General features: G+C 43.3%; 1 protein-coding gene and 1 long non-coding RNA gene across 2 annotated transcripts; one reads left to right on the plus strand and one right to left on the minus strand.

Moving 5' to 3' along the window:
- The first annotated feature begins 7,999 nt into the window (after positions 1-7,999).
- Positions 8,000-60,131, plus strand: tp53bp2a (tumor protein p53 binding protein, 2a). The gene is given in 19 exon segments (XM_042323588.1): positions 8,000-8,550; positions 26,252-26,399; positions 28,427-28,540; positions 34,044-34,114; positions 34,684-34,785; positions 42,224-42,422; positions 42,601-42,782; positions 43,093-43,257; positions 46,725-46,920; positions 51,360-51,470; positions 51,686-51,810; positions 53,893-54,016; positions 54,019-54,297; positions 55,350-56,185; positions 57,213-57,350; positions 57,646-57,779; positions 57,912-58,078; positions 58,310-58,509; positions 58,644-60,131. Coding segments are annotated over 19 exon segments (3,360 nt in total). The 5' UTR covers positions 8,000-8,523; the 3' UTR covers positions 58,686-60,131.
- Positions 9,041-9,992, minus strand: LOC112253014. Its single transcript, XR_002953923.2, has 2 exons — positions 9,396-9,992; positions 9,041-9,266 (listed from the first exon to the last, which is right to left on the minus strand). It is a non-coding gene; the product is annotated as an uncharacterized LOC112253014 (long non-coding RNA).
- Positions 60,132-61,623: the final 1,492 nt, after the last annotated feature.

Consider the following 61,623-nt stretch of genomic DNA (forward strand, 5'->3'; position numbering starts at 1 on the left):
TGGCACCTGTTTGAGCTTGTTATCAGTATAAAAGACACCTGTCCACAACCTCAAACAGTCACACTCCAAACTCCACTATGGCCAAGACCAAAGAGCTGTCAAAGGACACCAGAAACAAAATTGTAGACCTGCACCAGGCTGGGAAGACTGAATCTGCAGTAGGTAAGCAGCTTGGTTTGAAGAAATCAACTGTGGGAGCAATTATTAGGAAATGGAAGACATACAAGACCACTGATAATCTCCCTCGATCTGGGGCTCCACGCAAGATCTCACCCCGTGGTGAACCACACGGGGGACCTAGTGAATGACCTGCAGAGAGCTGGGACCAAAGTAACAAAGCCTACCATCAGTAACACACTATGCCGCCAGGGACTCAAATCCTGCAGTGCCAGACGTGTCCCCCTGCTTAAGCCAGTACATGTCCAGGCCTGTCTGAAGTTTGCTAGAGAGCATTTGGATGATCCAGAAGAAGATTGGGAGAATGTCATATGGTCAGATGAAACCAAAATATAACTTTTTGGTAAAAACTCAACTCATCGTGTTTGGAGGACAAAGAATGCTGAGTTGCATCCAAAGAACACCATACCTACTGTGAAGCATGGGGGTGGAAACATCATGCTTTTGGGCTGTTTTTCTGCAAAGGGACCAAGATGACTGATCAATGTAAAGGAAAGAATGAATGGGGCCATGTATCGTGAGATTTTGAGTGAAAACCTCCTTGGTTCAGCAAGGGCATTGAAGATGAAACGTGGCTGGGTCTTTCAGCATGACAATGATCCCAAACACACCGCCCGGGCAACGAAGGAGTGGCTTCATAAGAAGCATTTCAAGGTCCTGGAGTGGCCTCGCCAGTCTCCAGATCTCAACCCCATAGAAAATCTTTGGAGGGAGTTGAAAGTCCGTGTTGCCCAGCAACAGCCCCAAAACATCACTGCTCTAGAGGAGATCTGCATGAAGGTATGGGACAAAATACCAGCAACAGTGTGTGAAAACCTTGTGAAGACTTACAGAAAATGTTTGACCTCTGTCATTGCCAACAGAGGGTATATAACAAAGTATTGAGATAAACTTGTGTTATTGACCAAATACTTATTTTCCACCATAATTTGCAAATAAATTCATAAAAAATCCTACAATGTGATTTTCTGGAAATTGTTTTCTCATTTTGTCTGTCATAGTTGAAGTGTACCTATGATGAAAATTACAGGCCTCTCTCATCTTTTTAAGTGGGAGAACTTGCACAATTGGTGGCTGACGAAATACTTTTTTGCCCCACTGTATATACAGGGGGTACCAGCACAGAGTCAATGTGCGGGGGTACCGATGTCGAGGTAATTGAGGTAATATGTACATGTAGGTAGAGTTTTTAAAGTGACTATGCATAGATAATTACAGAGAGTAGCAGCAGCGTAGAAGGGGAAGGGGGGGGGGCAATGCAAATAGTCTGGGTAGCCATTTGATTAGCTGTTCGGGAGTTTTATTGCTTTGGGGTAGTTATTTAGAAGCCCCTTGGACCTAGACTTGGCGCTCCGGTACCGCTTGCCATTCGGTACCAGTGAGAACAGTCTATGACTCGGGTGGCTGGAGTCTTTGACAATTTTTAGGGCCTTCCTCTGACACAGCCTGGTATAGTGGTCCTGGATTGCAGGAAGCTAGGCCCCGGTGATGTACTGGAACATACGCACTACCCTCTGTAGTGCCTTGTGATAGGAGGCCGAGCAGTCGCCATACCAGACAGTGATGCAACCCGTCAGGATGCTCTCGATGCTGCAGCTGTAAAACCTTTTGTGGATCTGAGGACCCATGCCAAATATTTTCAGTCTCCTGAGGGGGAATAGGTTTTGTCGTGCCCTCTTCACAGCTGTCTTGGTGTGCTTGGACAATGTAAGTTTGTTGGTGATGTGGACACCAAGGAACTTGAAGCTCTCAACCTGCTCCACTACAGCCCCGTCAATGAGAATGGGGGCATGCTCGGTCCCCCTTTTCCTGTAGTCCACAATCATCTCCAATGTCTTGATCACGTTGAGGGAGAGGTTGTTGTCCTTGCACCACACGGTCAGGTCTCTGACCTCCTCCCTATAGACTGTCTCATCGTTTTCGGTGATCAGGCCTACCACCGTTGTGTCATCAGCAAACTAAATGATGGTGTTGGAGCCATGCCTGGCCATGCGTTCATGAGTGAACAGAGTACAGGAGGGGACTGAGCACGCACCCCTGAGTGGCCCCCGTGTTGAGGATCGGCGTGGCAGATGTGTTGTTACCTACCCTTACCACCTGGGGGCGGCCCGTCAGGATGTCCAGATTCCATGATGGTCTGCTTGAAACATGTTGGTATTACAGACTCAGACAGCAAGAGGTTGAAAATGTCAGTGAAGACACTTGCCAGTTGGTCAGCGCATGCATGGAACTGCTGATGCTCTCATGCATGTTTCAGTGTTTCTTGCCTTGAAGCGAGCATAGAAGTAATTTAGCTTGTCTGGTACGCTCGTGTCACTGAGCAGCTCTCGACTGTGCTTCACTTAGTAGTCTGTACTAATTTGTGAGTCCTGCCACATCCAATGAGCATCAGAGCCGGTTTAGTACGATTCGATCTTGGACCTGTATTGACACTTTGCCTGTTTGATCGTTCGTTGGAGGGCATAGCGGGATTTCTTATAAGCTTCCGGGTTAGAGCCTTGAAAGCGGCAGCTCTACCTTTTAGCTCAGTGCGAATGTTGCCTATAATCCATGGCTTTTGGTTGTAGTATGCACGTACAGTCACTTTTGGGGGGACGTCCTCGATGCACTTATTGATAAAGCCAGTGACTGATGTGGTGTAGTCCTCAATGCAATCAGAAGAATCCCAGAACATATTCCAGTCTGTGATAGCAAAACAGTCCTGTAGTGTAGCATCTGCTTCATCTGACCACTTTTTTATAGACTGAGTCACTGGTGCTTCCTGCTTTAATTTGTGCTTGTAAGCATGAATCAGGAGGATAGGATTATAGTCAGATTTGCCAAATGGAGGGCGAGGGAGAGCTTTGTATGTGTCTCTGTGTGTGGTGTGAAGGTGGTCTAGAATGATTTTCTCTCTGGTTGCACATTTAACATGCTGATAGAAATGAGGTAAAACTGATTTAAGTTTCCCTGCACTAAAGTCCCCGGACACTAGGAGCGCCACCACTTTGAAGAATATCAAATATCAAATATATTTTGATTTGTTTAACACTTTTTTGGTTACTACATGATTCCATATGTGTTATTTCATTATTCTACAATGTAAAGAATAGTAAAAATAAAGAAAAACCATTGAATAAGTAGGTGTCCAAACTTTTGACCAATACTGTAATTAAAGCAGTAAAAATAAATATTTTGTCATTCCTGTGGTATACGGTCTGATATACCACTGTTCTCAGCCAATCAGCATTCAGGGATCGAGCCACCCAGTTTATAATCTTTAAGAAACAATGGGTATATATCATTAATTTAATAATATATACTGCTATCTCTGGCTGCAAATGATAGACAACAGTTTGAGGTCTGAAAAAGGTGTTGAAAATTGGTCAAAGATGAGGTTAGAGATACCTCTCTGATAATCAGTGATTGGTATGCTATGCTTATGCTATGCAGGATGTTTAACTTGTGTGGATATATCCAACTCTCCATAGATGGGTTGACAACATCACGAACACGATGTACGTACTTCCATGGGGCAGAAGTCAGTGTGTTGTTGTGATTCTGGATGGCCAGATTGCTAGCAATGACTAGAATGACAAGAAACTGCCATGTGGGCATCGTAAATGGCTAGTTTTATCTTGTTATTAATAGCATGTCTTGTTTTGAGGTGTTTTGACTGATTTCCCGTCAATGCTAATATGGCTAAATTTCGCTAGCTTACCAACAACTTGTAATGATGTATTTTCAAAGTTTAATTTATGTATGTTTTCAATAAACATACAAGACGGAATATGTTGATAAAATGAGATGTGCAGGTGGACGAGTCGGTCAAGGAACGATTCGGACAAAGAGATCTATTGTATGACAAGCGACAGCCTGATTTACCTTTGACCTGGACTGAGTGTGAAGTAACCTCCTTCACTTCGTACGGTCCAGTCCACCTGGGATCCTGCCACTTTCTCTTGTGGACCTTGATCCTTACCCAGTCTCCGACCTTTACCCTTGGTTGCTCTGGATCTCCCGTCAGCTCCCCCCCATGGACTTTGTGTATCTGTTTGGAAAGAGCTGCGGACAGTTCCGTCAATTTTCTTACATAGTCAGTCATACCTATCTGGTGTACATCAAGAGGGGGCATATGACCTCCCTCTCTTGGTGGACCTGGCATTACTCTTCCTGTCATTATTTAGTGGGGTGAGAGATGAGTCCCTGCCCCAGGTGATGACCTCATGGCCATCAACGCCAGTGGCAGGGCCTCCACCCATGTCAGTTTTGTACCTGCACACACCTTGGCTATCTTAGCCTTCAGAGACTAATATCGCTCCTTGGTTCCCCTCTATGTTCTCTGTACACACTGGATGTGCAGGAGGTGGGGGTTCCCCTCCCCTCTGACTTCAAGCTGCTCCCGTTGCCCCCTGCTCCATCTATGAATGGATTCCTCGTGTGGCCACTGGGGCGGAGCTGTTCTCGCATAGATCGAGGGGCATGCATGTCAGATGGCCCTGGTGTGCACCTTTGTGCACCCCCTGGTGTGGAGTAACCCTATGGGCCAGGCTTTAATTCTTCACACTCCAGGTGGCCCCCTTTGATCAACGTATCCCCTTGGAGTACTCCTTCTTTTACAAGGAACACAGGGGCCTGTGTTGACGCGGGCCCGGCCCTTTTCCCCTTATCAGTATAAGGTGGAGGCAAATTTGATAGGACTGGGTAAAGGGGTCGGGTCGTTGAGGGCACATGTGTTGGCGGGGCAGAGGGAAATGGATTTGGCGCCATCTCCTGGTGGTGGTCCGTCTGCTCATCTTCCCCTTGTGAGGGAGTGGCCACCCCCATCATTTCCGTTTTTTTATTCAGTTGTGCTCTTAGCGCCTCTTCGATGGCCCAAGTTCCTATCTTCAGTTCCACTTCTGCCCTTTCTCTCTGTTTAGTCCCTTTTTCTTGATGACTCCGCCTCCGTCCCAGTGACTATCCCCATGATTTCCGGTTTAGTTTTCAGTTGTGCTCTGTGGATCTCCTCAACAGCCCAAGTGCCTATTTTGAATTCAGCTTCTGCTCTTTCTCTGTCTTTGTCCCTTCCTTCTTAAATACATGCAGCTTGTTCTGTTCTATCTCTTTGTCTTTAGCTTCCTGTAATGCTTCACGCAACTCGCCTTCCATTGTGCTAAGCTGGACCCTATTTGGCGTTCCCCCTACTAAATAACCTGCCTGTGTCCACTTCAACTTCAACCCTTCCCAAACCTTCTTTATTGACTTCCACTGTTCCTTTCCTCCTGACCTATCTTGCATACGTTGGTCTAGAAAATCATTGAATTTTAATTTGGGAGGTTGCGGAGTCGCCATTTTGAGTTTTTAGAAATATTTTGCACACTATCTGAATATACTTAGCTCGTCACTAGCTCACACCAGTGATGTATTCTTAGGAGACACTATTACTCGTACTCTGCCTTAACTCAGAGCTTCTCCGTCATATATCCAGAATTTACATTAATAATGGTTCAATGATTGATAAGTACTTTTAGAATTTAGGAAATAATAGCAGGGTCTTGTGAAACTCTGTTTACATTTATTCTATAGTCGATACACGAATATTCTTACATGCACATAGCATTAGAACAACATATTTTGCGACGTCACACAATTGTACATTTATCACATCAATTCAGACCAAACACAAAGCGGACTTTTCAGTCCAACATATATTAATCTTTTGTAGACACCTCACCGGTCACAAGCCTGGCTATTGGTTAAACCTCACCGGTCACAAGCCTGGCTATTGGTTATATCTATGCCTAATTAGAGATTCAATATATATTAACATTTTGTAGACACCTCACCGGTCACAAGCCTGGCTATTGGTTAAATCTATGCCCAATTATAGATCACCTTACCGGACACAAGCCGGACCGGACACTAGCCGGACTATCGGTAGCAACTCTATATTGACTATTTTATTCCTGACCGGTCTCAGCCGGACCGGACACAAGCCGGACTATCGGAATATTCTATATTTATTGTTAGTTATCCCTGACCGGACACAAGCCGGACCCTCGGGTTATTCTAGGTCTACTATTACTTATCCCTGACCGGACACAAGCCGGACCCTCGGGTTATTCTAGGTCTACTATTACTTATCCCTGACCGGACACAAGCCGGACCGGACACTAGCCGGACTATCGGTAGCAACTCTATATTGACTATTTTATTCTAGGTCTACTATCGGAATATTCTATATTTATTGTTCCCTGACCGGACACAAGCCGGACCCTCGGGTTATTCTAGGTCTACTATTACTTATCCCTGACCGGACACAAGCCGGACCCTCGGGTTATTCTAGGTCTACTATTACTTATCCCTGACCGGACACAAGCCGGACCCTCGGGTTATTCTAGGTCTACTATTACTTATCCCTGACCGGACACAAGCCGGACCCTCGGGTTATTCTAGGTCTACTATTACTTATCCCTGACCGGACACAAGCCGGACCCTCGGGTTATTCTAGGTCTACTATTACTTATCCCTGACCGGACACAAGCCGGACCCTCGGGTTATTCTAGGTCTACTATTACTTATCCCTGACCGGACACAAGCCGGACCCTCGGGTTATTCTAGGTCTACTATTACTTATCCCTGACCGGACACAAGCCGGACCCTCGGGTTATTCTAGGTCTACTATTACTTATCCCTGACCGGACACAAGCCGGACCCTCGGGTTATTCTAGGTCTACTATTACTTATCCCTGACCGGACACAAGCCGGACCCTCGGGTTATTCTAATTACCACATATGTTTACTTCACTGTCATTCTCATGTCATTTATGCATAGAAATTTAATCAAGAATTCATACTCACACCCGGTAATACTGATCAAAATTTAGATAGACTATACGACAATATGCAAAGTTTGACTTAACAGGTTTTGCCTACCTTATTTATGGTCGACCTTGAGATCAGTTTCCCGAGTTGAGCAGAATTGTTGTCCTCCCCCGAATTGACACTCGTCCTCCTCGAATCGTCCTTTCACCAACTCGCCCCCTCACACCCACATCAACCACTCTGGACTGGGTCTTTAGTAAACCATCCTCTGCTACCAAGTTTCTGTTGATAACTGGGATGTGCAGGTGAGTGAGCCGGTCAAGGATCGATTCGGACAAAGCGGTAGATTGTATGACAAGCGACAGTTTATTCAGAGTAAAGATATCTGGTACAGCGTGCACGGGCTCAGTCAAGTAACTCCGAGTGAGCTAAAAGAGGAAGAGCCCCTAATACAGTTTGTTTACATGTTTTATACAGCACAGAAAGTAGGTTGAGTCTTGAAGTCCTGGTTCTCTGGTTGGATCAGGTCCAGGCGTAGCTCCCGATGATTGGCTCCTGCAGCCCATTGCTTCAGCCGTTGCTCAATGTCCTTGTTGTTTTCCTGAGAGAACTACTATTACCACAACACAATCCAAAATAACATTTTAGAAATATTACATAGGCCTATTTTGAAGCTACTGATTTGTTTTAATGACAAAAACATACATTATGAGGTTGTATAGTTTATGTTTTTGTCATTTAAAAACATCAGTAGCTTCAAAATAGGCCTACGCAATATCATTTAAATCTCTGTCTGGCTGTCTGTGAAACAGGTGGACAAAGGAAGGTTCTGTTCGGCAGAAATGATCAAGCGGGGAGGTCAAGGTGGTCCAACCATAGAGGTCCAACTCAGCTGACTCCTGGGCTGAGAAGATGTCATGTCATGTTGACTGGCCATGGAAAGGTGAGATTCATTACACTCTCAACCCAGTAGGTGGGGATAGATTCACAGTCCGAAACCAGGCGGAGCTTACATTCCAATGGGATGAGTTACATCCCCCTACGTCACTCCTGGGAAAACTGCGATCACTCATTCGAACTACGCTGTTAGCGGTGTTTCAGGGCTGATAGGCACCTACAGCTTCAGGAAACTATCGCAAAAAAATATATATATATCAAATACATCGTACATTATCGTGTTATTTGATCGGTTTTAGTAATGGCAATAATTTAATAGAGTTTTGAACGCAACGCGTTTCCGAATGCGACTACCAACTTCCAAGCGATGCAATCGCCACTGAAAACTTTCATTTCAAAGAGGCCTTGTATTTTTTTATTTACAACAGGTCCACGGCATATGCGGAGAGGAGACTGATTAGGCTATGCAGCCTACGAAATACATGTAGTTATCTTTGGTTTATTTTACAGCCAAAGTTACTTAAGTTACTTTCAATAACAAGAAGAGACAACTCATCGACTGGTTTATCGGACAGGATACCGGACAGGATCAGGATTAAAAAGCAATCGAACGCCTTCAGTTTTCCTCGAAACTACGAGCCAAGGAATTCCAAATCTGGTTAAATGCGGTACGAGGCTAAAATGATGCCGGTGAGAGTTTCTAGTTTCTGTATTACAGGGCTATTTGCTTGTCATACGTTGAGTTTCTACAGCAACATAGGCTAGTTGATAGACTACGTAACATTGTAGCGCACTCCAGTTGCAGGCATTACATTGATGTACTTGCTGGTTACTTTTTTGCGATATCCATTTTCGATAAATGTGTTTTCAGCCATAAAGGAATACTCAAGTTACACTACACATTACAATTTACACTTGGGGATGATGCAACCTAAGGTTTGGCTACCAAAGACTCATGAAGGAAACTATAGAATTTCAACAGATTATCAAATATTGTTTCATCTCTTAAGAAACGGAGTATTGGTGTTTTTTTTGTATAGCCTCTTATAAGCTAAAATATTTTATGCAGGAAACCTTTATAAATGTTGTATTCACTAGGTAGTAGTTGTTGTTCTCATTGAATAACCCATCCTACACAGCTCTGAGGATTTGCATAGTAGTCTAATTTGATGCCCAATCACCCCAGTGTCTACATGTATATGTCCATGTGCAATTTTTTTTTTTTTTCAAAATATCATTATATCCTAAAATCAGATAGTTTTGACACAGAATTTGAATATTGTGGTCACTGTTTTTCCTTAAACAAGGCACCCAGCAGCTTTGAACCTGGACCCCTGCCAACATAATGATAGGTCTAGTCCTTTTGCTGCAGTGCTGAGCTCCATCTCTCAGTACTTCTTTTAAATCTAGAGAAAAAAAGAGGAGCAGAGCTAGGGGCAGGAGGCGGTATAGAAAACATCTTGAAATTATGTCTGGGACTGTTGTATATTTAAATGCCAGGCTAAGTTCCGAACTGACACTGACTGTATAGGTACCTAGGTTCTGGTGCCAAGTCCACGCGTGTCTGTGACCACTCTGGATGGCACCAGCAGGTAAACATTCAGGATGAAAGGAAAGTTCTTCAGGTTGTGCTTGATTGTCCCCCAGGAGTAGTCAGGACCTGTAGTCTTAGGAATGCTTCTTTTCTGATGGGTTTTCCCTGAAATCCACTGCAACAATACGTACATGGATGTCAATGCCAGAAGTAAAATGTTACTGTGATGAAGATGTTTCACCGAATCACTTTGTCATCATTTGTGTGTAATCATGTGAGTGTGGATCTGTGTGTGTGTGTGTGTGTGTACCTAACACACATACAAACACTACTGTGTTTATCTTAGTATGACTGTACATATTGGTAGCCTACAGTGTGTGCTTCTCGCCCCCTCATTTTCCAGTAACTTATCTGGATAACTGGATGAGTCATGTTCTCAGGCGGCAGTGACCGAGTGCTCTCAGAATGACTCCTGTCTGCGAAGATATGACCTAGCTCCACTATTCACACCCAGCCATTTGTTATCGCCAACCTCCATTCACATGGACATCAATATCAATCCTTATCCTTACCACGCCATGTTTCCATGGCGGAGACCTTTGCCCTGTTGCTGTGTGTGCGCAAGCGTGTGTGGTGTGTTATCTAGTCCTTTAACGTGTCTACTCTGTGCTATTACCTCTTCCACCTGCACATCGACTCGGTACCGGTACCCTGTGTACAGTCACAGTCAAATGCTTGGACACACCTACTCTTTCAAGGGTTTTTCTTTATTTTTTACTATTTTCTATAATAGTAAATAATAACATAGACGTAACAACTATGAAATTACACATGGGATCATGTAGTAACCAAAAAGTGTTTTAGATTCTTGAAAGTAGCCACCCTTTGCCTTTGTGCAAATCTGTCAATCTTAGCATTCCCTGGAATGAGTGGGTGTGTCCAAACTTTTGACTGGTACTGTATATAGCCAAGTAATCGTTACTCTTTGTGTATTTATTCCTCGTGTTATTATCATGTTTCTATTCTTTTAAAAATGTTTTTCTCTCTGCATTGTTGAGAAGGGCCTGTAAGTAAGCATTTCACAGTTAGTCGAGCATTTGTCAAATAACATCTGATTTCATCAGTACGTTTAGCACAATCGGCACAATCCCCATCACAATAGAACCACATTGGAACATGAAGTATTGTCTGTGCTTGCACAATGAATGTCCCCTGGACCTGTATGTACTGTTCAGTGCTCTGTTGTAGATATAATGTAGCAGCGTCATGGGTGGCTGGGGAAGGGGGAGGGCGGTAAAGAAGGCTCCCTGTTTTCGGAGGACAATGGGCCCAGGGACTCTTTATGACACGGTGTAGAAGAGGACATTGTGTCCTGTCTCTCTATGATAAGAGATGCTCTCTGTTTTTTTTTCTTTTCTTGTACCATTGTGGATGCAGGCTAGTTGTAGACGACGGTTTTACTATGATGTTTCCTTATCTCCTGTCCAGCCAAGCTCTGTGTACAGCTAGCAGTGATTTACACATTTGGTCTTGAGCCGATGTTTACAAAGTGTTGTGATCAAAGCTAATGTTTTTTGTTGTTGTTGTAGGGTTTCTGTTAGGGAGGTTGGTGTGATGTGAATTGATTACAACCAACCTATGACAGTTTTGGAGGCCATTGAGGTGAAACTCTGGTTAGGCTATAGGCCTATCCTTTAATGGCCAAATGTCTTATTTTTAAAAAAAGGGACAAGTATTTTGTCACAATGACTTCTTAGACCTATACACATTTGTTCCTTAACAGTAATGTGTTCAATGTTGACCTAAACATATTGTCTTAATCAATAGCAACCACACAAGACTAATGGGGTGACGTTGTGGGCAGCCCTGCTTGACTTTGCTGTGTGTCAACAGAGACCTGAAGAGATTTTCTCTCTGTGACCACTGACTGGCTTTGTGTTGACTCTCTGGGAGGGCCCCTTCTTACGCAACACCTGACATTCACACCAGTCAGGTGGAGGTTGGCTCAGTTATATGAGGGAGATCCAAGGACATGCAGTATGTCCATGTGTACACAAGGACCTCGCTTGGAATGATCGCTGGACCGTAACGAATCGGCTCCTTAAGGCTAGTGGTAAGAAATGCCTTTTAATTTGAAAAAATGGGCCTAGTGCTGGATGGATGTGGTTTGTAGAGGAATGAGTTTATTAGGCCTTATATGCAGATATTCAAATCTAAAGTCTCCAGCTGTACAGTACATGACACACTGAGATATGGCGTCAGTGATACATGTTCTGAGCGGGTGTCCTCTTTGTAGTGGCTTATTGAGAGTGGATATGGGTGTAACTTCTGAAGCAGACCCGTCAGAGGAAGAGAGAAGGCACAAGCACCATAGAATCACCTGACCTGGCGTCCTCTTACCTGCGCTAGAATCCAGTTGATTGACTTGACGTCCTTGGTGGATCCAGGTGAAAAGGGGTAAGGATGTTTAGAGTGGCTGTACTGTAGAGCGATTGAGAGACAGTGAGGATATTGTGTAATGTCAGGGGCAGTAATCCTAGGCCACCCATAGGGATGAGAGAGGTCAGAGTTGAGCACTGTCGCAGCCAGGGGTGGTCGGAGGATTTACCTGAAAGTAGGCCTACGCTTCTGGGAAACGCATTGTGTCCCTCGCTCACTCACCTGCGCCAGTGATCTCTTTAAACTTGCCCCTGCTCATTCCAAATTGGCCCTAATAAATATATTATAATGTGTCCCTTCTAAAACATGGGATTGTGTTTGTTGCTCAGCTTAATACCAGTTTGTCAAGGATAGGAAAGGGAAGATTATGGATAGAAGTTGGCTCATTCTGCTTAATGTGGCCCCCATTTCTCTCATCTCTCACAGGAAGCTCATAGTTGAATCTCTCATCACAATACGATATGCAGGATGGAGAGACCAGGAAAGGATGAGTTTAGAGGGAAACATGGTGCAGTGCAGACCTGGATGGGAGGTTATGCTGAATTTAAGTAGGGAGTGATGTAGCCTACTGCAGACTACAGCACAAGCTGTTGCAGCGGAGTTGTGTACCACAGGCTACCGCTCTCACCAATTACATTTTCTTTTCCGTCTTCCCCTGTAGTGGAGGTAGATTAAAAGGAATAATGTATAGAGGATTCTGCCTTGTGTTTTTGAAGTACTGCCTGGCTGGAGCGGAGTCAAGTCTTCAGGCCCAGAGTTCTGCAGAGAGGACGGAAGGTAAGACGGACAGACAGACAAAGGCACGGAGATGCAGTCTTGATGCAGTCTCTTGATTTCTTAGAGGGGGCTCGCTCAACAAGACCTAGTTGGCTCACTTGCTTACCCCAGCAATATCTGTAATGGACAGAGAAGGGTGTGTGTGTCTGTGCGCTTGCATGTGTGTGAGGCCTGGCAGCACTCCGTAGGTATCTCTGACTACACTACACGACCAAAAGTATGTGGACGCCTGCTCGTCGAACATCTCAATCCAGATCTTAGGCAGTAATATGGAGTTTGTCCTCCCTTTGCCGCTATAAGAGCCTCCACTCTTCTGGGAAGGCTTTCCGCTAGATGTCGGAACATTGCTGCAGGGACTAGCTTCCATTCAGCCATGAGCCATGAGTGAGGTTGAGCACTGTTGTTGGGGCGATTAGGCCTGTCTCACAGTTGGTGTTTCGATTCATCCCAAAGGTGTAAGATGAAGTTGAGGTCAGGGCTCTGTGCAGGCCAGTCAAGTTCTTCCACACCGGTCTCGACAAATACTTTCTGTATGGACCTCACTTTGTACATGGGGGTATTGTCATGTTGGAACAGGAAAGGGCCTTCCCCAAACTGTTGCCACAAAGTTGGAAGCACAGAATTAGTCTAGAATGCCATTGTATGCTGTAGCTTTAAGATTTCCATTCACTTGAACCAAGGGGCCTAGCCTGAACCATGAAAAACAGCCCCAGACCATTTTTCCTCCTCCACCAAACTTTACACTTGACACTCTGCATTCGGGCAGGTAGTGTTCTCCTGGAATCTGCCAAACCCAGATTAGTCCGCCGGACTGCCAGATGGTGAAGCGTGATTCATCACTCCAGAGAATGCATTTCCACTGCTACAGAGTCCAGTGGCGGTGCGCTTGGCATTGCACTTTTTGATCTTAGGCTTGTGTGCGGCTGCTCGGCCATGGAAATCCATTTCATGGAGCTCCTGATTGAACATTTCTTGTGCTGATGTTGCTTCCAGAGGCAGTTTGGACCTCGGTAGTGAGTTTTGCAACCGAGTTTTGCGATATTTGTAACACTAGGGCACTCGGCGGTCCCGTTCTGTGAGCTTGTGTGGCCTTCCCCTTGGCGGGTGAGCCGTTGTTGCTCGTAGATGTTTCCACTTCACAATAACAGCACTTAACATTTGACCGAGGCAGCTCAAGCAGGACAGAAATTTGACAAACAAAACTTTTGAACTTTTAATTTTTTTTGCAAATGTATTAAAAATAATCTGAAATATCACATTTACATAAGTATTCAGACCCTTCACTCAGTACTTTGTTGAAGCACTTTTGCAGTGATTACAGCCTCAAGTATTTTTGGGTATGACGCCACAAGCTTGGTACCCCTGTATTTGGGGGTGTTTCTTCCATTATTTTCTTCAGATCCTCTCAAGCTCTGTCAGGTTGGATGGGGAGTGTTGCTGCACTGCTATTTTCAGGGCTCTTCAGAGATGTTTGATCGGTTTCTGCCTTGTCCCAAAGCCTCCTGTGTTGTCTTGGCTGAATGCTTAGGGTAGTTGTCATGTTGGAAGGTGAACTGTCGTCCCAGTCTGAGGACCTGAGCACTCTGGAGCAGGTTTTCATCGTAGACCTCTCTGTACTTTGCTCCGTTCATTTTTCCCCTTGATCCTGACTAGTCTCCCAGTCCCTGCTGCTGAAAAACATCCCCACATCATGATGATGATGCGGCCACCACTATGCTTCACCGTAGGGATGGTGCTAGGCTTACTCCAGATGTGATGCTTGGCATTCAGGCCAAAGAGTTCAGTCTTGGTTTCATCAGACCTTTAGGTGCCTTTTGGCAAACTCAAAGTGGGCTGTCATGTGCCTTTTTCCTGAGGAGTGGCTTCCGTCTGGCCACTCTACCACAAAGGCCTGTTTGGTGGAGTGCTGCAGAGATGGTTGTCCTTCCGGAAGGTTCTCACATCTCCACAGATGAACTCTAGAGCTCTGTCAGAGTGATCATCGGGTTGTTGGTCACCTCCCTGACCAAGGCCCTTCTCCCCCATTTGGCTGGGTGGCCAGCTCTAGGAAGAGTCTATGTGGTTCCAAACTTCTTACATTTTAGAATGATGGAGGCCACTGTTTTCATGGGGGCCTTCAATCGTGTACAATTGTTTTGGTACCCTTCCCCAGATCTGTGCCTCAACACAATCCTGTCTCGGAGCTCTACGGACAATTCTTTTGACCTCATGGCTTCGTTTTTTTTTCTCTGACATGCACTGTCAACTATGGGATCTCATATAGACAGGTGTGTGCCTTTCCAAATCATGTCCAATCATTTGAATTTAGCACAAGTGAACTCCAATCAAGTTGTAGAAACATCTCAAGGATGATCAATGGAAACAGGATGCACCTGAGATCAATTTCAAGTTTCATTGCAAAGGGTCTGAATACTTATGTAAATCAGATATTTTTTTTTTGTTTGTTTTTTTGCAAAGATCTCTGAAACCCTGTTTTTGCTTTGTCATGGGGTGTTGTGTGTAGATTGAGGGAACAAAAATTGTTAATCCATTTTAGAATAAGGCTGTAACGTAACAATGTGGCATAGGGGAAGGGGTTTGAATGCTTTCCGAATGCACTGTATAGTGTATTTATGCACACACAGTGGTATTGACGTTTGCTCTTTATGCAAGCCTTTCATTTTGCTAGTTACTTTGACATTGAAGTCTAACTCTATTACTGTGCCTCATGTTTAGCCCTGAGGATCTTATAATGAAAACTGCCAAGGGGACAGTTTTGATACCCCCATCTCGCTCTCTCTCTCTCTCATGCTAACTCAATAAAAGAGACATTTAATTTCGTACTAGAGGAGAATGACATGCACTGGTATTGGCCCCTACAGGTAGATGGTAGTGTGTGTGAGGAAAGGTTAAAAATGGACTGTTATAATGATATCAAATTTTCTTGCGAATGCGGTTAGGCTACCCTCACCTTTTTACAAATCATGTTGTAGATTATGTGTGTGTCTATGTGTCTCTCTCTCTCTCCCTGTCTGTCTGTCTCCCGCGCTTCTATGTAGTAGAGCACGTGTGCGTTATCTGTGTGAGTGGCATGCACACACACTAACCTCCTACTTCCTGTAATTGTCTATGTTGTGTTTATGTTTAAACAGCATGCCTAGACAACTGGAGAGGCCTGATAAGCCCATTCCCACCCAGGAACCTGCCCAAAACCACTGGTGCAGGGTCTACTCATTTCCCATCCCTTAATGGTTAATGTTAGGATTGGGGGTGAGTCAATCTGATGTTAGAGCAAGGCACTCCGTACCTCAAGCCCCTTAGTCTAGGCAACATGACAAGCTCAATGTAGTTGAAAGTTTACACACACACACACACCCCCCAGGGTCATGTTTGAAGGGTTACATTAGTGTCATCAGCAGTGGTAGCTCCTCAGAAGTGCTTTCATAGAATGAATCCCAGACGGACAGGGTTTGATGTTGTTTTGCTACCATTGGCTTTCATCAGGCAGACCAATTCCTGTCTAATCACAACAGGATGTTGGGTGCACCTGCTATCTATTTGACTGGCAGCTGGCACTCTTAGAAACAACCCTTTTTCCTCAAGCGGGGAATGCAGCACAGCATGTGGTCTGGGTAATACTGACGCTGCTACACTCTCTATCCTGGGTGATGGTGTCAAGGTTTAGACTAGTATATAGCAAGGATTTTGTGGCGTGCTTTTATGTGGCTTGGGTTAATTGTTTTCTTACTGAATAGGCATATCAGTTGACTTTGGCCGACTTGTCTTAGATCTTTTTCCTGTGCTTTGTTATACAGCTGGAGTTATTGTTGCTTAATAGTCTTATCAGGTTTTTATTGACCTGTGTTTGTTTCTCTGGCTGTGGTGTTTATGACTTACAATTTTGAGTCCATACATTTTCATACTGGTCCCCCTTGGCAATCAAACCCACAACCCTGGCGTTACAACCGCCATGCTCTACCAACTGAGCTACACAGGACAATGAATATTTAATACTCACTAGGGTAGTCTCAAAACCACTCTCCGTACTTTAGTTTAACATTCTCCTCTAGCGTTTGTATGAACTTGAACATGATTATAGGCAATGTTGTATAAAAGAGAAATGAGCATAAATAGAAAATATTTTTATGATATTAAGGTACATAAATTGAATATGTGCTAGCTGTTGGTAACGGCTTTCCCATTAGAACAAATGGGCAATTTACTAGACATTTTATGCCAGTACAGTATATTTCTATGACCCACCCCTCCTCTCTATAATCTCTCACACCTCTCCTTTACGGCTGTGGCGGACATGACGTTTTCACAGCTGGTTATTGTCATGGAAAAGACTGCTGGTCTTACGGTAGTATCTCCAGGCTTACACAAACAAAAGCTGCATACAAGCCTCTGATGGGCGCATTTGGAACTTCTACATTTAAAAGGTATAATTGAATATACACCGTCACAATAAATCAGTTTTTGATTTTAGTCAGGTCTAAAGAAACATTATGATAGGAAGAAAATGTATTTCAAAAGAACAGAGTATGAGTTGGCCTACTGCAGGGGTCGGCAACCTAACGCAAAAAAAGTTTGGACACCTACTCATTCCAGGGTATTTCTTTATTTGTACTATTTGCTACATTGTAGAATAATAGTGAAGACTTCAAAACGATGAAATAACACATATGGAATCATGTAGTAACCAAAAAAGCAGGAACAGCTCAAATAAGCAAAAACAAACGACAGTCCATCATTACTTTAAGACATGAAGGTCAGTCAATGCGGAAAAGGTCACGAACTATGAACGTTTCTTCAAGTGCAGTCGCAAAAACCAAGCGCAATGATGAAACTGGCTCCCTTGAGGACAGCCATAGGAAAGGAAGACCCAGAGTTACCTCTGCTTTAGAGGATAAGTTCATTAGAGTTACTAGCCTCAGAAATTGCCGCCCAAATAAATGCTTCACAGAGTTCCAGTAACACACATTTCAATATCAACTGTTCAGAGGAGACTGTAAAACAGGCCTTCATGGTCGAATTGCAGCAAAGAAACCACTACTAAAGGACACCGATAAGAAGAGACTTGCTTTGGTCAAGAAACACGAGCAATGGACATTAGACCGGTGTAAATCTGTCCTTTGGTTTAATGAGTCCAAATTTGAGATTTTTGGTTCCAACCGCCATGTCTTTGTGAGACGCAGAGTAGGTAAAGGGATGATCTCCGCATGTGTAGATACCACCATGAATCATGGATTAGGAGGTGGGATGGTGTTGAGATGCTTTGCTGGTGACAATGTCTGAGATTTAAAAACTTTTTTTTAAAATTCAAGGCACACTTAACCAGCATGGCTTCCACAGCATACTGCAGCAATATGCCATCCCATCTGGTTTGCGCTTAGTCCCACTATCATTTGTTTTTCAACAGTACAATGTCCCAACACATCTTCAGGCTGTGTGAGGGTTATTTGACCAAGAAGGAGAGTAATGGAGTGCTACATCAGATGACCGGGCCTCCACAATCACCCGACCTCAACCCAAATGAGAGGGTTTGGGATGAGTTGGACTGCAGAGTGAAGGAAAATTAGCCAACAAGTGCTCAGCACATGTGGGAACTCCAAGACTGATGGAAATACATTACTCATGAAGCTGGTTGAGAGAATGCCAAGAGTCTGCAAGTCTGTCAAGGCAAAGGGTGGCTACTTTGAAGAATCTAAAATATGAAATATATTTTGATTTGTTTAATACTTTTTTGCTTACTACATGATTCCATATGTGTTATTTCATAGATTTGATGTCTTCACTATTATTCTAAAATGTAGAAAATAGTCCAAATAAAGGAAAACCCTTGAATGAGTAGACTTGTCCAAACTTTTGACTGGTACTGTATGTTCCTAACCAGTTTATATTTGCAATACGACACCTCGGGGGTTTGTGGTATATGGCCAATATACTACAGTTAAGGGCTGTATCCAGACACTCCGCGTTGGCCATATACCACACCCCCTCGGGCCTTATTGCTCAAATAAACTTATAAATGCCTCATGAGACGGTTGGAAAAAAATTCCAGGTGAAGCTGGTTGAGAGAATGCCAAGCGTGCGCAAAGCTGTCATCAAAGCAAAGGGTGGCTAAGAATCTTAAATATAAATAATTGTTTAAACACTTGTTTTACTACCTGATTCCATATGTGTTATTTCATAGTTTTGATGTCTTTACTATTATTCTACAGTTTGATTTTATAAACTGGAGAAAATAATTGAAATTGCATGCATTAGTTTCGAAATTGCATTGGTATTCACTGTAATGTTGTAGTTCCCAACATATGTCAACCCTGATTAGCCAATAGGCTTTCATGATTTTGCAGGAGTTTCATATTATTAATTCAAAACCAAGGCAGCACTGAAGATGAAAGATTTGTTTTCAGGTAGCTAGCAAGCCTTTTTTTGTTAATTAAAAAAGTTCAGGGTGCAAAATGTCATCAAGGAAATAAGGTAAGACACTCATTTATTGCCACTTAGACAAAGGACTATGGATTAGTTTTACTGAAGGACCGGTCTGTTTGCTCTCTCTGTTATAAAACTGTTGATTTGTTGGATATGAAGTGTACGGAATTATTTTGAAACGAGACATGAGGGAAAAGTTAAAGGATGAGGCGGACAAGGTTGAAGGAATCAAGAGGGCCGTGTCCAGGTATGAAAAGCAAAGCTTTGTGTTCACAAATCTATATGCAGTCAAAAAGCAAGCTACAGAGGGATCTACAAAGTGCATCGCATTGAATGAATCATCACCTTAGAAAGCGCTGTTCATTTTGTCACATTAGGCTTTGAAACAACATCCACAACTACCATGTTTTACTCCGTTTCAACCTGCTGTTGAACTTATTGTTTTAAAATTGATCATCACAATGAGGTGAGTTAAAAGCATGATACTGTTTTGGTGATAAGTGTTTGATATGATTTTCATTTGCATTGATGTCAGAGGGGTTAGAGGGACAATAAGAGCCCCATTTAGGACCTGATGGTCGAGCCCCAGAGGGTTTTACCATATGTCACAACCTCTATCTTGATCATCTCTCTCGCTCTCTTTCTCATTCTCTCATCTCGTTATTTCTCTATTGTCCCCTTTCTCTCTCTCCTAACATTAACAGGGTCCCCTGGATGTCCTACTTTCCTTTGAAGAGCGTGATGTCAGCTGCTGCGCCTATTTCTGAGTGACTTTTCTTGTCCTGCTGGGATTTAAAGCATATTTGCCCTCCTGGAAAAAAGAGGCTAATCTAATGCATTAAAGCTCCATATTGAAGCGTCTGAGAACTATATGCTTGTCTTACATGATTTGTTGCCCCACTACAACCAAGCAGCCGCCGTCCATAAAAAGCTTAAGTATCTGGGTCACTGTTATTTGAAACCTTGCTGACCAGATCTGACCAACCTCTCCTGCAAAGATAAAGCTTATACTCTGCTAGATCAGTTGAATGAGCCACACACACTGTAGTCCAGTGGTTTATAAAGGAGTGGAGTTCTGGCTCGGGGGTTGAAGTTTTTCTATTAGGCACAGTTCTGGGTTCAGCTTTAGGCACAGATCTGGGACCAGGACAAATAAAAACAACTAAAAAAACATCGCTGCCAGCAGCCATGGCAGGTTTCAAGCTTTGGCCCCATAGCGCAACCAATAAACATCTTCTCCAGAACCGCTTGACCAATCAGCACCAACTTTGGCATGTTGCATCTATGGATGCACGTCTTTGAACGCAATACACTCATTTTGTATGACAGTTTTTTTCATTTCCAACAGCGCCACTATGCAGCCAAACTGACAAACATGTTAACTAGAGCATGTGTGCATCTGTCAAATTCATTCACTCTGAGTCGAACAGATCAACAGATATTAACATGTATCCATTGTAGTGCCACTGTGTGGTCAATCTGAATGTGCTTGGAAATGTTGAGTGTTTTTTATTTTACAATGTGAATATTTAATTTAACCAGGAAGGGCTCATTTGAGATTTGAAATCTTTTTCATTACACAGTCATTACACAATTACAGACAGACATGAAAAGCTATAAGTATTCTAGTAAAAACCATAGAATTCACAAGAGTATGACAAAATCATAAATGAAAAACATTGACAGGTCAGGGAATCAGTCTCAAAATCCTTCATCAGTGATTTAAAAACACCAATCAGGACAAGTTCTTCCAGTTTTAAAGTATTTTGTAAGGTCTTCCAAGACAATGGGGCAGAGTACATAAAAGCCCTTTTACCAAATTCAGTTAGGACATTTGGAACAGTTAGCAGGATAAAGTCCTGCGAACAAAGAGAGTACCCACCACATTTCTGAATAATACATATGTCCTAATAAAATGGAAGTAAACCCAAAATGACTTTGTAAGTAAAAGTATACTAGTGACTGAGCCTGCGAGTGACTAGAAAAGGCCAGCCAACCTTGGTTTACAAAGTGCAGTGGTGCGTAAGGGTTTTGCAGTTTAAAATAAATCTCACTGCGCCATGGTAAAGGGTATCAATTGATCTCAAACACTGTCTAGTAAAGGCATAAATGTAGCTGATACTAGCCGACTCCTGGCTTCAAAAGAAGAACTGGCCTTATTCCTAAAATAAAATCCCAACTTCAGCTTCAATTTTTTGTAAGTTGTTGAATATGCAATTTAAAAGAGGTCATCATTAACTAAAATGCCAAGATATTTATAAGAGGTTACAGTCAATCTCATTGCCCTGACAGGTAGTAATAGGTGAAAAGTTCAGAGGTCTATTTCTTGCTTTAGAAACACCATTAGTTTAGTTTTGTCAGTATTGAGGATACGCTTCAATTGACACAAGGTATGTTGAACAGTATAAAAAGCAGTTTGCAAGTTATGGTAAGCTTTTGTAAGAGACAAGGCACAACAATAAACAGTATCATCAGCATAAAAGTGAAGTTGTGCATTTTGGACATTTTTTTCTAAATTATTTATATAAATAGTTCATAAGAGGGGACAAGTACAGAGCCCTGGGGCACACCATTACAGACAGATAATTTTAACAGACATGAGCCCATCAAATTGAGTGCACTGAGTTCTAGCAGACAGATAGTTAGCAAACCATGCAACTACATGCTCCAAAAGACCTCCACTTGACAATCTCTGCCTCAGTGTAGCATGATCAACTATATGAAACACATTAGAGAGATCTGTAAAAAGTGAGACACAGTGCTGTTTTGTCAAAGGCTCAGTGATATCATTTAAAACCTTCATGGCTGCTGTAATTGCGCTATGCTTCTTCCTGAAGCCCGATTGGTACATTGATAAAATAGAGTTTGTTTTTATATACTATTTTAGCTGTTCACTCACAAGGGTTTCGAGTATTTTCACCAGGGGTGACAGCTTTGAGATCGGCCTATAATTATTTGAAAGAGTTGGATCTCCCCCTTTTAAAAGTGGTAGGACAAATGCTGATTTCCAGATCTTTGGAATTTCATTACATTCCAGGGTTAGATGGAACAGAGGGGTTCTGCTATGAAATCAGCTGCCAAATTTAAAAAGAAGGGATCAAGAAGATCAGGACCTGCAGGCTTTCTCTGATCTAAGGATTTCAGGGCTTTATGTACCTCCTGCACTGAGAATGGCAAAAAGCTAAATGTTTGACCAGCTCTCGCTGGTTAATCCACACAAGGTTATATAGAGACCGAGGATACTGAATCAAACAGCCTACCAGATGATACAAACTGCTCATTGAAAAAAATTCAGCATTTCAGTTTTGTCAGATACAGCAACAAAGTCCTTCAGTACAACACTTAAAAATCATACAATATGATTTTCTGGATTTTTGTTTTAGATTCCGTCTCTCACAGTTGAAGTGTACCTATGATAAAAATTACAGACCTCTACATGCTTTGTAAGTAGGAAACACTGCCGATTTTGCAGGTTATCAAATACTTGTTCTCCCCACTGTATGTACCAAATTTCATGACTAGGTCAAAAGGGGTGAGGGGTGTGACCTTTCAAAGTTTGCATTTTCAATTGCTTGTTATAGCGCCACAATGTGCCCAATTGACATGGCATTGCATGAGAGGATGTGGCCCATGGGCTTTTACCATTACGTCAAGTTGCACCCTCCTGGGTCTTAACATCTCACAGGCAGGAATTTGCCCTTTTTTTAAACCAAATCTGCGGAGAACTGGAATAATAACGGCAACAAATATGAATTTCACCCAGATTTTCTGTTTGAACCCATAATAATTCTGTATTTAGGAACTTCATTAGGTGGGATGTCCCTTTCTGATGTGGAAGTTTGTGAATTATTTTTTATTTATTTAACTAGGCAAGTCAGTTAAGAACAAATTCTTATTTTCAATGACGGCCTAGGAACAGTGGGTTAACTGCCTGTTCAGGGGCAGAACGACAGATTTGTACCTTGTCAGCTCAGGGATTTGAACTTGCAACCTTCCAGTTGCTAGTCCACCGCTCTAACCACTAGGCTACCCTGCCTAGATGATTCTGTCGTTCTTAAAACCCTTTCCCTTCATCTGGGGTGGTCCTTTTAGAGGGTGTGGCGTGAACCACTGTGACCCTTTCATATACAACCCCCCATCATCATAGGACTTCCGAGTGGCGCAGCGGTCTAAGGGACTGCATCTCAGTGCTAGAGGCGTCACTACAACCATGGTTCGATCCCGGGCTGTATCACAACCAGCCGTGATTGGGAGTCCCAGAGGGTGGTGCACAATTTGGCCCAGCGTCGTCCGGGTTAGGGGAGGGTTTGGCCGTGGTAGGCCTTCATTGTAAAATAATCATTTGTTCTTAACTGTCTTGCCTAGTTAAAGGTTAAATAAATCAAATCACAGGGTGAATCATGCTTGGCTTACTTACCAAGCATGATCTATGGCTAATTATTTAATCATTCAATAAAGTGGCCATTTGCGTCCGTATTTAACCAAACTGGACCACCTAGATTGCATTATTGGCGGTGATATTAACTGTGTGTATTGTGAGATCGCTTTTGATTTCTTAGACCTGAGCATTTAAAAAAAGGCCAGAAGAGAACAGTTTTATGGTTAGAACGGACTCTTAGAAGGATGGCTACTAGGGCTGTGACAATTATTTTTTTCCATGGCAAAAAATTGTCCTTTAAAAACCTGCTGTATGTAAAATATTGTATAGTATAGCTTGGAAAATAAATACATGTGACTCTGGATGGCAACATCATTTGGTTCCCGACATTAGGGCTGTTTAACTGAAGAAGTTAAATCAGCTTTGTGTTTTGTTTCCTTGTCACAAAACTAACAAGTATAACTGGATTGAACCTTTATTTAACAATACGGGTATCATCCAGACCCTACTGGCTACCTAGTTAGGACAATGTCAGTGTTCTGAAAATACAGGTTAAGTGAATGCAGTGTAGTTTGATGCCATTTTGGAATCCGCTCTAACCTTTCTGGTGCTCTCACATCCAAGCGACAAGGAGGGGAATCCACTTTAGACCATTGAGATGCAGTGATGTGGAGCCCACTGTGCTGAACCTATACTATAGCCTGTCTTTGTTTTCACTGAGAGGGCTTTAGCTGCACTGCCCTCAGCCTTTGTGCCTGGGTGACCTGAATGACCCAATGTCCCTAATGTAGCCCTCCAAGGCATGGCTGGGCTGCGTATTCTTTACTGTGGTAAAGTGAATAGTATACTGCTTCTACATCACTCATATAGTCTAACCAAGGGGCATGAGCTGGAGAACAAACTGGATCTATAAAGGATGTTATTCTATTTAAGTTAGCTGACATAACAGTACTAAAGTCGACGGGAATGATAGAATGATGTTCCTTGGGCTGGGTTGGGTCAACGAGGGATGATGTACACACACACACACACTGAGTGTATTTAGTTCACCTTGTACCATAGGTTTATCCACAGGAGACCTCGGAATGCGTTGTTTATTTTATAACAGTTTCATTTCAATCTGTCACGCCAATATCTGTGCAGATTACTGCAGAGCGCATATTCCACGAGTGGCCCAAAGCTTCTGAAACGCGCATCTGTTTATGACAACAGGGGGTTTTCAGCGTGGGGGGTCAGCATCTGTAAAGGGCTTATTGAACCAAGTTCACTGAAACATTACAATGGGATTGAGGCTGGGTTCTATTCATTCAGTGGCGTGTGTTTTTAGATTAATCCAATGGGTTTTTAGTGGCATGCTTTCTAGTAAACTATCAAAGACTTGAGTCCCATCTCGCAGTCATTCTCAGTGTTAGATCTCACCGTCTTGAGGCCAATGCAGGGGCAGCCTCGGCAACAACTTCAAATTTTCAAATTCAGTGAAATTTGGCAGATAAATGATTTTGGCTGAATAGACAGCCCTTCAGCCAGAGCTACAGTATTTCTACCCTTCAAAGTGCTCTGCTTGTTAGCAGTAGGGCTGTCATCGTGCCGACAGCCTTGGTTAACATAAGCAGGCCATCAGCAGGGAAAAATGCTAGATACTCTACTCCGGTTTCAATGTGGATACAGAGGAACGAGGGCACAGACAATATCTGTTTTATTTTTTGTCTGATTCCATTTTGTCTTTTCCCAAATGCCTTTTTTTCCAGTTTTGTTTTTCCAGGTTTCTGTTTTTTCTAGTTTCAAGTTTTCAATCTCAAAATCACAATTTATTATTTATAGAAAAACAACAAAAATGGATGTTCCTGATGCTTAAACCACATCAGGAGACCACTTTTGAGGTTTGTGAAAAATCTTAGAAATGTAGAGTCTTGGGTGTAGTTGCTCTTTAATTAAACTGTGCTCCAGCCAGAGACCATTATTTGGTTAGCTACATTTCTGTAGCGCTTATGTGATTGCAGAGTTTGCAAACCAAATGGCTACTGGATTAATGCAAATAATCACGATACAATTCTGCCAGGTCGGCACAGGCTACCTTGTAGTTAACATTTAATTGAGAAGGTTTTTGTCAAAGCCTTTCCATCTACCAGAAGACGGTTATCATTACATTAGCATCGCTGACGACTACCCAAAGTGGTAGACAAAAACGGACACACAGACATGCAGGCTTGTGCTGATGCCTCCAGAAAGTGAAGGGAAATGCAAATCATTGATGCAGTTTATTCATGTCATATGATCATCTTGGACAAATGAAAGCATTTTCTAATAAGATCAAAACATTTGAGTTCATTTCCTACTTAAGATCAATATATTTAGTTCATTTCCTACTTAAGATCAATATATTTAGTTCATTTCCTACTTAAGATCAATATATTTAGTTCATTTCCTACTTAAGATCAATATATTTAGTTCATTTCCTACTAAGTTTAATACATTTTAGAATATTGTTGAATTCCGTGTTAATGTATGGATTCCGTGATTCCGTCCGTGTTCTCCGCAGCATGTCGCTATCAGTGTCGTGCAGGCAGGTGCGGGGCTTTTAGATAACCATCACTGAGAGTTGCATATGCAGGTTTGATAGCCTTGAAGTTGTCACTGTCTTACAATATTGTTTGTGTTTTTAGGATAACTATTTTTGCCATGTGTCTTATGCCTCAGTGGGCATCTCTAGCCTTCATCAACTCTGATCATAACATTTGTGAAGTTGTTTATGTGAACAGTAGACATTACAATAGGGTGCGATTTTCAAATGTTGAAGGATGTCCTCATTCTAATATCCCATGGTTTGTCTCTTCTCTGTCCCTCAGATGTTCCTGACAGTGTACCTCAGTAACAATGACCAGCATTTTACAGAGGTGCCCATTACCCCAGAGACGCTGTGCCGGGACGTGGTGGAGCTATGTAAGGAGCCTGGAGAGACTGAATGCCACCTGGCTGAGATGTGGCGTGGATCTGGTGAGCCTTCTCCCCCTTCACGCGTGTATATGCCTGACAATTACCACCCCTATGCCTGTTATTTAGGCACCTGGACTAGTACCAATGTCTATGATCTACTGGTTACTTGGGGAAAACACATCTTGTCTTCTAAACAAACCCCAAGATTATATAGAACATAGGGAGAGTTTTGAGAGAACATACTATTTTGGAAGGGACACAGAATAAAGGCTGGCTGTGTGCCAACTGGCCAGATCTTTGTCTGTGTTGTCTCTGACGCTGACAAGCTGGGTGTATTATCTTTGTAGCCCACCACACAGATAACACATCTCTCACAAGTCTCTCTCAAGTGGAGAAATACGACTTCAGCCTTGCACAATCCCTGCAGCTGCTCTCCAAGAATTCTTAGAACTCAAGTACCTGTGGTTAGAAGTGGACCGTTTCCATGGTTGTGTGTGGTTGCCATGAGAGACGAGACTGGGTGCCTGTGTTCAGGCTGGAGTACCTCTGTGTCCTTGAGGGGAAGATTTTATAAGTGCTCAAGTGAAATCAGATTAATTTTGCACCTCTTTTTACAAAGCTGTTTTATTCTTTAGGTTTAGATAATTCCAACAAGAAAAAACAGGCCGTGCGTTAATACTGTCCTGATTATTTCACAAACTTTTTTGTTATAAGAGAATCAAATCAAATGTATTTATATAGCCCTTCTTACATCAGCTGATATCTCAAAGTGCTGTACAGAAACCCCAAACAATCTAAAACCCAAACAGCAAGCAATGCAGGTGTACAATCTCGGTGGCTAGGAAAAACTCCCTAGAAAGGCCAAAAACCTAGGAAGAAACCTAGAGAGGAACCAGGCTATGAGGGGTGGCCAGTCCTCTTCTGGCTGTGCCGGGTGGAGATTATAACAGAACATGGCCAAGGTGTTCAAATGTTCATAAATGACCAGCGTGGTCAAATAATAATAATCACAGTAGTTGTTGAGGGTGCAACAAGTCAGCACCTCAGGAGTAAATGTCAGTTGGCGCTTTTCATAGCCGATCATTGAGAGTATCTCTACCGCTCCTGCTGTTTCTATAGTGTTGAAAACGGCAGGTCTGGGACAGGTAGCACGTCCGGTGAACAGTTCAGGGTTCCATAGCTGCAGGCAGAACAGTTGAAACTGGAGCAGCAGCATGGCCAGGTGGACTGGGGACAGCACGGAGTCATCATGCCAGGTAGTCCTGAGGCATGGTCCTAGGGCTCAGGTCATCTGAGAGAGCGAAAGAAAGAGAGAATTAGAGAGAGCATATTTCAATTCACACAGGACACCGGATAAAACAGAAGAAATACTCCAGATATAACAGACTGACCCTAGACCCCCGACACATAAACTACTGCAGCATAAATACTGGAGGCTGAGACAGGAGTGGTCAAGAGACACTGTGGCCCCATCCGATGATACCCCCGGACAGGGCCTAACAGGCAGGATATAACCCCACCCACTTTGCCAAAGCACAGCCCCCACACCACTAGAGGGAGATCTTCAACCACCAAGGTATGAGCAACGTGGTTGGACCGTTTGAAATGCATTGGTGCACTAATCAACCATGTGTTTTAGTACTTCTGTGTAATGAAGAGAAGACGCAAGATGTGTAGCGGTTGGAGTGGTTGTGTAACGGGTCAGCTGAAAACATCAACAACAGGTCATTGTCCTTCCCTGAGGCAGCACCTCTCAGAAAGATGAAGTGAAAACGGAAATCTTGATTTAAATGCCTCTCCTTAGACTGTAGCCTAGTCCAGTCAGTCAGTGTGGTCTGACCGGATTAACAAACCACACAACACATCATACGACACACACCTTGAGTTTTCCTTCATTTTCGCTGCGCTTGTCACTTTAGTCCTTGTATGTAAAACGCATGAATACTGATAGGTGGGTCAAAACACATTTTACAGGGGGTGTCCATGTCAATATTTCTGAAGCCTGGGGGGTGCACTGCTTCTGTTCTCTAAAATCCTAAACTTGTGTGTTCTCTATTCTAATCCCCCCCCCCCCACACACACATCAGAGCGACCTGTAGGAGTCGGGGAGAGGATGCTGGACGTGCTCCAGCATTGGGGGCAGCACAGGGCAGAGGTGCGCTTCTACCTGCGCCATGACCGAGCGCCCAGCAGAGAATCTGGTGAGTTCCCAATGACCTGACATTGACAAAGTGCGTACAGAAGAACACAAGCACAACCACACAGATACATTTGGAATTTATTTCAATTGACTGATTTTCTCAAATGAACTGTACATACATCAGACAGTGTAAGGACAATCTCAGACACGTAACAAGTTGTTAGAAAGGAGAAACCCAGACAGCCCTCCCCACAGGATAGGGATTGAGCAACAGAAGCCTAAAACCCCTTTGATCCTGGTGTGCCTATGGATTTCTATTACCAGACTTCAAATTCCAGACCCACCTTAATTAGCATAATGCTCTAGAGCTGTCACCGAAGGGATGTTCAAATCACATCCCCATAAGGTTGTTACTACTTTGTTTTTCTTCAGGGACATAAAAACTAGAGTTTTTGTCCACAAGGCGGTGTGGATCCTCTGTCCCTCGTTGCATAATTCCTAAACCCTCTACCATTCACAGTTGGTGTCTGGGATTAGATGGTCGTTTTCCTTTCTGGCCATTTTAGCCTGCACTTGTTTTCCCATACAGTTAGCTTGTTTGTTCTGAGGCCATGTCTTTGTAGTTAGTTGCCTTGTGAAGGACTAAAATTGATTAGCTTAGCATTGTGTTCTTTCCCACAGAGTTAGTTAGCCTTGTGGTACAATTAGCTAGCTAAGCAGTGTTTTCTCTCCCAATTTATTTATTTTTTATTTTATTTTACCTTTATTTAACCAGGTAGGCAAGTTGAGAACAAGTTCTTATTTACAATTGCGACTTGGCCAAGATAAAGCAAAGCAGTTCGACAGATACAACGACACAGAGTTACACATGGAGTAAAACAAACATACAGTCAATAATACAGTATAAACAAGTCTATATACAATGTGAGCAAATGAGGTGAGAAGGGAGGTAAAGGCAAAAAAGGCCATGGTGGCAAAGTAAATACAATATAGCAAGTAAAACACTGGAATGGTAGTTTTGCAATGGAAGAATGTGCAAAGTAGAAATACAAATAATGGGGTGCAAAGGAGCAAAATAAATAAATAAATAAAAATTAAATACAGTTGGGAAAGAGGTAGTTGTTTGGGCTAAATTATAGGTGGGCTATGTACAGGTGCAGTAATCTGAGAGCTGCTCTGACAGTTGGTGCTTAAAGCTAGTGAGGGAGATAAGTGTTTCCAGTTTCAGAGATTTTTGTAGTTCGTTCCAGTCATTGGCAGCAGAGAACTGGAAGGAGAGGCGGCCAAAGAAAGAATTGGTTTTGGGGGTGACTAGAAAGATATACCTGCTGGAGCGTGTGCTACAGGTGGGAGATGCTATGGTGACCAGCGAGCTGAGATAAGGGGGACTTTACCTAGCAGGGTCTTGTAGATGACATGGAGCCAGTGGGTTTGGCGACGAGTATGAAGCGAGGGCCAGCCAACGAGAGCGTACAGGTCGCAATGGTGGGTAGTATATGGGGCTTTGGTGACAAAACGGATTGCACTGTGATAGACTGCATCCAATTTGTTGAGTAGGGTATTGGAGGCTATTTTGTAAATGACATCGCCAAAGTCGAGGATTGGTAGGATGGTCAGTTTTACAAGGGTATGTTTGGCAGCATGAGTGAAGGATGCTTTGTTGCGAAATAGGAAGCCAATTCTAGATTTAACTTTGGATTGGAGATGTTTGATATGGGTCTGGAAGGAGAGTTTACAGTCTAACCAGACACCTAAGTATTTGTAGTTGTCCACGTATTCTAAGTCAGAGCCGTCCAGAGTAGTGATGTTGGACAGGCGGGTAGGTGCAGGTAGCGATCGGTTGAAGAGCATGCATTTAGTTTTACTTGTATTTAAGAGCAATTGGAGGCCACGGAAGGAGAGTTGTATGGCATTGAAGCTTGCCTGGAGGGTTGTTAACACAGTGTCCAAAGAAGGGCCGGAAGTATACAGAATGGTGTCGTCTGCGTAGAGGTGGATCAGAGACTCACCAGCAGCAAGAGCGACCTCATTGATGTATACAGAGAAGAGAGTCGGTCCAAGAATTGAACCCTGTGGCACCCCCATAGAGACTGCCAGAGGTCCGGACAGCAGACCCTCCGATTTGACACACTGAACTCTATCAGAGAAGTAGTTGGTGAACCAGGCGAGGCAATCATTTGAGAAACCAAGGCTGTCGAGTCTGCCGATGAGGATGTGGTGATTGACAGAGTCGAAAGCCTTGGCCAGATCAATGAATACGGCTGCACAGTAATGTTTCTTATCGATGGCGGTTAAGATATCGTTTAGGACCTTGAGCGTGGCTGAGGTGCACCCATGACCAGCTCTGAAACCAGATTTCATAGCAGAGAAGGTATGGTGAGATTCGAAATGGTCGGTAATCTGTTTGTTGACTTGGCTTTCGAAGACCTTAGAAAGGCACGGTAGGATAGATATAGGTCTGTAGCAGTTTGGGTCAAGAGTGTCCCCCCCTTTGAAGAGGGGGATGACCGCAGCTGCTTTCCAATCTTTGGGAATCTCAGACGACACGAAAGAGAGGTTGAACAGGCTAGTAATAGGGGTGGCAACAATTTCGGCAGATAATTTTTGAAAGAAAGGGTCCAGATTGTCTAGCCCGGCTGATTTGTAGGGGTCCAGATTTTGCAGCTCTTTCAGAACATCAGCTGAATGGATTTGGGAGAAGGAGAAATGGGGAAGGCTTGGGCGAGTTGCTGTTGGGGGTGCAGTGCTGTTGACCGGGGTAGGAGTAGCCAGGTGGAAAGCATGGCCAGCCATAGAAAAATGCTTATTGAAATTCTCAATTATGGTGGATTTATCAGTGGTGACAGTGTTTCCTATCATCAGTGCAGTGGGCAGCTGGGAGGAGGTGTTCTTATTCTCCATGGACTTTACAGTGTCCCAGAACTTTTTGAGTTAGTGTTGCAGGAAGCAAATTTCTGCTTGAAAAAGCTAGCCTTGGCTTTTCTAACTGCCTGTGTATAATGGTTTCTAGCTTCCCTGAACAGCTGCATATCACGGGGGCTGTTCGATGCTCATGCAGAACGCCATAGGATGTTTTTGTGTTGGTTAAGGGCAGTCAGGTCTGGGGAGAACCAAGGGCTATATCTGTTCCTGGTTCTAAATTTCTTGAATGGGGCATGTTTATTTAAGATGGTTAGGAAGGCATTTTTTAAAAATACCCAGGCATCCTCTACTGACGGGATGAGATCAATATCCTTCCAGGATACCCCGGCCAGGTCGATTAGAAAGGCCTGCTCGCAGAAGTGTTTCAGGGAGCGTTTTACAGTGATGAGTGGAGGTCGTTTGACCGCTGACCCATTACAGATGCAGGCAATGAGGCAGTGATCGCTGAGATCTTGGTTGAAGACAGCAGAGGTGTATTTAGAGGGGAAGTTGGTTAGGATGATATCTATGAGGGTGCCCGTGTTTAAGGCTTTGGGGAGGTACCTGGTAGGTTCATTGATAATTTGTGTGAGATTGAGGGCATCAAGTTTAGATTGTAGGATGGCTGGGGTGTTAAGCATGTTCCAGTTTAGGTCGCCTAGCAGCACGAACTCTGAAGATAGATGGGGGGGCTTGATGGCCAATTATGGCTTAGCTTTTTTTCTGTGCTGTCTATCTAATTTCTTCTTTCTCATAAAGCTTCCTTTGCTAGCTAACTATATAGACTATATTAAGTTATGGTGCTAGGAATTGCCAGGGACCTCACGATATGATATTATCACAAAACTTAGGTGCCGATACGATGTTTACTGTGATTCTCACAATGCTATATGTATTGCGATTCGATATTGCAATTTGATGTTCTAAACATATTGCTCACTATGTGTCTTCTGCAAAGACACGCACGCACGCACGCACTCATTCATACATACATACATACATACATACATACATACATACATACATACATACATACATACATACATACATACATACATACATACACACACACACACACACACAATGGGTGTACAAAACATTAGAAATACCTTCCTATTTTTGAGCTGCACCCCCTTTTGCCCTCAGAACAGCCTCAATTCATCAGGGCATGGACACTACAAAGGGTCAAAAGCAATCCACAAGGATGCTGGCCCATGTTGACCCCAATGCTTCCCACAGTTGTGTCAACTTGGCTGGATGTCCTTTGGTGGTAGACCATTTATTGATGCACACAGGAAACTGTTGAGCGTGTAAAACCCAGCAGTTTTGCAGTTCTTGACACACTCAACCAGTGCACCTGGCACCTACTACAATACCCCGTTCAAAGGCACTTAAATATTTTGTCTTGCCCATTCACCCTCTGAATGGTACACAATTGTCTCAGGACTTAAAAATCCTTCTGTAACCTGTCTCCTCCTCTATATATAGAGAGAAACTGTGTGATGTGCGCATTGACCTCATGGAAGAAAACATACAAAACGGAATTCAAATAATTGTGTGTGTGTGTGTGTGTGTGTGTGTGTGTATATATATATATATATACACACACACCTACTCATTCAAGGGTTTTTCTTTATTTTTACTACTTTCTACATTGTAGAATAATAGTGAAGACATCAAAACTATGAAATAACACATGGAATCATGTAGTAACCAAAAGAAGTGTTAAACAAATAAAATATATTTTAGATTCTTCAAAGTAGCCACCCTTTGCCTTGATGACAGCTTTGCACACTTGGCATCGAGGCAAAGGGTGGCTACTTTGAAGAATCTGTTTTAGATTTTTGTTTAACACTTTTTTGGTTACTACATGATTATATAAAATAATACCTACTCATTCAAGGGTTTAGTTTTGTGGTGTTTTTACAAATCAATGTATTAATATAATATTGTCCAAAAATATTGCGATATGTAACTATCAAAACAGTTCTCCCCATCACTATTAAGTTAGCTAAGTAGGCTATTCAGTTCATTTGTCATAGCATTACCTTATAGGCTAATTATTCATTCAGAGTTAGCTTAGCATGTTATTGTGCCCCTGCGCAGTCCCCCAGGCCTAGCCAATATTTGTAGCAGATTTTGTCCAAAACTATTATGTAAGTTGCTTGGTCACGGGCCGGTGCTCGAGGGATGAAATCAGTTCCACTGGCTCCCTAAGGCACCCTCAACACACAGACACAAATACACACACAGTCAATGATCAGCCCCTCAGAGACCCAGGGTACTGTAGTAAATCCTGGGATTATGACCAGTCTCTGGGCGACACTGATGTCTTTGTGCTGGCTGAGTGGCTTAGCTCGTCGCTAACGCTAGCCCGTCTGTGTTTGTGTAACCTGCTTGTGACTCCTCCCCTCCAGCCGAAGGAGCCTATTGCAGAACGTGTGTGTCTACTGTATGTGGTGTGTCAGTGTGTGGTGTATATAAGGGCGAGAGCGAGAGACGTTTGCTTCACTCATATCAGCTTTAGTTCCAATGAACACTTTGCGTGAGTTTCTCATAGTTTCCTAACAGGCTTGGTGGCTTTTAATGTTAGTCAGGACAACTTTTTATGCTTTAACCTTCTCTCTGACTGTTTTTGCTGAGGTTTTGGATGTATGTTTCAGGTGGCTCACGAGGATCAGACTCCAAGAGGAACGGAGTGAAGAGCACCTGGGATAGACGGGGGGAGAACGGGGTGAGTTCAGAAACCAGTGACTTTAGACAAACGTCCGCTTGTTCGCCTTTTGAAACCCAGTTTTTCATTCAGTCACTGTGTAGTATAGTTGCTACACTGCTGATTGCTGAACCCCCTCTACTTTTCCTGTCCTATGAGTCATTGGATTAGTCAATTAATCAAACATTAACTTTCCCTCTGAATTGTTGTGACTCATTGTTGTGACTCATTTTAAAACTTGTTTTACCATTTCCTCTGCTGCTCTTTGTATTAGTAAACTTTTAAACCTGTAACATCTAAAGCTTCCGAAGAGAAGGAGAGGGAGAGAGGGGAAAAACGAGTTCAGTTACTCCTGTGTCACTAATGACGCAAAAAACGTCCCCATATTTGAACACGAGTGTGTGCTATTTACCCACATGCAGAGACTGTGCTTGTCTTACATAGCTTCAGGCCTGTCTTGACACAGATGCAAAACACACAACATTTGCCTTGGAGTGAGAGATGATGTGTTTGTATATGTACAATATGTATGTGTGCCAACTGTTTTTCTGTGTGTGGCTGACCGTCTCTCCTTGTTGTACCCTGCTCAGGTGTCGGCCCCACGGATGGACATGACTCTGGCTGAGCTGCAGGAGATGGCTGCCAGACAGCAGCAGCAGATAGACGCACAGCAACATCTCCTCGCCTCCAAGGTAACAAGGGAGGGGGGGTAGAAAGATGGAGGTGGGGGCAGTGGAAAGGAGGAGATGAGACATGGAGGAAGAAAGAAAGTGAGGGAAAGAGGGGGTGAGGGGGTGGGATGAAAGCGAGAGGGAGTTGCTAAGAGCAAGAGAAAGTGAGAGGAAGATGAAAGAGTGCAGGTAAAGTGATGGAAATAAATGGAGAGGATGGAAAACAGAGACGAGGGGGGATGAGAGAGGGGAAGATTAAAGGCGAGTGCAAAGTGATGGCGAAAAGGGGAGGCAAGGAGCACAGAAGGTGAGTTATCGGGGAGAAAAAAATATTTTATGGAATAGAAAGAGAACCCTGTTGATGTAGTGGTCTTGAGCGGGTGACTTAAGGGTGAAGGTAATACACAGGAGAGGAAACACACAGGTAGTGCTGAGCAATTAACCGAAATGTCGGTTATTTTTTGTTTTTTAAACAACTAATTGACTGGCGTTGGTTCAATTATTTGAATTCCGTTTTGTATGTTTTTCTTCCATGAGGTCAATGCGAACATCACACAGTTTCTCTAGAAATAAATCAGATCCAGCCTGAACTGTGCGATGTAGTAGGGAGTTGTAGTTTCCAACGGGCCAATATTCTATATAGTTTAGTGCATAAAACGTGGTAATTAACTATACTGAACAAAAATATAAATGCAACACTTTCAAAGATTTGACTGAGTTACAGTTCATATAAGGAAATCAGTCGATTTAAATAAATGTAGTAGGCCCTAATCTGTGGATTTCACATGACTGGGAATACAGATGCATCTGTTAGTCACAGATACCGCAAATAGGTAGTGGTGTGGATCAGAAAACCATTCAGTATCTGGTGTGTGACCACCATTTGCCTCATGCAATGCGACACATCTCCTTTGCATGTTGTTGATTGTGGCCTGTGGAATGTTGTCCCACTCCTTTTCAATGGCTGTGCGAAATTGCTGGATATTGGCGGGAACTGGAACACACTGTCGTACACGCTGATACAGAGCATCCCAAACATGCTCAATGGGTGACATATCTGGTGATTTTGCAGGTCATGGAAGAACTGGGACATTTTCAGCTTCCAGGAATTGTGTACATATCCTTGCGACATGGGGCCTTGCATTATCATGCTAAAACATGAGGTGATGGCGGGGGATGACTGGCATGACAATGGGCCTCAGGATCTCGTTACAATATCTCTGTGGGCTCAAATTGCTATTGATAAAATGCAATAGTGTTCGTTGTCCGTAACTTATGCCTGCCCATACCATAACCCCACCGCCACAATGGGGCACTCTGTTCACATCGGTGACATCTGCAAACCAACGCCATACACGTGATCTGGGGTTGTGAGTCCTGTTGGACGTTCTGCCAAATTCTCTAAAATGACATTGGAGGCGGCTTATAGTAAAGAAATTAGCATTCAATTCTCTGGCAGCAGCTATGGTGGACATTCCTAAAGCCAGCATGCCAATTGCACGTTCCCTGAACTTGAGACATCTGGCACTGTGTTGTGTGACAAAACTGCACATTTTAGAGTGGCCTTTTATTGTCCCCCAGTACAAGGTGCACCTGTGTAATGATCATGTTTAATCAGCTTCTTGATATGCCACACCTGTCAGGTGGATGGAGGATCTTGGCAAAACAGAAATGCTCACTAACAGGGATGTTAACAAATTTGTCCACAAGTTTAGAGAAATGCTCTTTTTGTGCAAATGGAACATTTCTGAGATCTTTTGTTTCAGCACATAAAACCGGAGACAAATACTTTACATTTTATGTTTATATTTTTGTTCAGTGTGCAATGACCAATGTGTATCTACTTGCCCAGTCTGTGTTTCTATTACAACTGATACGGAAGAGAGAAGAATGCATGATCGTGAGGTGATATACAGAGCTCGCTGTTGCTTCGCGAGGTATCGCAACCTGAAAATTGTGATTGTTAGTTAATATTCAGCAGTCATGAAAGTATGCCGTATTTACTTTGAAGAACTACACAAATAGTGACTTTGTCAGACAGCATAGGCAGCAGCTCTATAGAGATGACTTTGAATTAAATAATAGTCCTCAAATAAAGCAAATGTAATATGTGACCGACCGGCTCGATTCGGTCTTATGTAGCAATTTGAAATTGTGTTTTTTTTACATTGGATAAAAGTAGAGGAACAATGGAGAAGTAATTCTGCTTTGAAAGTTGATTAACTTGTAACCTCACTTTTAAGAAAATGGCCCTTGAATATTTTGGTACCTACAGGGGAGAGTTCTTTGTCTACACCCATTCAGCATCGTTGTAACCTTTTTATTTAACTAGGCAAGTCAGTTAAGAACAAATTCTTATTTGGAATGACGGCCTACTGGTGAACAGTGGGTTTACTGCCTTGTTCAAAGGCAGAACGACAGATTTTTACCTTGTCAGTTCGGGGATTCGATCCAGCAACCTTTCGGTTACTGGCCCAACACTCACACCATTTAAGCTTTAGCCCCACCCATTTGTTTTAAGGATTTACTTGTGAGGCTATGTACGAAACAACCAAAGATCTCAAGACTAAAGGCTGGCTTATACTACGGGTGTGTTGGTAAATGTAACCTGGAGTGCCAGAGTGTGCTCTGGGCATTGGTAAACTCAGAGCATTGTCAGATTGTTCGTTCATAAATCGCTCTCGGAGCAATCCGAGTACATGCTGGATGCTCTGGCCGAGGAGTGGGGTTGATCCGAGTGTTCTGACCTAACAGCAGCAGTCAAGCACCCAGTCTAACTGACTGACTAATGTAGGGTAGCTTGCTAGCTACTTCCAGACACAAATGAGAGAACAGCTCACTCTAACCATTTTACTCGCCCTAGCAGAGCTATTGAATTACGCTTTTTTGCCAACGTTTACTGACACCAGACATATTTAACGGGTGTTGAGGGTTCGTAAATTATTCTTTTTTGCCAACGTTTACTGACACCAGACATATTTAACGGGTGTTGAGGGTTCGTAAATTATTCTGCACTCTGGCACACAGACGAGTGCTCTGAAATCGGAGTAGATAGCCAGAGCGAATTTACCAGCTACGTCAATCGACAGTTGTCGCAGTGACATTCTATTGAAATAGTTACTTGCATAGTGGAGTCTTTTTTGTTACTACCCTGCATGAATCTGCAGGCAACTAACCAACCAGTTTCAATGTTATCTTCTTTGGGGTAGGGGGCAATATTTTCACGTCCTGATGAAAAGCGTGCCCAGAGTAAACTGCCTGCTACCCAGGCCCAGATGCTAGGATATGCATAATGTTAGTAGATTTGGATATAAAACACTCAGTTTCTAAAACGTTGAATGATGTCTGTGCGTATAACATAACTCATATGGCAGGCAATAACCTGAGAAAAAAATCCAACCAGGAAGTGGGAAATCTGAGGTTTGTAGGTTTCCAAGTCTTACCTATCCAGGAGAGCTGATTGAGTCATGGGTCTGCCAGAAGGCCATGTGCTCAGTCAGGCGTGCGCCTGTGAGAGTTAGCTCCGTTCCCTTTCATACCTAAAGACAAAGGAATTCTCCGGTTGAAACATTATCAAAGATTTATGATAAAAACATCCTAAAGATTGATTTTATACATCGTTTGACATGTTTCTACGAACTTTAATATAACTTTTTTGACTTTGTCTGGACCTAGTGCCTGCGCATTTGGATTACTGTACTAAATGCGCAAACAAAAAGGAGGTATTTGGACATATGATGGACTTTATCGAACCAAACTAACATTTATTGAGGAATTGGGATTCCTGGCATTCTGATGAAGATCATCAAAGGTAAGTGAATATTTACAATGCTTTTTCTGACTTTTGTTGACTCCATAACATGGCGGGTATCTGTATTGCTTGTTTTGGTCTCTGAGCGCTGTACTCAGATTATTCCATGGTGTGCTTTTTCCATAAATCTTTTTTGAAATCAGCGGTTGCATTAAGGAGAAGTATATCTTTAATTCCATGCATAGCAGTTGTATTTTCATCAACATTTATGATGAGTATTTCTGTAAATTGACATCGCTCGATGCACTTTCACTGGTGTTTTGGAGGCAAAACAACATAACGCGCCAATGTAAACAGAGATTTTTGGATATAAATATGAACTTTATTGAACAAAACATACATGTATTGTGTAACATGAAGTCCTATGAGTGCCATCTGATGAAGATCATCAAAGGTTAGTGATACATTTTATTTCTATTTCTGCTTTTTGTGACTCCTCTCTTTGGCTGGAAAAAATTGCTGTGTTTTTTGTGTCTAGGTGCAGACCTAACATAATCGCATGGTATGCTTTTGTTGTAAAGCCTTTTTGAAATCGAACACTGTGGTGGGATTAAAACGTTTGTCTTTTAAAATGGTGTATATACATTTATGTTTGAGGAATTTTAATTATGATATTTCTGTTTGAATTTGGCACCCTGCACTTTCACTGGATGTTGGTCAGGTGGGACGTTAGCGTCCCACATACCCTAGAGAGGTTAACTAGCTATAACTAGCAGCGCAAATGTCTCTGAGATACGAATAATATTACTACAGAGATTATACACGTAACGTTAGCTAGCTAACAGTACACTTTAACTTGAAATGAAAATGACTTTCTGACAGAATTAGAAACGTGTGATATCTGAATATGTAGATAGCTAGACTCTCTTACCAGTATACATGGATGGACGCATCTCCCTCGCTGTCACGGATGCCATGGTTGCGCTTAGTTTGAAGATGTTATCCGGAGAGGTGTTTTATTCAACAGCCTTCTGTGTGTTTTCTTTTCAACTCCATCTGCATATTTGCAATAAAACACCAGAATTTTCTCCAAAACCAAAATTGAAAACCGTGATTATTTTTTAATAATCAAACCGAAAATGAACAGGCCTCAAAGAGCACTAATCGCTCGGCACTACACACGAGGTGGAAAATAAGAGATAGTTGCGTAGATGAATTGTGGCACATGTAAGAACTGTCGTGTCTTTGGTATCATTAAAAGTGAAGGCTGTTATTTTATCAAATCAATTATCTGTAATTATTATTACGTGATTAAACTATTCATGTAAATGTAATTAACTAGGAAGTCGGGGCACCAAGGAAAATCTTCAGATTACAAAGTTACAATTTTCCTAATATAACTCTTCAGATATTTTAATATCTTATCAATTAGTCTTCTTATTAATGAATTATTATTTACGTCAGTCTCATTCCAAACGTCGTAAATTGTTGGTTATCTGCACAAACCCAGCCTTTACTATAAATCATCCATACACCAATTGGCTTAAACATTTATTTAGTAACTAACTAAATAATCACAGAAATGCATAAACAAACAAACAGATCTGTTACTAACAAATGATATGGAAGATTGCCTAGTGGGCTAAGCCGATATGACGGCTTGGTGGACAAAGGGAAATGGGTGTGGACTGAGCAAGAGCGGGAAAGACCAGAGGGATCACTACACACTATACTACTATAATTATATTCATTTAAATGCTAATCCTTTGCACATGAACGCTCACTCATTCGGGAATAATTGCAAACAATATATATATATTTATGCCCATGTGTCGTGATGTTTTCTGTTGGAATCCGTCTGCTGGAGAGTTCATCTGTCTGTGTCTGTCTTTCCCTGAAGATCAAAGTCTTTCGTGGTTAGAATGTAAACTTCAGAGTACCATCAGAAATGTTCTCATAGAATAGATGTTTCGGTGGTTGTCGGTCTTCGCATCCCAGGTTTCCAGAATTTCTAGCTGCAGACTAGTAATTAATATCTAAGATTTGCTCTTATTCTGTTGGGATCGATAGTCTTGAGTTGAACCATTTCCAGTCGTGTAGCCAATGTTCCACGTGGTATGGTTAGGAAGTCTAAACCATTCGCAATCACAGAACACGCTGTGGGTTTGCTCAGTCTTGGTACTCAAACCTGTGCCACCGCAGTTTACACTGAGGTATGCGTGGTCTGAAGAGGATTTTATTCGTAACAATAGAAAAGGTGGTTCTATGATGCCTGTTCATGTCTGTGCTCACGGGGGCGGGTAAATGACTTATTTAAACTTTAAAGGAAATTACAATTCTTTCACATTAAAGGTGTAACATCACATTACATAATTTCACAAATAGTTTAATCTTTACTCATTCATTTTATACAATAATTAGATGCAAACCTCATAATGGAGGCACCTATATAAACATAGTTAGGGTAATGTGACTGTGTTGTCTTTCATGAGGTCACAAACATGAAACAAAACAGATCGGGTCATAGCTGGCTTCTCCACCGACCGTTTACACTTTCTCCAAAATATGGATATTATTGCAGTCTCGAATTCTGTAATATAGTAGAATTTGGCGGGAGTTCCTTTGTTCTACTGTTGAACTCTCTCTCTCCATACAACATGAAAAGGGGGAGATAGTCTCTGCCAGGAATTTACGACATGAGATAACAGAACCTGGGTGTTGGAGAGAGTGAGAAGCCATGATCTTTACCCAGAAAGGGCCATGTCATGACAGAACATTATTGTAGGATGTAGTGCAGTAAGCCTTTGAGTTGTGTTTTCCCCATCTCATTAACATGAGATTCTGGTCATCAATCACTATAACCATGGTTCAAACAAAGGACTTTTTTCAGATACAGAAGATGTATTGGCTGGATGAGGGCATAAGCTGACACATTACAGTTTGGTTGATTTTGATGGGTTTCTTTCCCTCAAGGGGTCTGTAGCTGCTGAGGCATCATGAACCATAGTCTGTTTCCGCTGGTATATTTTTTTGCTTACACTTATTTATCAAGGCTCAAGTTTCATGGAGATCAATGCTCTTGTTTCAAGAGAGACCTGTCTGCTCTCTCTCTCTTCCTTACAGTCTCTGGCTGAGAAGGTTTTTTTTACTGTTCTGCCTTTGCTTGGATCAACACAGTCGGTTCCGCGCTGCCCACCTGTGCTGCCTGCCCACCTGTGCTGCCTGCCTGTCTCTACTCATCGTAACTGTGTTTGTCAGGGGAAGCCAGAGGATAGCACAACAGGCTTCGGAGTGTAGCCCTGAGAGAGCAGCCTTATAAACATGCCGTCCCATCACCACAGTTCACCTGTAAGGGAGCTTAATAAAGACACTATTTTAGGAGATTCCTGTCACGTTTATGGCGCAACGAGTAGATCATTGTTCGACTTTCTTACCGCAGTGATATTCGGTTTGTCAAATGTTCAGTTCTAACTAATGATATGGACTGAAAGCACATTCAACTAAAAAAACTTCATAGACATTGCAGACAAATCACAATTGACGTACAGTAGTTGTACCCCATTGGCCTATTAAAATGAGCAGTTAAAATGATCCATTATGCAGGGTATGTAATTATAGTTATTCACTCTGTGCAGTAGTGGTTTCTGAAGCAAGCAGGGCTCCGTAACCATCCCATCGTCTTTCTCCCCTACCCCTCTCCCTCGTTAGGAGCAGCGCCTGCACTACCTGAAGCAGCAGGAGGAGAGGCAGCAGCAGCAGGAGGAGAGGCAGCAGCAGCAGCAGGCATCGGACCAGGAGAAGCTGCGGCGTCTCAGGGAGAACGTGGAGAACCAGGAGACACGGCTCAAGAAGGTCCGGGCCCTCAAGGGCCACGTGGAGCAGAAACGCCTCAGCAACGGCAAGCTGGGTGAGCGCAGTGTTGCAATGAATGGGAAAGGAATTGGTTGTTCGGTCTATTGATTGAGTGGTGAATTGATTGGTGGATTTGTGTTGGATGACTGACTAATTGATTGGTTCTAACCTGTGTATCTTTATCTTTCTTTCTCTGTCTCTCTCTCTCTCTCTCTCTCTCTCTCTGTCTGTAGTGGAGGAGATAGAGCAGATGAATGGTCTGTTCCAACAGAAGCAGAGAGAGCTGGTGGTGGCTGTGTCCAAGGTTGAGGAGCTCAACAGACAGCTGGAGATGCTCAAGAATGGCAAGATGGACGGCTTCAAAGACAACCAGAGCTCTGTGGCTGAGCTGGACCACCTCTACAAAGAGCTGCAGGTGTGTTTTCTTCGAGTTTGCACTTTTGGGACTATTGACAATGCCATTGTACCTGGAAAACTCAATCCCAGGTGCTCAATTGTTTGAAAGTATTTTACATATGCGTACAATTTGACCCATGTCTGTATTTTCAAATCACATACGTTTAGCATGTGGCTCGTGTGGGACTCAAACCCTTAAATATTCCTACCACCTTGACCTAACTAATCAACTGAGCTGTCAGATCAACTAGTTCAAAGCCTCATGTGTCCTCTACCCTGTCCTCCATCTTAGCTCAGCTGTCTGGCATGTTGTCTCTTGTCCCCTCTAGCTGCGTAACAAGCTGAACCAGGAGCAGAATGCCAAGCTGCAGCATCAGAGAGACAGTCTGAACAAGCGCAACCTGGAGGTGGCCTCTATGGACAAACGTGTCAGTGAGCTCCGAGACCGCCTCTGGAAGAAGAAGGCCGCTCTGCAGCAGAAAGAGAACCTGCCGGTGAGTGTACACACACACACACACACACACACACACACACACACACACACACACACACGGATGCAGAACACTTACTTTGACATCTCAAGACTTGGTCTAAGAAATGTAAATATTTACATAGTGACGCATACCCAATCAAAAGTGATAACCTGAGCGCCCCCTATGGGCTGGAGAGTATAAACACACTGTATCTCTGTTTACCTCTGAAAGCCACAGATGCCCTGGCCCTCAGAGCCGGCCCCTATCAAAAAAGTAAGACTCCTCAACCCTGTCTCTCACTGCCTTTCTGCACTGACAAACAAATCACTGTCTCACAGGACTGAAATACCCTCTGATCTCTCCTTCCACAGTTCACTTGTTCTATCTCTGTCTATTTAGCGTTCTTCAATCCTGGTCCCTGGGACTCACAGAGTGGGGATATTTCCCCCCCAGCCCACTACTATAACACTTGATTCAGTTATTTTAGTACCTGTCTGGAGCAACAGCCTGCACACCTGGTGGCTCCCAAAGATCAGGATTGAAGGAGTTGATGTCACAGAGTTGATTTGCTATCTCAGTTTACACTCAACACTCCCTCTCTTCAGCCCAGCTTGGCAAAACAACTCCAGGAGAGGAGTGGAGACTAGAGCACAGGCAGGCAGACAGGAATTCCAGAGGAGATGGTTTCAGGCCTGAGCTCTGACATCACTGCCTGATATCCCTCTACCCCTCTTCCTCTGAGTTGTTTTTGACTTCTGTGGTTTCCATGGCACTTTCATAATCTATGTAAAAAATACTCGGTTCTGTCTTTGAAAGATTTTGTGAGGAAATTGTCAGGACATGTGAGATGTGCTGTAGCTATAAGTGGACAAGAACAACATTTATGGGTGAGGAGTGTTTAAAATGGAAACTCGAGTGGGTGAGGTTGTGAAGGATTTGCTCTGGCACTGAAACTGTTACTGAATGATTTATTATTGATTTATTATCATTTCACGTTACACGTGGTCGGCAACATATTTTCTCGATCAGAGGTATTTTAATAGAAAAACCAAACCTCTGTCAAACTAATAGACAATCCCTGGTGATTTGGTGGTCTTATTGATTCTGACACCCTTTTCTTTCATTTTGAAACTAACTTAATGTGGGGAGTTGAGATGCATCTCTCCATTTAAGTAACTTTGTGCTTACTAATCCAAGTTGTATCATTTTAATGGGACATATCCAACATTCTTCTACTTCATATTCATCTCCAGCACCACCCCAACATCAACATATTATGTGAAAATGGCAGGTTTCTATTTTTTCTTATCAAAAAGATGCTCATCAGATTATAATTTTTTTAAATTATAATTGTTTCCGGATGACGTGATCACAAAACACTCTTGACATCTGGAGTGTAATCATGTGATTTTTAACAAACTACTTAAAAAGTAACCTTTTATTTAACTGGGCAAGTCAGTTAAGAACAAATTCTCATTTACGATGACGGCCTAGGAACAGTGGGTTAACTGCCTTATTCAGGGGCAGAACAACAGATTTTTACCTCGTCGGCTCAGGGATTTGATCCAGCAACCTTTCGGTTACCGGCCCAACGCTCTAACCACTAGGCTACCTGCTACAAAGCTTTGACTACTCATAGTTGGTTAAAGTCACATGATGCCCACCAGATTGTCGTAAGTGTCACCGTATGGTGTCATCGGAAACACTTATCTACCTGTTTCCTTTTGACTTCAAACATAGACACCAGCCACTTTCACTTATGTTGATGTTGGGGTGTTGCTGGAGATGATTAATAGGAATTTGAAAATGTTGTACATTTCCTTTTAATGTGTGTATGCCACTGTGATCACAATGTTCCCTGGTTAATATATTTGCAGAGAGAATGCCATAACGTGCAATGCTGTGTATCAGCTGTTTATGAGCAAATAGTCTGCTTTGTAAGCACCTCTGGATGAAAGTGTCTACTAAGCAAAAGGCATTCTATACCACGAGATCCCGCTCCGATCTGCAGCGCTAAAACTCACTGAATTAATAATAAAGTCGTGGAATGAATCCTTCCTTTTAATATCCATACTTAATCCTTTTATATAAATGAAAACCACACGTCACAAATAGAAAAAGGATTTCGTCCAATATTGAAGAAATCTACCTCTCTCGTTTGACGAAGGGAAGAGCTAAAATGAAGAAAGGAGACGGCTGAAGAGGTGAAGGTGTAACGTGGAAGCAGAGGAGCTGAAGACTGAGTAGAGCAGGACTCGCTGAGGAGGTGGTTTAGTGACAGTCTCCCTGGAATCACAATGATGTCACCCGGCAGGCATGTTTCAACCACACTGGTCTGGAAAGGCTAGCCTGAGAGATACCAGCCTAGAATCACCTCGTCTTGCTCTGTCTAAACATATGGGAGGAACTGATCAATAGTAACTTATGTACTTGTATGGGGATTGGATACCAGTGTGTTCAAACTGCTGTTGCCTTTTGTGTTTTTGTTTCTCAAGAATGGCTTCCCTGGTAAGGAGAGGGATACTAAAGACACTCATCCGCAGGTACAGTAACTGATGACAGAGCCGAACCTGACATAGACATACACTGATCTCTTCTGCATGACTTGGCAGAGCAGCAACAGGCGTAGGATTTACTGCCCCCCCCATTTTGTTTCCAGTAACGGAGTGCTGTTGATTTGATCTGTTTTTAAAGAGCACGGCTTGACTTATTTAATCTGCTCTGTTGCGTAAAGACCTTGTTTCACACAGCTGCTAAAGTTATTTTTTCCGAAACAGAAGAACTTTCAGATAAAGGCTCTGGCCGTGTTAGAAAGTAAAGCGATCTGGCTTGGTCCAAATGTTTTAGCGTTAGACTTGATCAGGCTTTATGTGGGGTAGTTGTGGAGTATTTTTCAACATTGTTTATCTCCCTTAAAGATTTCCTCCAGCGATTAAAAATAAATAAATAAATAAATATATTTTTTATCGCTGGAGGAAATCCCCTACAAGTACACACACATATATACATATATATATATATATATATATATATATATATATTATTTATGTATTTATTTAAAAATAAAGTTTTACTGTTGAAAAGCGATATCCCAAGTATAAATTCAGTAAAGTACATGTAATAAATTAAGAGGTGTTTGGTTAAGTAAATCGGGTGAAGAATAAAGTGAAAAGGAGTGAACTTTAAATGAGCTTTTATCATATTTTCATCCATAACGTCAACCACTGTATTTTGGACTAGTGGCAAATGGAAGTTATAGTAACTGTCTAATCTACTACTAAGCTGAGGGAGATGCATAAGAAATATATTATTTTGGTCTTTGCGCTGTACTTTTCACTGTTTATGTACATCTGTAAGTGACCCTGTTATTATTTTCCTCTGATGCTCCCTCACTCATAACCAGCTTGATCTGTGTGTTTGTCTCACTTTGCACTGTCTGTCTAACTCTCCCATTCATCCTCTCCCTCCGTCTCTCTTGCCTCCTCTAGCTGCCCTCTGATGGTCCGGTGGGTCAGCAGCAGCAGCAGGGTCCGTCTCGTGTGGCGGCTGTCGGCCCTTACATCCAGTCGTCCACCATGCCTCGTGGCCCAGTGAGACACGAGCTGCTGGTCAAACCTGCTGCCTACCCCGATGGCACCGCCACCCTGCCTGCACACCCAGAACCCCAGGACAAAGGTAACACAGGTGAGACGGTGACCTCGACCTTTCACCTTTCCCATCTCTCTTCTTCCTTCTTAGCCCGGGCAAAGTGAGCCCGCCAACTACTCTGCTGAAGTCTCCACTTCACCTCTTTTGCTCAGTCTCTTTTAACTATGGTGGGTGCTCTATACCTCAGTTGAGTGATTAACAAAGTCACGATGACGAGCTTGTGAGAGGTTTGACATGTGACTGAGTTCCCCACCCTCGTACAGACGGGCTCTGGTTGTGACGTGACTCTAAGCTCAGAAGGTAGCCTACTGCCTGTGTCCTCTGGTGGGGCTGTTTCTTCTACCAATGCCCCTAACCAGAGATCTAGGATCAGTTTACCCTACTGCTAATTTTAACCTAAAACATTAGAGGAGTTGATAAGATACCTGACCTTGAATAAGTGGTTAAAGGCTAATGAGGTCTCTTGACAGCCGTGACACATATATTGTGCTGCGATTGAATCAGCCATGAAGCTGTTGCTGTGTTTTTCCTCCACTCAATGGAGACTTAACTTTGCCAGGGTGGAATTCCAGCCCTCATGTTGCTGTGTCATTGTGCAGTCAGAGGTTGAACCAGGGAAAGCTCAGTGGCATCCTCTTCAGTTTGGTAACATAGCTACTATCAATTTACCTAATCTACTGTACATTGGCACTCAGTAGTGTTCATTTCATTCTGTAATGACATATTTTGTCCACCAGAGGGGGGTATAGTGCAGTTTGCCTTGAGGTAGAATGATCATTTTGCCCTTTATCACATGCTTCGTAAACAACAGGTGTAGACTAACAGTGAAATGTGTACTTACGGATATTTCCCAGAGATTGATTTTTAAAAATATGAGAAAAATAAAAACACAAGGAATAAATACACAATGAGAAATGATAACTTGGCTTTAAACAGTACCAGTCAAAAGTTTGCACACACCTACTCATTCCAGGGTTTTTCTTTATTTTGCTATTTTCTACATTGTAGAATAATAATGAAGACATCAAAACTATGAAATAACACATATTGTATCATGTAGTAAGCAAAAAAGTGTTAAATAAATAAAAATATACTCTATTTGAGATTCTTCAAAGTAGCCACCCTTTGCCTTGATGACAACTTTGCAGTTCTTGGCATTCTCTCAACCAGCTTCACCTGGAATGCTTTCCCATCAGTCTTGAAGGAGTTCCCACATATGCTGAGCACTTGTTGGCTGCTTTTTCTTCACTCTGCGGTGCAACTCATCCCAAACCATCTCAATTGGGTTGAGGTCAGGTGATTGTGGAGGCCAGGTCATCTGATGCAGCACTCCAACACTTTCCTTATTTGTCAAATAGCCCTCACACAGCCTGGAGATGTGTTGGGACATTGTCCTGTTGAAAAACAAATGATAGTCCCACTAACTGCAAACCAGATGGGATGGCGTATTGCTGCAGAATGCTGTGGTAGCCATGCTGGTTAAGTGTATCTTGAATTCTAAGTAAATCACGTGTCGCCAGCAAAGCACCATCACACCTCCTCCTCCATGCTTCACGGTGGGAACCACACACGCGGAGATCATCCCTTCACCTGCTCTGCGTCTCACAAAAAGACAGAGATTGGAACAAAAAATCTCACATTTGGACTCATCAGACCAAAGGACAGATTTCCACCAGTCTAATGTCTGTTGCTCGTATTTCTTGGCCCAAGCAAGTCTCTTCTTATTATTGGTGTCCTTTAGTAGTGGTTTCTTTTGCAGCAATTTGACCATGAAGGCCTGATTCACACAGTCTCCTCTGAACAGTGTATGTTGAGATGTCTGTTACTTGAACTCTGTGAAGCATTTATTTGGGCTGAAATTTATGAGGCTGGTAACTAACGAGCTTTTCCTCTGAGGCAGCGGTAACTCTTGGTCTTCCTTTCCTATGTCAGTCCTCATGAGAGCCAGTTTCATCATAGCGCTTTATGGTTTTTGCGACTTTACTTGAATAAATGTTCAAAGTTCTTAATTTTCCGTATTGACTGACCTTCATGTCTTAAAGGAATGATGGACTGTCGTTTCTCTTTGCTTATTTGAGCTGTTCTCGCCATAATATGACCCAGGTCTTTTACCAAATAGAGATATCTTCTGTATACCATCCCTACCTTGTCACAACACAACTGATTGGCTCATACGCATTAAGAAGAAAAGACAATCCACAAATGAGCTTTTAACAAGGCACACCTGTTAATTGAAATGCATTCCAGGTGACTACCTCATGAAGCTGGTTGAGAGAATGCCAAGAGTGTGTAAAGCTGTCATCAAGGCAGTTTAACACTTTTTTGGGGGGGTGATTCTGGGGGAAAATCTACATGATTCCAGGTGTTATTTCATAGTTTTGATGTCGTCACTATTATACTACAATGTAGAAAATAGTAAAAATAAATAAAAACCCTTGAATGATTTACATTTTTGACTAGTACTGTATATACTGTACGTATAGGAACTCAGTCGGGGTCTCAACTTACTGTTGAGCGTTAGATTAAATAATACACAAGGTGCAATTTTGAAATTTGGTTGTTCATATGCAGTCACTCAATTAGCCCATGCCAGCTATTTATTTATTGGTAAGTTAGTCTAGCGGGCCAACTATCTAAACTTGTAGTTACCAGTGTGGGGCCCATTGATCATCAGTTATCATATAAAAAAATTGCAGAAATGTGTCTCTCCGCCTCAAGGCAACATGAGTAGAATTGCAGGAAATGAACTTTAAAATGAAAAAAAATTTCTCTTCACTGTCACGAGGGAACGCCGCTAAAACGCTTACACTACAGGCTTTGATTCAGTCAGATTGCATAAATACAACACTAAAACACACACACACACACACACACACACACACACGCACACACACACACACACACACACACACACACACACACACACACACACACACACACACAACCAGTGAAAGGCCATGCACAGACGTTGGCCTGTTATTATTCTCTACAGGATGACTCCGTCTTACTCACGCACTTGTTCACTCACTCGTTCAGTCTGCCTAAAATAACTCCCCCAGTAGAAGGAGTGTGTGAAAGAGGGAGAGGGGGTGACATTAAAAATGAATGATATGACACCAAAGCTTGTGATTTCAACTGCTAAACAACACAGCACCACAAGGGACCTCCTTCCCTTTTTATCTATCCTCCTTTTCCTCTTCGGTCCATCTTTTCCTTTACACGTAGTCTCCATTGGAAGCCAGGGAAACGTAGGAGTTAAAGTACCAGATTTTCCCCAGTCTGCTGTGATGTTGCATGCGATCACTTCTGCGTGATGAGCCAATATGCAGTGGGTAAGAAGAGGGGGACAGATTGGAAAGGGAAGAGGGGAATCTGCAGCCTGTCCAAACCCCTCCAGAGCTCTTCTCCATCGAGTTGTAGACTGACGGGGAGGGTCCCTGTCTGGTCCCAGATCCAGCCAGGCCATCTGCACCCCTCACCATGCCCACACTGGGCCCCCTGCTTGGGCCTATAACGGACCAGACCTCTGGATAAGGCTCCTTCCTTTTCTGTCTTGTTTACGTTTTTGTTTATTTTAGAAGCCATGTTCTTGCTTAAGCCTCTGAAAGACTTGCGGGCTAAGAGAAAAGGTACACACTCCCTCTGGTGTTGTGCTGTGCTCTGTGTGTATGTGCTCTCTGTGTGTGTGTGTCAGCTTGAGCTTGCTGTGTGTTACCCTTTCAGTGGATGCAATATGGGCTTAGTTGTGTGTGCGTGTTAGAGAGGGAGAGGGAGAGAGTGTGTATGTGTGCGCACATGGGGGTATGTTTGTTGTGGGAGAACACGAAAATACATTCTTTTTTTGTTTTCATTGTCATCTCTTTTTCTGCCAGATCTCTGTTGGTGTTGCTGTGAGGCGATACTGTCTGTTTGTTGAATTAAACTGTGCCCGTTCCCATTTTCTTTCCACGCTGGATTCCGCTGCGTTTCTAACTGGGTCAGTTGGAACAAACACATTACCTCCAGCAGAACTGACGGTCTGACAGCCATGTGGTTTCAGACTGGCCCAGTCAGCTCTAAATCAGTTATTGAGGAAATGTGGAAGATAGGAAGAACTAGCTAGATCTACCACATTTTGCACTCCTGTACTGCAGTGCACGTTTTGGTTTTTGCCCCGGCACGACACGGTGGATTCAAATAATGAAAGCTTGCCGACGACTTTGCTATTTGAATCAGCTGTGTAGTGCAACGGCAACAAACCAAAACGTGCACCCAAGGGGAGACACAGGATCGAGTTTAGGAAACCCTACTGTATGGTGTTCATTTTTCTGAGAAAAGGGATGTCCCAGTCACAGGGGTTTTCCTGTATATTATAGCCCAGCTTCGGCCAGAACTTGTCTAAACATATTTGACTTACCATTGGTTTGAATTGAAAGTATTGTTAGAAAACACCCCTTAAACCAGAACTCCCTTACCACCCCCACCCCTTCTCTCAGGTAAGCTGGCAGAGTGGGGCACTTCTGGACCAGAGTCCAACAGCAGTAGTCTTGGGTCATCCTCCATACTGCCCAGAATGACCTCTGACTCCAGCGCTAACACAGAGCAAGGTAACCACCACCTCAGCCCAACCACACATAAATGTTACTCCAAGACTCGACCACACAATGACTAGGTATGTAGTGGCCAAATCATATCCGCCTGTCCACACAAACATGGCTATCTTTGAATTAGATACACAGTCCAGATAGGGTTGTGCCATTGTTTTCCCTGTTTGTGTCTAGTTGTTATGTTATGGTAACACCTGCGGTGGTGTTGTGTGTAGGTGAGACGGAGGGCATGAAGAGGGACCGGCGGGTGCGTCCGTTCTCTATGTTTGAGCCCACTGAGGTGTCCGCCTCCTCCCTCCGCAAGAACCAGAGCAGTGACGACCTGGTCAGAGACGCCCAGGTAAGAACAGTGCAACTGAACCAAAATGGTCGCTTAGCTGCTTTTACTGCGGACCCAAAATAGCTGGTGTCCAGGAAGTTGAAAACGTGAATTTTAATTGAACTGAATCCAATTCCTGCCGACCTTCCTACCAACAGCTTAGAGTAGTTTCTCCAATGCACACGCATACAGTGCCTTTGGAAAGTATTCAGACCCCTTGTCTTGTTCCACATTTTGTTACGTTACAGCCTTATTCTAAAATGGATTAAATAGAAATAAAATAATCCTCAGCAATCTACACACAACACTCCTTAATGACAAAGCGAGAATTTTTTGCAAATGTAAAATGTAATAACATGAAAAAACAGACCTTATTTACATTAGTATTCAGATCCTTTGCTATGAGACTCGAAATTGAGCTCAAGTGCATCCTGTAAGGTAATTTTCAGACCTTTTTGTTTAAATGTGCTCCAGTCGAGGATAGTGATGTGTATATAGTACCCAATTAGAGTCAGTTATATCCATTGATCATCCTTGAGATGTTTCTACAACTTGCTTGGAGTCCACCTGTGGTACATTCAATTGATTGGACATGATTTGGAAAGGCACACACTTGTCTATATAAGGTCCCACAGTTGACAGTGCATGTTAGAGCAAAAACCAAGCCATGAGGTCGAAGGAATTGTCCTTAGTGCCCCGAGACAGGATTGTGTCGAAGCACAGATCAGGGGAATGGTACCAAAAAAGTTCTGCAACATTGAAGATCCCCAACAACACAGTGGCCTCCATCATTCTTAAATGGAAGACGTTTGGAACCACCAAGACTCTTCCTAGAGTTGGCCGCCCGGCCAAACTGAGCATTTGAGGGAGAAGGGCCGTGGTCAGGGGGGTGACCAAGAACCCCATGTTCACTCTGACAGAGCTCTAGAGTTCCTCTGCGGAAATGGGAGAACCTTCCAGAAGGCCAACCATATCTGCAGCACTCCACCAATCAGGCCTTCATGGTAGAGTGGCCAGACGGAAGTCAATCCTCAGTAAAAGGCACATGACCGCCCGCTTGGAGTTTGCCAAGAGGCATGAGAAACAAGATTCTCTAGTCTGATGAAACCAAGATTGAACTCTTTGGCCTGAATCTGGAGGAAACCTAGCACCATCCCTACGGTGAAGCATAGTGGTGGCCGCATCATCAACATGATGTGGGGATGTTTTTCAGCGGCAGGGACTGGGAGACTAGTCAGGATCAAGGCAAAGATGAACGGAGCAAAGTATGAAAACCTGCTCCAGAGCGCTCAGGTCCTCAGACTTGGGCGCCGGTTCACCTTCCAACAGGACAACGACCCTAAGCACACAGCCAAGACAACGCAGGAGTGGCTTTGGGACAAGTCTCTGAATGTCCTTGAATAGAGTCCGGACTTGATCCTGATCGAACATCTCTGTAGAGACCTGAAAATAGCTGTGCAGCAACGCTTCCCATCCAACCCGACAGAGCTTGAGAGGATCTGCAGAGAGGAATGGGAGAAACTCCCCAAATACAGGTGTACCAAGCATGTAGCGTCATACCCAAGAAGACTCCATGCTGTAATAACTTTCAAAGGTGCTTCAACAAAGTACTGAGTAAAGGGTCGGAAAACGTATGTAAATGTGATATTTATTTTCTATATATATATATATATATATATATATAAATGAGCAAACATTTCAAACTGTTTTTGCCTTGTCATTATCTGGTATTATGTGTAGATTGAGGGGGGAAAACAATTCAATCAATTTTAGAATCAGGCTAACGTAACAATGTGGAAAAATGAAAGGGGTCTGAATACTTTACGAAGGCACTGTATGTACCTACCATACAAACACATGTGCACAGTACACCTTCAACAGGACATTTGATCCCCAATGGGGTTTTCCATGCAGAACTTTGAGTGGAAGCCTGTGAGTAATGGGGTTAAATGATACGTTCTATTGTAATGGGTTAACTGTAATGTAATTATCATGAACATTAGCTCTTGACATCAGGTGTGTGTGTGTGTGTCCGGTGTGTGTGTACGGTGTGAGTACCTATCTGTCATCTAACCAGCTCCTCTTGTCTACTCCTTTCTACAGTCTGCTCCTAAAGCTGCAGTCAAGGTGCCCCCACCCGTCGCCAGCAAACCCAAAGCCCCGGGTTGCGCCCCCTATGGCAAGCCAGGCCTCAACACCGGGACCTTCCCCAAGGCCAAGCCCCCAGCCAGCAACAGCACCCCCAGGAGGCAGCCAAGGCCCGCGTCCCACTGCCCCCATCCCAGAGCCAGACCCTGCCCCTGCCCTCCAAGCAGGACCCCCCTCTGGCAGCCACCGTAAGACCCTTCACACCAGAGCTGCCTAAGGACCTGAGCAAGCCCCAGACCCTGGCAGCCAGCTCCATCTACACAATGTACACTCAGCAGCCCACCCCAGGCAAGCCCTACCCACCGGCCATACAGGGGTCTCTCAACAGGAGCCAGAGCCGAGGCAACGGATTTGTCAGTGGTAAGACTACCTTCTGGTTCCACCTCATTTCCTGTTGACTGTATCTGGACTACCGTCTGTCTGGAGACATTTGTCTATTTCTCTAAAGAATGAATGAAGAGGATTGATTTCGCAATGTGACCTTGCCAATCAAGGCCGGTATGTGAACCATGGCTCCAAAGCATTTCACTGAACACCAGTGTACTAGAAACAGTGTTGTCTGCTCTTGTTATTTTCTTTGTTCTACACTGACTGGTAGATTAACTCCGAACAGAGACTTTAAAGCAGGCTGACGTCAGTCCTATGCTATGTACCTAGGAGAGTACAGTGACGCATTTAGCCAGCGGAGAGGGTCCTGACTCAGAACAAGCTGCAGTTAGTGAATCTAATTAAAGATAATAATCCCTGAGGCATGGCAACCGATAAATGAATCATTAAAGCAATCCTCCTCGTCACCCTGTTAGTGTTAACGGGTTGCACATACGCAGTTATGTCTGACTAAAGGGAAGCAGAGGACATGAACTCTCTGGAGTCTGCAGTGGCCAGGAAAAATGTGTGGTCCTAGTTCTGATAAGATGATATACTTATAGGATATAACAAGAACCTAGAGTTTTTCCTGGTCAGGTCACATGATCAGAAGAAGCTCTTGGGTCTTTCTGACAGTGGCTGTGTCCTAATTTGTAAAAGTGAGGTATTTAGTGTACTTGGAGACTTTACTAAGAGTCCATAAGGCCAGGGTGCACGTGTCATCCCTGCCCTGTGGATCTCCCTCAAGTCAAATCCACCAACCTGACCTGGCTGAAGCATGGTGACACACCAGTGCTCAGCCATGCAGTCAGGAGAACCACCTTCTGTTACAGCTCTCATCCTCAAACACACATCCTCACGTAGGCTACTCCCACTATAAACATTCTAAGCTGTGTGTTGCCTGCCTCAACAACAATAGATTGAAACGTTATATTTTCGCCAATCCTTGTCCTGGAGTGTTGTTGTGTACCAGCAGGAAAATAGGTTGTCTAGTTGATAGTATCTACAAAGACCACTTTAAAGTCTAACCTATTCTCTGTGTGTAGTGTACGGTAAGCCTGTGATCTCCGGTGGTGGCCCCCAGCAACCAGAGAACCCATACAGTGAGCAGCGGCACTCCCCAGACCAGCCCTCAGAGGTGGACCACGGGGCACAACAGGGCCCCCCCACTGAGGGCCAGCAGGGGGAGACAGAGCGCACCCCCCGTCCCCTCAGCCCCACCAAGCTGCTGCCCTTCATCTCCAACCCCTACCGCCATCAGAGTGACGGGGACCTGGAGGCCCTCAGGAAGAAGCTGTACAACGCCCCACGGCCCCTGAAGAAACGCAGCTCCATCACAGAGCCCGAGGGCCCCGCAGGGCCCAACATCCAGAAGCTGCTTTATCAGAAGACCACGCTGGCTGCCATGGAGACCATCCTCACCACGCCCACCACACCTGAGGCTGTAAAGGATGCGGGAGGGGCGTTGCCTGGTGTTCCAGGTGCCCCGATTGTTGGGGAGAGCAGCCAACCAGGAAGTGTGAAACTGGAGGTGCGTGACGTCCCTCCTCCCACCCCTAACCACCACCTCCCACCCCCAGCAGAACAGACTACCCCACCAGCCATCCCAGAGGGAGACAGAGAGGAGTTCACGCCCCCTCCCCATCCACCCCACCCTGCCCCTCGACCTGACCAGCCCCGGTTCCCCCCACCGCCCCCTGCTGCTGCAGGCATGGAGGAGCCCAGCCCACCCAGCCTGCAACCTCCTCCAGAGAGTTTCATGGAAGAATTCCCCCCCTACCCTCCACCACCTTACCCCAGCGGGGCTGAGCAGGAGATCCTGGGGGAGGACACCTTCAGCATGCAGGCACCGGAGGTCACAGGACAGGTCACATTGCCACCGGTAAGGAACCTCATTTTAAGTACCTTCCATGACACCCATAAACACCAGCCCACAATCAGACACAACCATTCTACTTGCTGCAAATAGCTTTAACATCACAGTCCTAAGCCATATTAACAATATCCAACTGTACTGTACTCTACAGTACTGTGTGTGCCTCACTTGTTGTTTCTCATGGGGTTGTCCTGACTGTTCAGGTTGTACAGTACATGTTCACCTCCGTTGACCTCATCTCACCCTGTCTAGCTACCCTCCACCCTCTCACAGGTTATATAAGCACAGTAATCCTGATCAAGTTTTGTAGAAAGTGGAACCTGTTCATTATGTCCTAATCTGACATAAAATGGCTGCATTTCAGTAAGCATTCACATTCCCTCGTCCAAAGCTGACATTGAAATGAGCTTTGGTTATTTTCTGCCCTGTAAGTAAACAACAAGCTGCATTCCATTGTTGATCCCATACAGGCAGGTTTGTCAGTGGGGTCCTACCCTTTGGAGAGTTGATGAGTGGTCTGACCCATTTTTGTCTCCCAGTCCTTGCTCTCTGCCACTAAACCCAATGGACAGCTGTTAAGACCCAAAAAAGGGCCCTTTCTTTCATGTGGCCAGTAATAGCTTATCATCTGGTTGTGTAATAATCGGGATGTTTAGGAAAACCTCAGTTTGTTTCATGACTGGTTTGGCTCTGTTAGTCAGGTCAGTATTGGTCTAGTTGCAGAGGGAACAGGTCCCTTCAATCTTGAGTAGATACTGTATTCATTCAAAAGATACTCTGGATGTTCATTCGAATCGTTTATGCATTGCATCCAGTTTCTTAATATTTTGTGGATTGGAACCCATTTATATGAACAGCGAGTAGATTGTTCTATGCGACACACACAGACGTGCACAAATCAAATCCATCCAGACAGAGCACTAGCGAACACCCTCAGACACTTCCTCGTGAGAGCGTGTCATCGTGGCTGTGAGATGTCACCTAGGTGTGACGTTGTGTAAAAAGTGTACTCCTCTCCGTGTGTCTGTACTAGGGGAAGAGGACCAACCTGCGTAAGACCGGCTCCGAGAGGATCGACCACAGCATGAGGGTGAAGTTTAACCCCCTGGCCCTGCTCCTGGACTCCTCTCTGGAGGGAGAGTTTGATCTGGTCCAGAGGATCATCTACGAGGTAACATTTCTGGATGTATAGACACTGTAGTGAATACCGTATCCTATTTCCTGAAGTGGACCTCTAAGTTATTTTTATTCGTTTTTTTTAAGACTTTCACAGAGGAACAGTGTTTACAAGTGCTTGTGTGTAATGGCAGGTTAGCATGGTAGCTGGTAAACCATCGTACTCAAAAAGTTTAGTCTTAACGTTTTGTAGTCTTAGCTGTTAGCTGATGATAATTTGTACCGAGTGTGTAAAAGAATGTGTGTTTGTGAAGTGAGTTGTAAAGATCCACCTCTCTCTCCTGTCTCAGGTGGAGGACCCTAGTCTGCCTAATGATGAGGGGATCACAGCCCTCCACAACGCAGTCTGTGCCGGACACACAGAGATCGTCAAGTTCCTGGTCCAGTTTGGTGTCAACGTCAACGCAGCCGACAGCGATGGCTGGTGAGTGGACGCTACCAACAGCTCTGATTCTGACTCTGTAACACAAGCCAGCGAGGGAGTCTGACACGTACATTTTTGAATGTATGCTTTGTTTTTTTTCTTCCTTTCTCTTTCTACCTCTCTCTCTCTCAGGACTCCGCTGCACTGCGCGGCCTCCTGTAATAACGTGCAGGTGTGTAAGTTCCTGGTGGAGTCCGGAGCAGCGGTGTTTGCTATGACCTACAGTGACATGCAGACGGCAGCGGATAAGTGTGAGGAGATGGAGGAGGGATACACCCAGTGCTCCCAGTTCCTCTACGGTCAGTAGTTCAACAGCTACTGGTAAAAATAGCCTCGAGTGCTATGTCAGGGGAAAGTCTCTGTTTCTCTTTGCATTGAAGAGACAGTGGGCAGTGTGGTTGTTGATGATACTGTACTAGTGATGGTGTATTTGGATGCACACCTGTAGGTGTCATCTGCATTTAGCGTTTGTGTGTGTATTTCTGTGTGTGTTCTTGCTCCGCTAACACCCGGTCTCCTCTTTCCTCCAGGTGTGCAGGAGAAGATGGGCATCATGAACAGGGGCGTGGTGTACGGCCTGTGGGACTACAGCAATGACAATTCTGATGAGTTGGCGTTCCATGAGGGAGACTGCATGACCATCGTCCGCCGAGAGGACGAGGACGAGACCGAGTGGTGGTGGGCGGGCACGGGCGACACGGAGGGCTACATCCCTCGGAACCTTCTGGGGGTGAGTCGCACTGTGTCAGAACTGCATTTCGTCAAGTTAAACATTTTACTGAATAACTTTCCATTAAGATGTTGACTGGTTGCTAGTGTTCCAATGTATCTAATAAGGTGTTTGTGTGTCTGCTTTCTCAACAGCTTTACCCAAGAATTAAGCCCAGACAGAGAAGCCTGGCTTAGACCCCTTGTCAATCCTGAACTGTAAATATATCAGGAGGCATGGACACTGGCTGCATCTCATTGGTCCAATACCTCTCCTCATCTTCTCTCCTTCATCTGCTGTGATCTGTGAAGTAATATGGGGGAAGATATAGATGGAGCAACAATTGAGATGCAGGTCCACACAGGCTTTATTTAATAGGACCGTACAAGGAGAGACCAACGATCACGTGAAGAAACGTTGAGACCGAACCACATGAAGGATTTTAAACTGACCCAAGAACACTACAGACGGGCCTATGACCACTGACTTTGGCCCATCTGAGGCACTTTTACATACCAGGAGAAGAGGTTTTCCACACTTATTTTCCCAGACCACTGTGTGTGTATAAGACACTAAAGGCATTATGTTTCTCTACATGTTTTGTCGTATTGTTTTCCGATCAAGTATCTGCATTAATGGATATTGATCAGAATGCCTGGGGATAAATGTAAAATGGAACAAACAATATTTTTATGTTGAAAGGTGTTTTTTACACTTTTACATAGTTTTTAAAACTGTTATTCTTTCATTTTAACCTCGTCAGAAAGAGCTGGAGCTGAACAATGTGTTAGTTGAGTGAATGAATGAGTGTAATACATGATGAATGTGATGAATTTTGTATGAACAGGTATTCTGTTACCTTATGTCATTTCCTGTTTTTAGTGACTGTGTCCCACTCAGTATAACCACAATAGAAGCCCATGTTTCAGCATTGACCCTACTGTACTGGCAAGGGTTAATGTCTGAGTGTGTACCACAATTACCACTGTTCAACTTATCAAACTGGGAATGAAATGATGAAACGTATGTTTGGTTGGTGAAACGTAGCCTATACCACTGTTGAATGAGCTATTGCTTTTGACTCTTGTTCTTCGATGATGCTAAGATAGCCTGTTGTTCAGTATATTTTCTAAGTGAGCCGATATAAGCAGCACTCGTTATATTTCTCGACACTGGCTTAATGGTGGAGCTATGACAAACAGATAAGTACTACAGTTGTGCTATTGTCACAATAGACATTCCTCGGAAACTATGACATCACTAGTGAAATCCACGTGTCATCTGTTTCTAAAATGGCGTCCCTGCATTTAAATGGACCATTTAGCCATGTAGGAAGGATGAGAGGGTTAACTTCAAGGAACCTTGTTCACACGCTATGTAGCTTGGCTTGAAGAGTAAGAGATGGTAGAGATGAATGCTTATAATGTCAGACAAGGTGTCTTTCCTTAAAATCTCTAAAGCAAGTTTAATGAAAGCTCATTCATAGTAAGGAATTCTGCATCAACTCGTCAGATTCAACAGATGGATTTATTTTTGTTACGTTTTATTATCGTTCTTTTTTTGTTTTGTCCAACTATAACCTCACATGTAGAATTGTAAACATTTGCAATAAAATACGGACCTTCCGGATCCGGTGGCATGCATTGAAACGTGTGGAACTTTTCGTGGCTTTCTTTTGCAAATTAAGACTAACAGACTTATTAAAACTTGTCAATACAAAACATCCTATTAGGTGTGGGACAGTCATTGTGTGACTAGAAATAAGTAGCAGGTCTATGACGCTCCAGCAGCTGGAAATTGTTCCTCCCCAATTCAACTCTGGGAACACGGCAGCTCTCAACACCAGACCATGGTGCATGGTTTACCAACTGATACAGAAAACGTCACCGGAATCAAAACTTTAGAGTTTTTCTATTTCAATGTATGCTACAAAATCCTTGCAACCAATAGAATGGGAGGGGTAGAGTGCAGTTGAAGTGTGTCAATGAAAATAAAATAACTAATGTAAAATATACTGTGTCCATAAAATGTGTATACAGTTGAAGTCGGAAGTTTACATACACTTAGGTTGGAGTCATTAAAACTTGTTTTTCAACCAAGTAATCTTTCCAACAATTGTTTACAGATGGATTATTTTACTTATAATTCACTGTATCACAATTCCAGTTGGTCAGAAGTTTACATATACTAAGTTGACTGAGCCTTTTAACAGCTTGGAAAATGCCAGAAAATGATGTCATGGCTTTAGAAGCTTCTGATAGGCTAATTGACATCATTTGAGTCAATTGGAGGTGTACCTGTGGATTTTTTTCAAGGCCTACCTTCAGTCTCAGTGCCTCTTTGCTTGACATCAAGGGAAAATCAAAATAAATCAGCCAAAACAATTGTAGAACTCCACAAGTCTGATTCATCCTTGGGAGAAATTTCCAAATGCCAGAAGGTAACACGCTCATCTGTACAAACAATAGTACGCAAGTATAAACACCATGGGACAACACAGCCGTCATACCTCTCGGGAAGGAGACACGTTCTGTCTCCTAGAGATGAACGTACTTTGGTGCGAAAAGTGCAAATCAATCATAAAGTGGTGATCCTAACTGACAGGGAATTTTTACTAGGATTAAATGTCAGGAGTTGAGTTTAAATTTATTTGGCTCAGGTGTATGTAAACTTCTGACTTCAACTGCAGGTTGAGAACTTTTGCAAAACAGCACAGTTGGAAAATATATGGCAAATATAAATCAAAACTGGATGGTCTAAAGAGATAGATGGGAGGGGTTGAGGGTAGCTGAAGGCTGGGACTAAAAACAAACAAAAGGTAACTATTGTCAAATATAATATTTCTGTAAAATGTATAAGCTTGAAGTAGATGCCTAAGTGTTGTTGTCCATTAGTTTACTCCAATTAGGGGAGGGGTGGTAGGGTTAGGGGAAAATGTATGAAAAAATATATATATACACCACCGTTCAAAAGTTTGGGGTCAATTAGAAATGTCCTTGTCCATTAAAATAACATAGATTTGATCAGAAATACAATGTAGACATTATTAAGGTTGTATATCTATTGTAGCTGGAAACAGCTGATTTCTAATGGGATATCTACGTAGGCGTACAGAGGCCCATTATCAGCAACCAT

Source organism: Oncorhynchus tshawytscha, linkage group LG06 (assembly GCF_018296145.1).
Source record: "Oncorhynchus tshawytscha isolate Ot180627B linkage group LG06, Otsh_v2.0, whole genome shotgun sequence".
Lineage (NCBI taxonomy): Eukaryota > Metazoa > Chordata > Actinopteri > Salmoniformes > Salmonidae > Oncorhynchus > Oncorhynchus tshawytscha.